A 72089-nucleotide genomic window follows, 5' to 3' on the forward strand; every position below is an offset into this window, starting at 1 on the left:
GCGGACGGTGCCTATGAAGGACAACAGCGAGCACAGAGTCAACCAACTCAGAGGTACATACCCACAGCTTACACAGAACATGGATCCTAATCCGAAAAGTGGCCTGTATGTGTGTTGAGTCTAGGCCTAGGTATGTGTGACGCAGTTAAAAATTAAGCCATGTGGGCCCCTGAAATGTCAGTTGCCTGACCTCTAAAGTGGGACAAGGGGATGTGAGGTAACTGCGCTGACGTTTGTACACCGTCGAGGTAGGCGGTCGAAGACCGCAGCGCAATGCTGCATTGGTTAACATTGGACCCTATGGGTCCCAGGAGCCAGTGACGAAGTACGCCGGCAGTGATGCTACTCACCGCCGCGGATGTGACCGCCATTTTCTATCTGTTCAATCACTCGATACCTGATCTTCGACAGAAGAGGACCTACACTGCAAGTGCTGCTGTGACCTCGGTCTGGAAGAGACAATGGCTCGAGTGTCTGGGGAAAGGGCCCCTGCCTTCAGATCGGAGGAGTTGGAGAAACTTGTGGATGGGGTCCTCCCCTAGTACACGCTACTCTACGGTCCTCCAGACAAACAGGTAAGTACACTGGGAGCATCTGTATGGGCTATGCCTGAGTGGAGTGGGGTGGATGAAAGATGGGGGGGGGAGATTGAGGCGTGCATGAAACGACGATGAATACATGTGCCCCATGGCAAGGGTAGGGATGGGGGCCAATGACTGTGACGGTGCAGTTGGTAATAAAGTTTCTCTTCCGCCTGTAAAATTCATGTAGGTCAGCGCCCACCAGAAAAAAGATATTTCGCGTGCCACCGCCAAGGATGCCAGGACCCTGGGGCGCCCGGACGGAGCACCCACTGCAGGAAAAGATGGGAGGACATTCGCTGCTGGAGCAAGAAGACTGTGGAGGCTCAGCTGGGGATGGCCTCTCAACGTGGGAGGGGTTCCCGTTTCACCTTGACCCCCCTGATGTTCAGGATCCTGGCGGTGGCGTACCCGGAGTTGGATGGGTGCTTGAGGGCATCACAGCAGCCACAAGGGGGTGAGTACACTCTCTTGCTGATTTTGCGTGCAGTGGAGGTGTCTGGGTGGGGGAGGTGGGCTGTGGGTTTCCCCAGGCCAGTGCGAGTTTAGTAGGCAAGGTCTCTCCGTAAGGCAGGCCATGTGCCACCTCACCGCACCTCCATAGAGTGCCAAGCACACCTAGTCATGCCCCTGTGTCATCCATGTGTGCCGATGTCGTCCATAGCCATGTGGACCATTTCCCAGGGATTGAACAGTGGAGCCCAAGAGGGCAGTGTAGTGCAGGGGGCTTCTGTGTCTGTCGTGTCCGCCAACGGTAGCTGTAATGCATGCACTCAACATGTCTTTCTTCTGTCGTCCCCCCCCTTTTTTGTGGTCTCCCTGTTCTTGTGTGCATTAGCATCATCAGGCAGAGGAGCAGTGGCACCAGAGCACGAGGGAGCTGCATCCCACATGGCCCTGGAGGGCGACACTACGGACTTGTAGTTCACCAATGGGACGGAGCGCGAGGGGAGCTCCACGGCGGGGACAGGAGCTGACACCAGCGACACGGACTCATCCTCTGATGGGAGCTCCCTTGTGGTGGTGGCAACATCTGTGCCCCCCGCATCTACAGGTACAGCCGCCACCCCCCCTACCAGCACCACCCTCCCAGCAGCCCCTCGGCCTTAGCCCCGTGCCCGCTCACCCAGGAAGGTGGGCATCACCTTCGCCCCAGGCACCTCAGCCCCTGCCCCAGTCACCCCTGCTGCCCTCAGTGAGGAGGCCATTGACCTCCTCAGGTCCCTCACTGTTGGGCAGTCTAACATTTTGAATGCCATCCAGGGTGTAGAAAAGCAGTTGCAACAAACAAATGCATTCCTGGAGGGCATTCATTCTGGTCAGGCGGCTCTTCAGCGAGCTTTTCAGACTCTGGCCTCAGCACTGATGGCAGCCATTGTCCCCGTTTCTAGCCTCCCCCCTCCAATTTCCTCCACCCAGACCCAAATCCTCTGTACCCCAGCCTATCCCAAGCACACCTTCAGACCAGCATGCACACACGTCAACACACAAGGGAAGCTCAGGCAAACATAAGCACCACACATCCCACAGGCACTCAGGCAAACATCACACACATGCAGACACACCAACATCCACTGCCTCCACTGTGTCCCCCCTCCTCGTCTCCCTCCTCCCTCCCAGTCTCGTCTACACTCACACCTGCATGCACTACATCTACAGCCACTACTGCCATCACCAGCACACACACCACCACACCCCGCTCACATGCAGTCACCACCCCCACTACCATTCACACGTCCCCTGTGTCCTCTCCCAGTGTGTCTGTGATGCCACCTCCCAAGATACACAAACGCAGGCACACACCCATCCAACAGCCATCCTCCTCACGACAGCATCCAGCGCATGCACCTTCACCCAAAGTCACCAAACAAACACCTCCAACAACCACAACCTCTTCCTCCACTCCCAAACCCCCTCCAGCTACCTGTCCCAGTGTCTCCAAATACTTTTCCCGTCCATCCTTGACCTCTTTCCCACACCTCCCCCACCCCGTCCGTCTCCTAGGGTCCGACTCTCCAGATCCCAACCTAGCACCTCAGCCACAACATCTCCAGGACCAGTGGTGCCTGTAGTCACCGGAATCTGGAGTGCACCGGCCACCAGGGCAGCCAGTGTGGCACGGAGCCACAGCACGGACAGTCCCCCACCTGTCAAGCATCAAAAGTTGGCCAGTGCCCGGCGGGAGAGGGGGAAGACTCCAGCCACCAAAGCCGCTCCCAGGGGTCCCGGTGGGAGTGTGGAGTCAGCTGCGACACCTTCCTAGGTGGGGAAGGGCCACAAGAAACCTGGCAAGTCTGGGAAGAGCAGCACGGCGTAGAAGACCGCCATCATCCCCGCTGCCCAGGAGGCCAGCACCTGCCCTGCTGCCGAAGAGGCCCGCCAGCTCCTGCCCCGCTACCCAGGAGGCCACCGCCAGCACCTGCCCTGCTGCCAGGAGGCCACCGCCATCATCCCCGCTGCCCAGGAGGCCACCGCCAGCACCTGCCCTGCTACCCAGGAGGTTACCACCATCATCCACGCTGCCCAGGAGGCCACCGCAAGTACCTGCCCTGCTGCCCAAGAGGCCACCGTCATCATGCCGCTGCCCAGGAGGCCACCACCATCATCCCGGCTGCCCAGGAGGCCACCGCCATCATCCCCGCTGCCCAGGAGGCCATCGCAAGCACAAGCCCCGCTGGGCTAGAGGGGACCGCCAGCACAAGCCCCGCTGGGCTAGAGAGGACCGCCAGCACAAGCCCCGCTGGGCTAGAGAGGACAGCCAGCACAAGCCCCGCTGGGCTAGAGAGGAGCGCCAGCAGCTGAGTCGCTGCAAAGGAGCCCGCCGCCTCAAGCACCACTGAACAGGGCATTGCCGCCTCAAGCACCACTGAACAGGGCACCGCCGCTACAAGCACCGCTGGCCCATGAGCGGCAAGGGCACTGATGCTACTGAGTCCGTCACGAGCAGGATGAAGCACTCTGGGCACATAGCCCCCTCCAGAACCAGTGGAGACTGCCATCCACTACCTCTGTCCTTAGCAGGATGAAGCACTCTGGGCACCATGCCCCCTCCAGAACCAGTGAAGACTGTTATCCACTTGAGAGACTGTGGCTTTGCACTCCCCAGGTTTGAACAGTGGGCAAACCACCCACTGTAGAGACTTGAGAGACTGTGGCTTTGCACTCCCCAGGATTGAACAGTGGGCAAACCACCCACTGTAGAGACTTGAGAGACTGTGGCTTTGCACTCCCCAGGATGGAACAGTGGACAACCCACCCACTGTATAGACTTGAGAGACTGTGGCTTTGCACTCCCCAGGATTGAACAGTGGGCAACCCACCCACTGTATAGACTTGAGAGACTGTAGCTTTGCACTCCCTAGGATTGAACAGTGGGCAACCCACCCACTGTATAGACTTGAGAGACTGTGGCTTTGCACTCCCCAGGATGGAACCGTGAGCAACAGTGAGCAACCCACCCACTGTATAGACTTGAGAGACTGTGGCTTTGCACTCCCCAGGATTGAACAGTGGGCTTGTGGCCCTCTCGTGGATTTGGCGTCGTGCACTCAACCGGCTGAGGTGCCCCCCCCTTTCCCTCCCCCTGAGGTGCCTGTTTTCTTGCTCTCTGATGCCCCTGCAGTGTTCTCTCTGTCATGGTCGGGGATCTTGTGTGGGCCTCGCCCATACCGTGTGGGCCCAGTGTTCCAAGGACTTCATTAGAGCACTAACTGGACTACTAAGCTTGGTATACATTTTGTTTATGGTGTATGGTGTATGTATATATTTTTGCGTACTTGATTTTAATATATTACAATGGTTACACTCATTTCCTTTTGTCTTTGCATTCTTCCAAGGGGGTGTAACTGTAATGTATCATGCTGTATTCGTGTGTGTGTTGTCGTTAGGTGAGGGTGGGGGTGGGGGTGTTTCCCTCTCCCCTCCCCTGTGTCATAGGTGCAGTACTCACTGTTGTCTTTGCTGGCAGCGTTCGTGCTCCTGGTAGAGGAGCAAGAAGAGAAGGGCTGGCAGGATGTGCAGCTCTGGTTCCATGGCATCCAGATTCCGTGTTGGGGTGTGTAGAGGTGAGCGCTTTCCCTTCAAGATCCTGTATCCGCCATGTTTTTGTCTGCGGTGAATCTGCCCCGGAAAAGGTGGCGGATTGGTAGGTTGGGATACTGTGGGCGGTACTTTGTCTTCCGCCTGTCTGTTGGCGGTGACCGCCAAGCTGTTTGTCTGTACCGCCGTGGCGGTCGGAGTGTTAAAGTGGCTGTCTGTGTTGGCGGTTTCCGCCACGGTCGTAATTCCAATTTTTTTACCGCTGGCCTTTTTCTGCGGTCTTACCACTGCTTTAACACCGTCCGCCAGGGTTGCAATGACCACCTTTATGACCATTCTTTCGCAAATGGTTCAGTAAGGCAATTGTGTCATATTTGCACTCTTCCTTAGTTTTGAATGCAATCAACAAGTCATCAAAAACTGTACCAATGTCAATTGGAAAGGCATTTCCAATGGCTCCAGTTTCTTTTTCAAGATCTAGTTGCATATGGAAGGTGGTTTTGAAAACCCTTGAGGAATTCTACACCAACTGTGAACTCGATCGACAAATTTCAAACAGAAGGGAAATACACTATCCTCATGAAGAGGCATAGAAAAGAAGGCTTGTGACAAGTCTATGACGGTGAACCATTCAGCATCACATGGAATCTGAAAAACAATCACGGCTGGATTTGGTACTATCAGACAACATTTTATTACAATTTAATTTATTTTTCTCAGATCCTGGACAATCCGAACTTTCCTACAGGGCTTTCGCAATCCCATTATCAGTGAATTACATGGGCTGCTCAACACTTCTTTCAAGACCCCTTGGTTCACAAATTCTGCAATTATGGGATCAACGTTCTCAATGATATCCTGTGGCGTATTGTACTGGGAAATCTGGGGAAAATTGTATTCGGTTTCACTGGAACTTTAACTGGCTCAACTCCCTTTATCAGGCCAATGTCTTTCCCTGTCAAGTACCACACTTTCTCTTTAACTGTTCCTTGCAAGTCAGGAGGAAATCCTTTACTGTAAATACTAGGAAAAAACTAATCAGAGGGTACTCTTCATTTATTATTTCAAACTCTCTCTGGAGCGGTTCATCCTCATCATACCTGTTTGTCTGTATCGCTATTCCATCATGTGAGCAAGTAATCGAGCATCTTGTTTTACACAGTAAGGGGCATATTTAGACCTCGTTTGCCCCAAATTTGCGTCACTTTCTTTATGCAAATTCGGTGCAAAACTAACTCCATATTTATATTTTGACATTAGACCCATCTAACGTCAAAATATTTGAATATTTACTATTTTTTAGATGTGTGAGCCTACCTTGCATCAATGAGATGCAAGGTAGGCGTTCCCATCTAAAAAATGGTGCTAACTCCATTGCCCCATATCTATCCCTCCGTGCTAAAATGACACACAGGTGGGAGGAGGGGCTAAATAATGGTGCAAAGCTTGCTTTGCACCATTATTTAACACTGGGTCAGACCAGGCGCTAAGGGACGTGTGGACCCATTTCCATGGTTAAACACCATGGAATGGGTCCACAGTTGCCCTCCTCAAGCCCCAGGAACACCCCGACCCACACCAGAGAGACACTGGAGGATGGGGACCCCATCCCAGGTAAGTATAGGTCAGTAATTTTTTTAAATTAAAGTGCCATTGGGGGCCCAACTTGGGGCCCCCTGCATGGCACAGGGTGCAATTGTCATGCCCGGGGAGACTAGACCCCTGTGCTGGCTATTGGGGTGGGGGGCGTGACTCCTGTCTTTTCTAAGACAGGAGTCATATGGTATGGATGGTTTTGCATCAAAAAATGAGGCTAGACTGGTTAGCGTCATCTTTTTTTTATTCTAACCAGCCTAGCGTCATTTTTTGGTGCAAAACCCCCTTCTCCCATACCGCCAGCCCCACCGGGCTAAGGTCATTTTTTTTTTTACGCTAGCCCACCCTTTGCACTGACTTGCACCATTCCATAAACATGGTGCCTAGGTGGTGCTCAGGAATGGCGCAAACCGGTGCTAAACTTTTTGGTGCTAAACTTTGTTACTGCAGTTTTGCACCAAAAAGTCTAAATATGCCCCTAGGTCCCCTCCCAGTAGGGATAGTGGACTTAAATCACAACTATGAATTTGTGTAATCCTTTAAAGTTGCCAATTTTAACCTGAACCGGTTCTGTAACTGGATTGGTCAAATACTGATTTGCTACTCCTACAATCTGAACTGTTTTCCTGAAAGGGACAAGTTTGGAACTTCTGCAGTTCTCACTGTAGAGTGTGTAGCTCCTGTGTCAACAAGGACACTTTATGATCCATTACTTTTCCCTTCACAATGGACCTTTCTGATCTACTTCCAAGGAAGCTGCAAGCTAAATTCCTCTTCATCAGAACTCTCGCTCACCCAATCATCGTTTATTCCATTCTCACTGTGTAACGGGAATTGGTGTACTGTGTTATTACTCTGGTTAAGACATTGACCTGTGACCTGTTGTGGAAGCTTCACCTGCTGCTGTTCCATTGGGGCTTGAGGTATTTGGATTTGCTGTCTAGGTACCATTTGAACATGCTGTTGCAATGGCTTTGACTGTGTCATCTGCACATGTGGCATTTGCACCTTTAGCATGGGTGGAAAACGCTGCATCTGATTCACATTGGTTTGGAAATTTGGATTGTGATCTCTCATTCTCAGCCCTCTCATATTTTGGAACGAATTGGTGTCACTTGTTTGCTGAACAACACCTTCCTGTATCATCATCGGCACTCCCGCTTCCAATATCTGATTGCTCTGCAAGCGTGACAAGGCAACAATCTCTTAATTCCCTGTACATCATTCTGAACCACTACAGTACCCAAATCGGGACTACAGTTCCTCCGCGACCTCTGCCTCTCATCTGATTTTGAAATACATTTCCCTGCTGTTGCTGTTGCCTCTGCTGCTGCTGTTGTTGCAGGACATTTCCCTGCATCCCTGTTTGTGCCGCTCTAATCTGTGTCAACATTGCCTTTTCTTTCTACTTCTCTGCTTCAACTCAATCTCATTGCTACAGTACTTTGCATACCAGAACTCCTCATCAATCGGCTTTGCTTACCAGCAAATCAAATGACTTTTAATTATCTGACTAATTTCAGGTCCCAATCCTTCCACAAATCTAAACACAAAATGAATCATGTATTTCGGCTCAATTGTCTCTGTACCACTGTAATGCCTAAACGCTTGCAACAAGCTCTCATAGTACGTATGTATTGATTCTCTCGCTTCCCGGACTGTCCTGTCTATTCCCTACCAGTCAATGTTTTTAGGTGAAATTCTCATTTTCAAAAATGTGATCACGTTATAGTAGTATTTCTTCACCTCAGGAGATGGTGCACCTGTCATCGGATCTCTCTCTAGTTTTTTGTCGGCCATTCTAAACTCCTCTTGCACTCAACCCCCAAGTCTGTTGGACCTACTGTCTCTAATAGAGTGTTAAAACCCACCCATAGGCATTTTGCAAGACGGTTCACAAACCTGTCTGTCTTCTGGCACCAATCTACCTGGGGTAATCATTTGTAAAGGAAAGAATGTCTCTTATGCTCCAAGGGACTTGGACAAAGTGCCCTCCTGGAATCTCTCTCATTGGTAATATTTTCATTGGATCCTCAACCTGCTGCACATTTATAGTAAGGCTTGCAGAATTAATTTTTCTTTTATCTCTCTTCTTTACCCATCTGCCTTCCCACTTGTCTAATGCTCCCCATGTCTGGAAACTTCGGAGTAACTCCCTAAGGTGTGCTTTCATTCCTGCAGATCTTGTGTGTTCAAAGTCCTTTGTGTCAAAATCTAACCTGTAACTCCTCTTCAAATGTTTTTTTTCTTCTCTATCTCTATTCTGTACTGCCTGCTAGCTGCTGATGTACTTTGCTTGCCTCTGTCTAATTTTCAGGCACAAGTATCTCAATTCTGCTTTGGTGTAAGATTAAAATCTGTTCACACCCATAGTTCCTCCAATGAGCTCACCTACTTCCATTCCTAGTCTAGTATAGTTTAAGTACTCCTCTCCCCTAGGCTCACTCTGCAGGGTATTCAGCTTATCTAACCCCTCAGTAAAATTATTGGGCAGTCAAACCTTGGAGTGAAATGTTGTTGGGCTGAGTATTTGACAACGGCTGCTCAGCTGAGTTTGGAGACTGCGGGGTCAGTAACATCAGGCTATGACTTATGTTTGACATGGTTCCAGCACTCAGAGGAACTCAAAATGGACTACGGGCCAACAGTGATCCTGTTCCATCAAAGGTTGGTCCCACAGGAGAGACTATTCAAAAAGTTTCATTAAGTCCTCTCCTCATCAAATTTTGACTCAGGACTCCCTGTCCATTTGTACTGTTATTTTCCTGTGCAAACAAATGTATGATTGGGCCAATGGTGACAGGTACAGATACAGCGTCTGGGCTTGGTCTAACACTCATGTTCTGTGGGTGCATAATTCCCGTTTTCTGAATCATCAGTACAGACATATCTGTCTGTGCACCTGTTACAGGAGTGCACTTTGGCATTGCTGGTGGCTGCACTTGAGGCAGTAAGACTGGAGTTGGTTCTGTCTGAACCAATGTTGGTTTCGGAAAAACCTATCCTGTTACAATGGGTACATCAGGGTAAATTCTCAGGACATTCGGCTGTGGCATCTGGTTTTGTGCTACTGGTGTAGTAGGCACATAAACACTACTCTGCATTGGGCTCTGTGTCATGCTAGGATTAATCTGTACTGGATTTGTCATCATGTTAGCCTTTCTCTGTGCTGAAGGTTTACACTAGTGTTCAGACCACCCTCCTGTGCTGCATACGGTGGGGGACCATTTCTCAATAATTGTAAAATAAACTTATCGTTGTCTGACTCTTTCTCAAGTGTTAAAAATCTCCTAGATTCTTTTAATCTCTGCTCCCTACTCTTGGAAGGGCTTCTGTTTGTCTTTCTGGTAGCTTTCCTTTCTTCTCTCTCGCTGTCCTGTGTAACTACAGGAAAAAACGTAATTCCTTGCAAAGTCTTGGTTCTCCAAAATTTCTGATCACTGCCCCATCTAGCCTCCGCTAGTGTCTCTTCTGCCTTTCTAATCTTCCTATCAAACTTCAATTGCTGTTGCTGTCTGGCTACTAATTCCCAGATTGCTAATGCTTTGAACTGTGGAGGTATCAAGTCAAAAAACACTCTCCTCATATTCTCTAAGCTCCTCAAATTAAATCTTCAATAGGCAGGATTCGCTAAGCTCCCATCTTTCTCTGTCATTTTACACCATTGTTTCAGCCAAAGACATGGGCAGCACACTTATCTTCTATCACAATGTAAGCTGGTTTATATTCTGGTGGAACAATATCTCCTATACCCACTGTAATGTATGTATCTCCCCTTAAGGCACTCTTTAAAACTTTGAAAAATTAAATTTCTACTACTTTATATTATTCTAAATCAATCAGGAAGTGAATTTTAATCCCACAATCCTCTTCACCAACCTTCTCAACCAATTGCGCTCCACAGTTGTCAGCCAATCAGTGAGTGACACTTCTCACTAACCAACCTATCCCAGCGTGGCTTCAATGACGTCACACTCACACTTAATGCAAAATTGTTGAGAGATCTAAACAAAATCAAAACCCAATTTGTCCGTTTACCACAGGAAGGGTCACACAATCACTTCAGACACCTTATGGATTTTTCCTTGACGGAGTTTCCCTTTAGCAGCTACTCCTTCTTTCTCAGTTTCCCTGATTCGCAAGTGAAATTCTACCTGACTTTGACACACATTCTGACTTGTCGACCACGCTCAATCGACCTTTTAAACCAGACAAATTAGAACAAAAATACAAGTGTCTCATACACTTTTCAATATACTCCGGAGTCTTAGACCTTGCAGGGCCCATATACCGTCAACCACGTGGACAATTTGTAAGCACAAAGCACCACACACATGTGAAGTTCAACGACTTCCCTACTCTTACACTTCGGAGTATGCACACTCCTTCTAAAGGTTTATATGGAGTATGCAAACTCCCTAAACCCTCACAAACATCACAATTCACCTACGATTTGCATAAGCTGTGCAAGCACTAAAACCTATTTCATTCACACTGTCACTAGAATGCTGGAAACATCCTCAAACAATCATTGACAAGCTCCAAGGTTCTGGGAAAGGCATTCTAAGTACGTTGGGGCACATTTTCTCTCTACTTTGTATCATCGAATCTGAAAAATCCAAACTTTCTGTGAATTTTCTCTTTAGGGGCCACCAGTGTACGGGGCTTTTATGATGAGAAGGAGACTAACCATCATACTGTGCTACCATCTCTGTTAGCACATCTTAGAGTATTTCCCACCATGAGACTCCATACCAATACGATTCTATAGCAATGACAAGCAATAGCATCAATAATCATAGGAGTCAGTAAATTTCACACACAATGACCTTTCGGTCATGAATAACCACACCTTTATGCAAAAGTTTGAATGTTTATTTGCCTATATTACAATGGTAATATCATGTAACTTAGGGCCAGATGTAGGTACTTTGCAAATTGCGACTTGCAATTTGTGAGTCCGAGCGACTCGCAAATTGCAACTCGCAATTTGCAATGCAGAACGGTGTCTCAGACACCGTCTGCGACTCTCTATGGGGTCGCAAAGACCCACCTCAATAATATTAATGAGGTGGGTCGCAAATTGCGGCCCCATAGCGACTATGGGCACTCACGGGTATGGAGGCCTGCTGTAGTCAGCAGACCTCCATGTCCGTGACTTCTTTTAAATAAAGTAGTTTTTTTTTTTTCCAAGTGTAGCCCGTTTTCCTTAAAGGAAAACGAGCTGCACTTAGATAAAAAAAAAACGAAACGTTTTGTTTCTGATTTTTTCAGGGCAGGTAGTGGTACCTTGGACCACTACCTGCCCTGAAAAAATAATTTGGGGTCCAGTCACAAAGGGGAAGGGGTCCCATGGGGACCCCTTCCCATTTGCGAGTGGGTTACCATCCACTTCAAGTGGATGGTAACTGCGACTCCATTTGGTCGCAAATGGAGTTGCATACCACTGCGACTCGCAAATAGGAAGGGAACACCCCTTCCTATTTGCGACTCTGAAATGCATTTTGCGAGTCGGTTCCGACTCGCAAAGTGCATTTCTGCATAGCAAACTCAGGTTTGCGACTCGCAAACGGAGATTTTCGCCATTTGCGACTCGCAAACTGTTTGCTACATCTGGCCCTTAGTCTCAAAATCAAATGATAAGCATACAGAAACAATACTGGATGCCCAAGTCACATGTAGCGGGTGTTGGAAATAGGGTCTTTGGTTGGCAGTCAGTTTAACCCCTGTCTAGCAAATAAAGTCACTTTCAAACACAAAGCACATGGTTCGCATGAAAAATCTCTGCAAAGGGCCACAGAGGAGGAGAAACGTGGAAACAAAGGGGTGTGCATTGATTTTTCAGGCTGCACACGGCAAAGTGTCATTTAGTTTCCACACAGGGACTGCTGTGCGTCGATATCTGGAGCTCGGTCGTAGAGCCTCTTCGGGTTGCGGGGTTTTCAGATGCCCTGGGAACAGTGTGTGGATTTCCTGCGCAGTCAGGATGAAGTCACAGGAACTGCGTTGATCCGGTGGGTGTTGCATCAAATTTTCTACAACACAGCAGGCGCTGCCTCAATTCCTCATCGGAAGTCAGGCTCTGTCATTCCGGCTCGGCTATGCGTCGATCCAGTGTGCCGTGCATCAAATTTCTGGTCGCTATGCTGGCGCTGTGTCAATCTTTTTGTTGCGGAGTCTGGCTGCATTGTTCCGGTTCTGCGTGAGGTGAAATTTCCACGGCGGTGCAGGCTGTGCGTCGTTTCTGGCAGGCTGTGCGTTGAATTTCACCACACAAGGAATCTTTCTTGAAGAGATGAAGTCTTTTTTGGTCCTGAGACTTCAGGGAACAGGAGGCAAGCTCTATCCAAGCCCTTGGAGAGCACTTATTCACCTCAGCCAGAGAGCAGCAAGGCAGCAGGGCAACAGCAAGGCAGCAGTCCTTCACAGAAAGTAGTCAGGTGAGTCCTTTGGGCAACCAGGCAGTTCTTCTTGGCAGGATGCAGGTTCTGGTTACAAGTTTCTCCTCCAGGAAGTGTCTGCGTTGGTAGGGGCAGAGGCCCTGTTTATATACCCAAATGTGCCTTTGAAGTGGGGGAGACTTCAAAGAGTGGCTTAGAAGTGCAGCAGGTCCCCATTCAGTTCAATCCTGTCTGCCGGGGTCCCAGTACGGATGTGGCAGTCCTTTGTGTGAGAGCAGGCTCTCCACCATCTCAGCCCAGGAAGACCCATTCAAAATACAGATGTGTGCAAGTGAGGCTGAGTATCCTGTGTTTGGGGTGTGTCTGAGTGAATGCTCAAGGAGCTTGTCAACTAAACCCAGCCAGATGTGGATTGTAAGGCACAGAAATGTTAAAGGGCAGAGAAATGCTCACTTTCTAAAAATTGTATTTCTAAAATAGTAATATTAAATCCAACTTCACCAGTCAGCAGGATTTAATGTCACCATTCTGGCCATACTAAATATGACCTTCCTACTCATTTCTGTTCAGCAGCTACCACTCAAACAGTGTATGAGGGCAGCCCCAATGTTAGCCTATGAAGGGAGCAGGCCTCACAGCAGTGTAAAAACGAATTTAGGAGTTTTACACTACCAGGACATGTAAACTACCCAGGTACATGTCCTGCCTTTGTGTTCAGCAAGCTGTGACAGTCTTTGTCAATGAGACATGGGCTGGGCTCAGTCAGCAAGGCCTCGGAATTCAGCATTAAAGTTCAAGAAAGCAAAGTCTCTTCATGCTGTCTGGAAAAAGTTATATCGAAACACTCAAATGAATGGAAAGAATGGCGCATCTCCTCTCGGTGCAATCTGGCTACGTTTGATTCCCTAAAACTACTTCTCGCATTGCTATTGGTCAAAGAATCATACGTTTACGCTTAGTGCAATGAAAGTAGAACCGCAAATGTAAGAATTTACTAAGCCACTGTTCACATGTCAGTGGTTGGCTTCTCTTCTCCTGTTCCCGTTGTTGGTCTCGTCAGGTAACTAATTTGTATCAGCTTATACTCCAGTCAGTGCATCCATTGCCCTCTCCTGGGAAGGTTGTCTTTACACACTTTAAGTTATACAATGTACCCCTAGCTAGTACAACATATTCTATCAAGTGGTTCTCATGGGACAGAATTTCAGCTGCTAGCATTTGGTCAATGCAGTGGAAAATCACAATTTAATTCTATTAAGCAGCCATTTTATAAATCTCCTAAGCAATGCAGCTTGACATGAGGCCGTGCAACTAGGCCCAAGAACTCGCCAATGTAAGGCCTACGATTAATAAAGCAAATTCATAATACATAACCATTAATATGACATACTACTACATTAATTCCAAATATGAGCTCAACATTTTACATTAATAAGCTGTTAATAAGTACACTTCATGAATATTGCGGGACACTCAAGCACTCAGGCAACTTCAAATGCGCGTATTATTTCTCTATGTTAATTTATTTTCAATGCAGATTACACACTCAGAATACATGAATATTCATTAGTAAAAAGTCAGTGTTAACAATAATTACCACAGTCTGAGCCTCTATTCCTTTTCACACCTGTATATTTGTTACCAATTATCTATTTTTTTTCTTTTTCCCATGCCCACATCGTGGTTTCTTTCACTTTACCCCAGTAGTCTCCAAACATTTTAATGCCGCACCCCACAGTTGAAAAATAAAAATAATTGTGCCCCCCTCAGAATTTTTCACAACTATTTTATAAAGATACCAATGTGTAAATATGCCTAGATCCAATTAAACATTCCAGTTAAGTACAGTTACCTTTTTAAAGATGCAATAACATGCTTCTGCTTAAAACAAAGGCCTGTTATCTATGTAATGCTTCTTTTGGCCAGAGCCTGGCGCCCCCGTGGGATCACTTGAGGCCCCCCTAGGTGAGCCCACCCCCCAGTTTGAAGATCCCTGCTTTACCCTCAATCGCCTAATAGCCTGCCACCTCGCCCCGATGGCTTCCCCCATCTCCGCCTCTTCTTTCTCCCCTCCATTTACAAAGCGCTCTTAAACAGAATTCCTAGAAAAGTAAAATTTAGACCAGGATGCCTGCACGGAAAGGATGTGCTAGGCGTGGACACGAGACTGCCCGCCCTCACAACCAGTTGCTCATTTTAAAAAAACATTTAACTCTGCATGTATTGTCATCATTCTTGACAGCTAGTAGCTGCACAAAGATTATTCTGCTGATGGTATTTTTCAGACCGCGTTGAACGAATGAAGTCACCATTAGCAACGTATTTGTCATCAGTTGTCGTCTTTGAAAAGCATGAAACCTTTGAAACAGCTTTCTGCATTGACCTTCAAAAAACCTGTGTGATAAAGCCCAAGTAACCTCTCAAACCAAGTAATGCATCTAATATGACGGAACAATTATGATCCTTCTTAGGGCGGATTTTAATCGTTTTCCTTAACTAATTAACAAAAAAGTTGATCTTAATTCTGGACAGAAAAGTGTCATGTGCCTTATCAGGCCTGCACCTCATACACCTGCAAATATTGCACGCTGGAAGCAATTACACCGTGTCTATCACGTCCCTATGACAGGACATATTGAGGATGCAGTGTGGGATTCAAGCAGTTCTCCATCTTTCTCTCTGAGAGGATTGAGTTAAATGAAAGGTTAGCCAACCAACTCATTGCTTGGTCTTCCCTAGGTTGGAAGGGACTGCCTGTTAAGGAGAAGATTGAGGTGAAGTTGAAGTGGCTCGTGCAGCTGTCACCCACCTCTCCAGAAGTTACCAGAACTCAGCCTCGAATCTCTAGTAGGCCTTAGACCACCGAACAGTTCTGAAAGGCCAACATGGCATTGGAGACAAATGCGCCCCTGAGCAAAGAGATTAGAGCCACAGACCAAATGCCTTGAGAGCAAGGTACACTCATCCTTCTGGGTCGTGGGGGAAGGGGATAACCTCAAATTGCAATCAGTGTATCCCTGATGCCGGCGCTTCATTGGGAAGCAAAGGTTAACTCTAAGAGTAGCGTAACTCCATTGCCTAAGTGAGGCAAGGAAGGCATAGGAAATGTTGCATATGAACTGGGTTTAGATCTGGTTTCTTCTCCTGTCAGAAGGGGCCCTCAGTCTATCAGTAAGTCTCCTGGGTACAGTACTTGTGAAATCTTGTCCTCTACTGGTACCAATTATATAAACAAGGAGGCATATTTATGCTCTGTTTGCGCTGGATTTAAGTCATGTTTCTTTAGGTAAATCCAACGCAAACTTATCTTCATATTTATATTTTGACGCTAGACCTGTCTAGTGTCAAAATATTGGAGTTAAAGTCATTTTCTTACTGTGAAAACCTGCCTTTTATCTCAATGAGATGCAAGGTAGGCGTTCCCGGGTAAAAAATGACTCTAAGGCCTTAGCACCTTATTTATCCTACCATGCAATAATCAAGCACAGGAGGAGGTCCTTAAATAATGGCACTCAGCTTGCTTAGCGCCATTATTTAACGCCTGGGTCCGGGTAAGAGTTAAGGAACCTGTGGGGTCATTTCCATGGTCAGAGACCATGGGAACAGCCCAAAGGTGCCCTTCCCTGCCCCTAGGGACACACCCACCCATCCCTACCCACATCTGGAGGACACCTAACGATAGGGGGACCCATACTCCTCTCTGATGGCAGCCATTGTCCCAGTTTCCCCCTCCAACGTCATTTTACCAATCCCATTCCCCTCAACTGCAACCTATCCCAAGCACACAGGCAGACCAGCATGCACACAAGACAATAAACAAGTGTGGCACAGGCAAACACAAGCACCACACATCATCCCACAGGCATTCACACAAACACCATTCAGATGCAGACATACCAACATCCACTGCCTCCATTGTGGCCCCCTTCTCCTCCTCCTCCTCCACCTCCCTCCCAGTAGCGTCGACACTCACACCTGCATGCACTACATCCTCATCCACTACCGCCATCACCAGCACACCTATCAGAACACACACCTCACTGGCAGACACCTCCACAACAGCCTTGCACACATCCTCTGTGTCCTCTCCCACTGTGTCTGTCCCCCCACTCCCAAGGTACACAAACGCAAGCACGCAGACACCCAACAGCTCGCCACCTCACAAAAGCATCCAGCCCATGCACCTGCACCCAAACACAGCAGACAGACACCTCCCACAACCACTCCCTCTTCCTCCACTCCCAAACCTTCTCCCTCTTCCCGCGCCAATGTCCCAAAGCAGCTTTTCCTCTCCAACATTGACATCTTCCCTGCCCGTACCCTCCGTCCTTCACATCTGGCCAGCGTGGCAAAAACCCAGGCAAGCACCTCAGCCAACCAGTCCATGGGCCCAGTAGTGTCCACAGCAACTCGTGGTGGTAAAGGATCCAGGACTCCAGGAGGCCTCAGGTAAAGGGTGCCTGCCCCAAGTGCTGCCCACAAGGGCAAGGAGCCTGCCCCAAGTGCTGCCCTGAAGAGCAAGGTGCCATCCCCAGCTGCTGCCAGGAAGGGCAAGGGGCCTGCACCAGCAAGCAGGAAGGACAAGAGGCCTGGTGCTGGAACTCATTCAGAGCCTCCACCAGCAACCATGGTTGTGCAGCCATCTGAGGCTGCAGGGGATGGGTTGGAGCTCCCCCCACAACCACCACCAGCAGCAGCATCAGTACCACCACCACCAGCAGTGGGCAGCCACCAGAGGCTGCAGGGGATGGGCTGGAGTTCCTCCCACCACCACCAGCAGCACCACTACCACCACTGAGCAGCCGTCACTGCCAGCAGATGGTATGTAGTCCTGCCTCCATGGGCTGCAGTGCGACCTGCCCCCTGCAAATCCAGTGGTTATGACATCCACCTGAGAGACTGTGACCTTGCACTCCCCAGGATGAAGAGCACAGGGCATGTTGCCCCCTCCAAAGCCAGTGGGCAAGTCACCCACCTGAGATACTGTGGCGTTGCACTCCCCAGGGCCAAGAGCACAGGGCACATTGCCCCCTCCAGACAGTGGGCAAGTCACCCACTTGAGAGACTGTGGCCTTGCACTCCCCAGGACCAAGCACAGGGCATGTTGCCCCCTCCAGAACCAGTGGTCTTCTGTCATCTGCCAGCTGAGGTCCCCCAACTTTCCCCATCCCCCTGAGGTGCCTGCCTATTTTCCAACTGATGTCCCTGTGGCCCACGCACATTGAGGACTGGGCAGTGTCCTTTGAATTGTACATATGTATAAACTTTTAGATTGGATGTTCATATTTTTACTGTATTTATATTATAACACTCACTTTCATCTATTTGTGTTGTCCTTGCATTATTCCTGAGGGGTATGGGTTAAATATGTTTTCTTACTGCAGCTGATTACGTGTATGGTGTTGGGGTGGGGTGTTGCGTGTGTGTGTCACTGTTGTTTTCCTCCCCCCTCCCTTGTGTGCTAGGTGGCTGTACTCAATGTGGTCATCTTCGCCATCATTGGTGTTCGTGGTGGAGCAGGATGTAAAATATCATCAGAAAGATTTCACCTCGGGCTCCATGGTGGCGTGCTTGTTCCCTGTGTCTCCAATGGGCAGTCCTTTCCCATCTGAGGACTGTTTCTGCCAGGCTTTTGCTGTCATTGGTACCGCACTCTAAAAGGTGGCGGATGGGCATGTCATAACACGGTGGGCAGAACATTGACTTCCGGCTGGCTGTAGGCAGCTACTGCCACGGTGCCAGTTGTTTCCGCCCTGGCGGTCGGTGTGGTAAAGTGGCTGTCTATCTGAGCTTTTTCCGCCATGGTCATAATTTGGCGGTAGTTACCGCCAGCCTGTTAGCAGTATTACCGCCACCATCCAACAGGGTTGTAATGAGGGTCATAGTGCCAGATTTAGCAAGAGCTTGCATTGACCTTGGATCACACAAGTACATCTAGTGTTACTCTGCCCTGGGAAGGTGTTCCATGGGTGGCATGTGGAAGCCCAATTCACAAAGGCAAACCTAGACCAAAACTGTAAGTGTAGACCAAAAGTCTAAGTTTAGACCCAAAGTCTAACTTTACTACTAGTAAAGACTTTTAATTTAAAACTTAGACTTTTGCTCCAAGTTTACCTTTGTGAATTGGGCCCAAGGTATTTTCACGCATCCGCCCATGGATTTCGAGCATTCCCAGATTTACCAACACCAGTAAACCTGTGAATGCATCAAAATGCTATGTCTGCAAAGGGGAGGTGTAAGAACAAGAAATATGTTTATCTCGCCTCGTTTTTTCCTCTTTCTAATTGTTATGCATTCTGCAGCATACATAGAAAGAGAAAAAAGCCTCCTCGAAGGATTGTTTTTGTACATGAAGGTGTCACTGCACAAACACAATTCTGTCTGCAACAAGGCACCCTTGCACAATGGTGCAAGTGTACCTGAGTTGGCGATAGGTTGCACTCAGCGCGCCAGTGCAAGAAGAGTGCAGGATTTGGTGCATTCCTGCTCCTTTCATTTAACGCAGCGCAGCATCTTGCTGCAAAGCGATGTGCCAATTGTTAGCAAATCTGCCCCATAATGTTTTCTCAATGCCAGAAATGAGTAATCCTCCCAAACAACTAGGAATTAACAAAATACCTTCTCTTGATTGCGGCATTTGCACACCCAGGAATTAATAAAGTACTAACTCTTTTACTGACTTTACAATTCAATATTGTCTTGAAATCTGCATTCCTTCAACCAGAGATTAACCACATTCCTTGTTTTGTGCTCTCCTCCAGGAAATCAGAGGTTAGGAAAATACTGCCTCTTGTACTTGGGTGGCATCCGTGCAATCAGAGTTTAACAAAATTCTTTCACTTGAACTCTCCTTCAAAAACAGAAACTTACAAAATATTTTCTCTTCTACTGTGCAACAAGTATTAACAAAATACTTTCTTTTGCTGTCTCCTACTACATAATCGGAAACTAACAAAATACTGCCTTTTGTACTCTGCATGTGTGCAACCAGGGAATAAGAAAATATATTATTTTGTACTCTCTGCACGTCCATGAATTAATAAAATACTGCCTCTTGTACTCTGCAACTGTGCAACCAGGTATTAACAAAATACTCTTAATTGTAGTCTGCGACTGCACGATCAGAAATACAACACTGTTGGGGTAGGTTTGCTTAAAAAAGTGCAATGCAGGACAGCAACCACATTTCCTGTGCTGTTTGCTCTTGGGGGTGGGGGCAGGGCGGGGGCGGAAAGAAGCACAGAACAGTATTTGCTAAATATGACTTGTTGCTGTTCTCTTCCAAACCACTGGTGCAATAACAGGCTGCCTAGCGCCACGCACACCTTTGCACCATACTTCAGAAGTGAGTGTGTGTTGTCTAGCATAAGATTGATTCTAGAAGATTACGTTATATATCAGTAAATCTCCACTTTTCTTTTGTACCTAGTAGGAATGAGTAGAATACTCTATGAAGATTTACACCAGCAAAGGCCAGAATGCCCCGTGACCCATATGACCAGTGGCAATTATAATGCAATATCAATTAATGATTTAGGAGTATGTTCTGTTGTGCAGCTCTGAAGAATGATAAAACCAACAGTATTGCATTCCCTGTGCTCTTGAGTGCATCATGTGGAATTCAATACATATAAAGTGACTTAGGGCATGCCACATTTGTCCAGAGGCGACTGCCACAAATCTGAAGGGGACGGGTGGGGGATCTATGACAAAGGGGGGGAATAAAAAATAATAAACTTACCTTACCGCTGTTTCCCACTGTCTCCTGCCCCCTTGTTCCTGTTCCCTCAATGTGGTGTCCCAGCATTCACTGGGACACCAGCGCAGGCTCCCCAGCAATCCTGGTGCTGTTTTCATGCTAAACGTAGCATGAAAGCAGGGCCAGGGCTGCCACTCAGACACAGCCCTGGGGACTGTGCAGTTTCTCCAGCTGGGCTGTTATACACAGCTGGGCTGGAGAAACCTAAGGACGCATGTGTGTTTCTCTGGCCTGAGACATGCATACTTAGGGCCTGATTTATAAAAAGTTAGCGCCACCTTTATGTCATTTCTTGATGCAAAAGCAGCACAAACTTACAAAATATCATTATATTTTGCATAGGCGGCGCTAACTTTTCATAAATCAGGTCCGTAGTGCACTCTGTCTCCCTCCCACCTCTCATGGCCCAGCCCTGCCCCTCCCTGCACTGCTGGTTCAACCAGCAGCAGAAAAATAAAATGACTATGGTTTAATTTTTCTTCTGCTGGCTCAGCCAACGGGGCGATGCTCCTTCGCCACAGTGAAGGAGCCGCCCCTGCAGACGTCCTTGAGTTGCAACTTAAAGCGAGCTGCAGGTGTTCCTGTACCCCTCTTTATGACTTTATAGATGGTAATATAGGAAAGAAAACACATTAAAAACATTTACAAAAGAGAAAAAATAATTTAATTTCTGTCGCAGATGGTTTGCTCTCAATACTGCAGCAGTTGCTTAACCTCAGTGCCTAGATAGATGAGGGGAACACTGCACCCTATCGTTGACCCAGTTTGTTGGCAGTAGGGCCAATATTTGCTTACAGTTCCTCTCATGCCTTTTTATGTTTGTTGGATCACAGGGACATACTTTTCGGGGATAAAAAGAATAACAATTGTCTTTCCCTATGCTTTTGTTTGCAACCCTTCTTGACTGTTTTGCAGGCACGTAGATTTAAACAATCTGACTCTTGACATTTTAAAAGTAGGGGTTTCTTCAGCTTTTAGTAGTTTTTTTTTAACCTATTTGTGTTTGTTATTAATTAGTACTCATATCACACTTGAATGGCAAATCTGATTGTGTTTCTCCATTATGAACAATATAATTCGTAAGATAGTGGTTCACAATTTATGTGATATCAACTTCTTCTTTATTCTTTCCCAGAATAGATTAGAAAAAAGATGTTCCTTGCCTTCAATGAAACTACTACTCACAATTAGATAAAAAGGGGTCAAATTCTCATGTGGGAAATCTTCAGTTCACTGAATTCCCTGTTGACCGTGTGGAATTTGCATATTTCCTTTGAGGAATGTAGAGAAAATGGTCAAATAAATATAAATGATGCAGATTGCTGGCTCTGCATTTTGTGCTTTTTTTTTATTGAGAAATGCACACTTGCATCGATTTTGGATGCTAAATTGCATTTGACAATAAAAATATAGTCCAATATGAACAGCAGATGCTAACATTTTGCTCATTTGTGTAGTTCTCATGCTCCAATGACAGGATTTTTACCTTAAAAACATCTCAGTTATTTAACATGGCATAATAGGCCCTCATTACAACATTGGCAGTAAATCCCACTTACCGCCGTGCAGAAGACCGCCAACACACCGCTGCGGCTGCGGAAATCCGCTACAGCTATTGCGACCCACAGGCCGGAATCCGCCAAAATCTAGACACCCACACAAGTCCGCCACACCAAAGGTCTTTGATAAACTGGCGATAACAAAACCTCCCCCGTCACGCCAACAGGAATACGCCCACACTATCACGACCCATGAATCCACGCGGCGGTCTTTCAACCGCGGTATTCCATTGGCTGTACACACCGCCGCGCTCAAAATAGACACACATTTACAAACACAACCACATTGGAAAAATCGAAATACACACACCTGATACACATACACACACCACTCCCACACACCCAAACCAATATAACACACACCCACATCACCCACAAACCCCTACACCAAAAATTGAGAAAGAAGCACAGAGAGAGACACCAATATCAATAAACTAGTATTCACAGGCACACCACACTATCACTCACACAACATCCACGCACCTCACACAACACACACAAACACATCCCCTCACACATCACAACACACACCACCTCACACATCACCCACACCACACCATGACACTGCAAAGACACCCCAGGTTCTCTGAGGAGGAGCTCAGGGTCATGGTGGAGGAAATCGTCAGGGTAGAGCCACAGCTATTCGGATCACAGGTGCAGCACACCTCCATTGCTAGGAAGATGGAACAAGGGCGCAGAATCGTAGACAGGGTCAACGCAGTGGGACAGCATCCAAGAACACTGGATGACATCAGGAAGAGGTTGAACGACCTATGGGGGAAGGTGCGTTCCGTGGTCTCAAGACCCCAGATTGCAGTTCAGAGGACTGGCAGCGGACTCCCACCTCCTCCCCCACAACTAACAACATGGGAGGAGCAGGTCTTGGCTATACTGCATCCTGAGGGCCTCGCAGGAGTAGCAGGAGGAATGGACTCTGGTAAGTCAAATCGTAAATATTACTTTCCCCACCCTACCTGCATGCTATCACATACCCCCACCCTCACCCTCACCTCCATCACTCCAACACCTCACATATGTCCCACTATCACAAACCACCCATCCCATCACCAAGCCCTGCATGCAACACCAAAGCATGGACACCCATCACCCAAGCATGTCCACTACAGATACCCACACAGATCCCCAAATCAAATATCACACAAGGTCCTAGACAAGAATGTAAGCATTGGGGTACAGGGTCACCCACCCATTGCACACAATGGCACATAGATGCAATAATCATGCCTTTACACCCCTGCAGGACCCCTACCCAATGTCACCGGACAGGAGGTGCCAGACATGTCCACCCCTCACAGAAGACAGCCACAGTGATGACATCAGCTCTGTCCAACTGGATCTAGATGACCAGCCCGGTCCATCTGGGAACTCGGGACAGTCGGTTCCCCACACACTGGCACATGCCACCACAGAGCCTCCCACCTCAGGAAACACCAGCACAGCACCCACCCAGCGGACCCATCCCTCTGTCCCCAGGACACGTCAAGCAGCAGTGTGGCCACCACTACAGGGAACCCAGGCAAACCCACAAACCCAAGAACATCAGGGACCTGGGGGCAGTGGGCACACAGTTCAGGGGACAGAGGAACTGGAAAACAGGGGAACTGGGAGGACTGCGGTGTGACAGGGGGAGGACAGGCCCAGGGAACCCACTCTCCACGAGGCCCTCTCCAACATCATGGGAGCATACCATCATTCCCAGGAGACGATGGCAACGGTACTGGCCAAGTTTCAGGAGACCCAGCAGCTGCAGGAGCAACAGTAATTGGGGATCAGGGAGGGACTCAAGTTCATCACCAGCACCCTGGTCACCATTGTAGGGGTGCTGAAGGACCTTGTGAACACCAGGAGGGACACTGTGGCACAACAAGGGGCCCCTGACACTAGCCTCGATTCTGAACAGCCCACCACCTCCTCCGGCGCTAGTGGACAGGAGGCACCACCACAGGACCACAACACCAGCACCCCACCCCCTGCAGATGGAGAACCACCCCGCAAACGGTCCCTGAGATCCAGGACAAAGACAGAGAACAATGGCAAGACCCCCACCAAGAAATGAGACCACCCTGAATGTCATCATTCTGTCCCACTTTGTCACCCTGTTCATCCTTAAACTGCCCTAGCTCCACTTCCTATGCTCCTTTGGACAATGCACCTGTGAGATAAATAACTGGACTCTGCCATGGACATTTATCCACCATCACCCCTGACCATTTTACAACCCCCTCCACTAATTTGCCCTTAAATAAACACCCTTGAATCACAAAACAATCTGGAGTCAGTCTGTGCTTTCACAAATGTGTATTTGCCATAACTAAGGAAAATAGCAATGTCCATTGTATTGTCAACATACCTATGTCACACAGCTCTAGTCCATGAGGTAATGTAGCAGAGGTCACAAAGTGGCACCCACATATGTGAAATGGAAAGGCAAAGTGATAAGTCAAGGTCCATACACTGGATGAAAGTGACAGACATATGATAGGTCTAACAATTGTATGAGATGTAGGAGGCAGTGATGTCTTCTTACCTGTGTCTCATTGAAAGTATTGCTGGATCACGTTGCTTCTGTTGTCGATATCCTCTTCTTCTGCCTCCTCTTCTTCACTCTTCCACAGGCTCCACAGCTGCCACAAGACCTCCTTCTGGACCATCCTCCTGCAGAAAAGGCACCTGTCGTCGCAAAGCCAGGTTGTGCAGCATACAGCAGGCCATGATGATCTGGCGCACCTTCTTTGGTGAGCAGTAGAGAACCACCTGTCATATGGAAGCACCGGAACCTGGCCTTCAGGAGGTCAAAGGTCCTTTCAATCACTCTCCAAGTTTGCCCATGTGCCTCACTGTAGCGGTCCTCTGCCCTTGTCCTGGGATTTCTCACTGGGGTCAGTAGCCATGACAGGTTGGGGTACCCAGAGTCACCCGCAAATGTCTAGGGACAACTGTTAGACACACACTAACCCTTAGGGACAACCCCAGGCCCAGACAATCATTCACACGGTATAGGGTCCTTGTCCTCACCTATTAGCCACACACGGTGCCTCTGGCGTTGCCCCATCACATAAGGGATGCTGCTATTCCTCAAAATGTAAGCGTCATGCACTGAGCTTGGAAACTTGGAGTTCACATGGGAGATGCACTGGTAGGCCAAACACACCATCTGCACATTCATCAAACAGTAGCTCTTCCTGTTTCTGTACACCTGTTCACTCCTGCGGGGGTACCAATGCCACATGTGTCCCATCAATGGCACCTATGATGTTGAGGATATGTCCCAGGGCATAGAAGTCACCTTTGACTGTGGGCAAATCCTCCACCTGAGGGAAAACGATGTAACTGTGCATGTGTTTCAACAGGGCAGACAACACTCTGGACAACACGTTTAAGAACATAGGCTGGGACATTCATGATGCAATGGCCACTGTTGTTTGAAAAGACCCACTTGCCAGGAAATGGAGTACTGACAGGACCTGTACTAGAGGGGGCATTCCTGTGGGATGGCGGATAGCTGAAATCAGGTCTGGCTCCAACTGGGCACACAGTTCCTGGATTGTGGCACGATCAAGTCTGTAAGTGATAATGATGTGTCTGTATTCCATTGTCGACAGGTCCACCAGCAGTCTGTACACCTGAGGATACCGCTGTCTCCTCACATGCCCCAGCGGATGTGCCCTATGGACGAGAACAGCGAGCACAGAGTCAGCCAACACTGGAGTAGTAAAAAATGAATTTATTGCACACATTTGTCAATCCGCAATGTGTCTGTCACTGTGTGTATGCAAGGTCTAGATAGGTGTGACGCATTTAAAAATAATGCCATGTGGCCACCTGAAATGGCGGCTGCCTGACCTGTAATGTGGGACAAGGGGATATGAGGTAACTGCGCCGGTGTTGTACACCGTCGCAGTAGGCGGTCGAAGACCGCGGCGCAATCCTACATTGGTTAACATTGGGCCCTATAGGTCCCAGGAGCCAATGACTATGTAAGCCAGCGGTAGCGATACGCACCGCCGTGGATGTGACCGCCATTTTCTGTCTGTTCACTCACTTGATACCTGACCTTCGACAGGAGAGGACCTACACTGCAAGTGCTGCTGTGACCTCAGTCTGGAAGCGACAATGGCTCATGTGTCTGGGGAAAGGGCCCCTGCCTTCACTTCGGAGGAGTCAGAGAAGTTAGTGGATGGGGTCCTACCCCAGTACACGCTACTCTACGGTCCTCCAGATAAACAGGTGAGCACAATGTGAGCATGCTGTATGGGCAATGCCTGTTTGGAGTGGTGTGCATGGAAGATACGGAGGGGACTGAGGCCTGCATGAGCAGACGGTGAGTGTATGTGCGTCAAGGCAAGGGTGGTAACGTGGGCCAATGACTGTGATGGTCCGGACGGTTAAAGATCATCCTTTTCCCTTGTACTATTCCTCTAGGTCAGCACCACCAGAAGAAGGACATTTGGCATGCCATTGCCAAGGACCTCCGGACCCTGGGGGTCCACCATAGACAGAGCACCCACTGCCGTAAAAGATGAGAGGACCTGCACCGCTGGAGCAAGAAGACGGCGGAGACCCAGCTGGGATGGCCTCCCAACGTGGAAGGGGTGCCCGTGGCACCATGACCCCCCTGAAGTTCCGGATCCTGGCGGTGGCGTATCCAGAGTTGGATGGGCGCTTGAGGGCATCACAGCAGCCACAAGGGGGTGTGTACCATCACATCCATCTGACTCTGCGCGCATTACGAGGTGTCTGGGTGGGGGAGGTGGGCAGTGGGTTACCCTAGGCCAGGGCGAGCTTTGTAGGCAAGGACCCTTTGTGAGGCAGGCTATGTGGCACCCCAACCCCACCAGTGGTAAGAGCCATCTACACCTAGTCGGGCTCGTGTGACTTCCATGTGTGCAGCTTTCGGGCATAGGCCTTGTACACCTTGTCCCTGTGATTAATTAGGGAACTCAAAGTGCATGGCGTAGTGCAGAGGGCTGCTGTGTCTGTAGTGTCCGCCAACAGTAGCGATATTGCATGCACTGAACATGTCTTTCTTCTCCCCCCCCTTTTTGTGGTCTCTCTGTTCTTGTGTGCATTAGCATCATAAGGCAGAGGAGCAGTGCCATCGGTGCAGGAGGGAGCTGCATCCCACATGGCCCTGGAGGGCGAGACAACGGAGTCTAACGTCACCAATGGGACGGAGGGCGAGGGAGCTCCACGGCAGGGACAGGAGCAGAGACCAGCAACACCGACTCCTCCTCTGATAGGCGCTCCCTTGCGGTGATGCCGCCTCTGCAGGTACAGCCACCACCCCCCTACCAGCACCGCCCTCCCAGCAGCCCCTCAGCTCCTTCACCCCACGCACCTCAGGCCCTGCCCCAGTCAGCCCTGCTGCCCTCAGTGAGGAGGCCATTGACCTCCTGAGATCCCTCACTGTTGGGCAGTCTACCATTCTGAATGCCATCCAGGGTGTAGAGAGGCAGTTGCAACAAACAAATGCATACCTAGAGGTCATTCATTCTGGCCAGGCAGCCCAACAGTGAGCATTTCAGGCTCTGGCCTCTGCACTGATGGCAGCCATTGTCCCTGTGTCCAGCCTCCCCCCTCCAACCTCCTCCACCCAGACCCAATCCCCTGTACCTCAGCCTATCCCAAGCACACCATCAGACCACCATGCACACACCTCAATACACAAAGGTGCCTCAGGCATGCATACATAAGCACCACACATCCCACAGGCACTCACACAAACATCATAACCATGCAGACATACCAACATCCACTGCCTCTACTGTGTCCCCCTCTTCCACTTCTCCCTCCTCACACCCTGTCTCGTCTCCACTCACACCTGCATGTACTACATCTTCAGCCACTACCTCCATCACCAGCAAGCCCATCACCACACACCGCTCACGTGCACTCACCACCCCCACTACCATTCACACATCCCCTGTGTCCTCTCCCAGTGTATCAATGAGCCCTTCTCCCAAAGTACACAAACGCAGTCACACACCCACCCAACAGCCATCCACCTCACAACAGCCTCCAGCCCATGCACCTTCACCCAAAGGCAGCAAACGTACACCTCCTTCAACCACTACCAAACCCCTTCCATCTACCCGTCCCAGTGTGTCTAAAAAGCTTTTCCTATCAAACGTTGACCTCTTCCCTACATCTCCCCCCCTCGTCCGTCCCGTAGGGCCCGCCTTTCCAGGTCCTAACCCAGCACCTCAGCCACCACATCACCGGGCACAGTGGTGCCAGCAATAGCGGGATTTTGGAGTGCGCCAAGCAACAGGGCTTTCAGTGTCCCAAGGAGCGAGGGCAAGGACCCCACCTCCAAAACTGAAAAGTTGCCCACATCCCAGAGGGAGAAGGCGAAAACACCTGCCACCAAGGGCTCAGGCAAAACAAAAGTGGAAAGTGGCAAGACAGCTGCGTCACCATCCAAGGTAGGGAAGGGCCAGAAAATCAAAGGCAGGTCCACGTCGACGCCAACCTGACGGCAGACAAGATCGCCACCAGCACCGCAGTCAGTGAGCCCACCACCAGCACCGCAGACACTGAGCCCGCCACCAGCACTGCAAAAACTGAGCCCGCCATCAGCACCGCCGCCACAAAGACTGCCACCAGCACCACAGTCAGTGAGCCAGCCACCAGCACCGCAGTGAGTGAGCCTGCCACCAGCACCGCCGCCACAAAGACCACCGCCAGCACCGTTTCCACAGAGCCCACCGCCAGCACCAATGCCACAGAGCCCACCGCTACCACCTAGTCAGACTAGGAGCAAACGTACTCCCCATCGACGTCCCCTTTATCTGGTGGCAATAGTCGCCAGTTGCATTACAAAAGGTACTGGGGTCGACAAGTCCACTGAGCTCTCAAACAAGGCATTCTCAACCACTTGTAGTGTCACCCCCTGAGGTATGTTGGTGTATTAGGCTTCGACATCCAACGTAATCAAAGCATGGACTTCGATGGTTGAGTTGATAGCCACAATCAGGTTCAAAATGTCCTTGGTATCTTTTAGATAATTGGAGGGTTGCGGAGACTTGTTGGACTTAGGAAGTAGTACCCCATTCCTTATTTCAACTCAACATTTTCATTTCTCAAAGCTGTGCTTCCCAGATGCTTAGGGACCAAATCTGTTTTTTCTTATAGAGAAAGTATTAATAAAAACATTTAAAAAAAATAAAAAAAATGTACTTGTTCTTCTAATGAGTTAACCTCTCCTTTGACATTGGTGTTGTTTATAATCCCATAACGCTTGTCGTTCTTTTTGGATGCACTGTGTTAGATGGGTGTATTTCACCTTCCCATAGTCTTTTTTTAGTGACTATGATGGGACCCGGGTCCTACGAGTGACGATGACTTCTGGGTCACGCCGGCTTTTTATCCCGGACGGCCGCGTTTCCTGACTGTCAATGCAGGAACATGGCCGTGGGTAGGTCCTGGATGGAGGAGTACCGAGCATGAAGTAAGTCTTTTTCAGAGCTCGAGCCGCTGTTCGTCACATGCCGAGTGTCGTTTTACTTTATGGTACTGCCGCATGCCGTGTGCTTGACTCTCCGCAAACTCCTCTTTTTGCCATGCTGCCTTATGTTATATTCTTAGCTGTTTGATTGGTTCTGTCTATATTTCTTTAATAGACATTTCTCCCTGATTTGAACACCTAGTAATTGGTTAGGCTGTGTTTGCATTTTATATTATTGGGCACACGAGTAGCTAATGGAGCTTGACCCTTACTTTCCCCTTTTATGGGGCTGAACTTTAAGGGAATAGTCTCTGGACATCTGGAGTTTTTCTCATCCTACTTATTATGTGCTATATCTTTCTAGTGATACTGCTCTCCTCTGGGCTTGTGTTTTTCTATGACACTCGATCCTTTCGATGGAACAGTAAGCGTATGTACTTTGGTTGCATACACTACCAATAAGCATGATACCACTGCGTGTACACTGCGTGCCACCCATTGTTTGCGTGTGCACTGATTTGATCATAACACATGTGATATTAGCCATATGCTTTTGTGTTTAGTCAACAGGTTGACCCTTACACTAGACTAGCCTGACGTGCAGCCTTTTTGTAAGTGACTGGAGTTTAATGTGACTGTCAGTTTGGACAAATTGTGCCCCTTAATTGTGTTCATTAGAAGTATTGAGATAGAGTTTTTGGTCCTGATGAAGTGTCGGTGGATCCTTTTGGACCGTTTAGACACGAAACATGTTGACCCTTTTTTCTTAGGGTTTAGGAAAAATTCCTTAATCCCTATTTTCAGGTGTAGCGTGAGAGTGTTTTGAGCATTGTCTCATCGTTCACTCTCCCTTTTGTTTTTATTCCTTTGGCCATCACCCTTTCCTGTTCATTAAAAGTCGGTGTCCTGCTTGGGTTTTGAGCCAATTGTAACTTTTTCTTTTTGCCATTTCTTCTCTCTCCTCGCTTGTGTGGTGCCTGTATTCGGGCATCAATCACTTTACCTTTCTGTTTCGGCACAGTGCTATTGAGAAAAGATCTCCGGCAAAGAGCCCCCTCTCAGGGGTGCCCGTCAGGCATTGCAGCGCCGGTCTGACGAGGAGCTTGCCCGATGATGAAACATGACATCCGATGGGATGTGTGAGGGCACTTGCTTCTAACCTAAGGGTTGCCCTGTGTTTTTCTTTTTTCCGTCTTCTTCTATAAGGAACAGTGTATTCTTATTTTGTGTGTGTTGGCGGTGACCTCCATGCTGTTTGTTTGTACCGCCATGAGGGTCGGAGTGTTAAAGTGGCTATGTTGGCGGTTTCCGCCATGGTCATGATTCAATTTTTTTTACCGCCGGCCTGTTGGTGGTCTTACCGATGCTTTAACACCGACGGCCAGGGTTGTAATGAGGGCCATAGTGTAAACTCAAGCATTTCACAGAAGAACCATAACACAAAAAGCCAGAAATTATGCCAGATTATGCCAATACAATTTTTTTTCACCTGGGCTTAATTTTTGCGCATTTCCTTGATGTGAATCCAGCATTATTGCAGTATCTTCAAGGGGCTTAGGGCTAGATGTATGTTCAACTGGTCACAAAATAATGGTTGCAATTTGCGTCCAGAATTTTTGTGACCAGTGTGGCAATTTGCGAAGTAAGTTATATACTAATAGGTCATTTTGTAAAGTACTGATTCCTTGTGGGTCGCCATTTGACCTAGCTCACGAATAGTAATGAGGTAGGTTACAATTTGTAGGCCACTGGGGTTTGCTGCCATCATAGGGATGGTGCTTAGTGGGGTCTGCGCACCAGCATGTCTTTGATTGCTTTTAAGTAAACTAATCATTCTTTTAAAACAATGCAGTCCATTTTTCTGAAAGGAAAACGAGATGCTCTTTACAGTAAAAATGAAATATTTCATTTTTATTTTTTAAGAGTAGGCATTGGTCCGTAGGTTCACTGCCCGTTCTTTTACAGTTTTTTTTTTTTTATTTGCAAAGAGCAAGGGGTCACAAGGGGACCTGTTCCCAACTGTAAATGATTTCCCGACAACTTTACGTTTGTGGTAAAATACAAATATTTACATTTCAGTTGCAAAATATTAGTACATACCACTACAAATTGGTATTTGTAAGGGACTCCATAAACACACTCCTTCCAAATTCTGAATTGTTATTAGAATGCCAACGGAAATTGTGTTTTGGTAATGTTTTAGTGTTGGCAGGGATCTTGCAGTTTGCAACTGTAGAAAGGCCGAGAAAGTCCTGAAAATGATAAAAAAAAAGGTTGTTGCAATATGAATTTACCATGCTTAACTTTGCTTTGCCAGTAAATCAGATGCAAAGTTCCAGTGACTGCTCCTCCCTTCCAAGAATGAACCCTAATGAAAATGTGGTCTTACATCTCTGCAACTATCCATGTTTCTTCATTCTTTTGTACTTGACATTTGGTGTTTTGATCTCTGCATTTACTGCTGCCTGCTATAGAGACCCAAACAATGGCTCCACTTAAAACATAGGTCCTTTGTTTCCAAAATACCATAACTATCAATCTGATAAGAGAGCGGTCCAGTTTGTGTCTAGAGGCAGTTTTTGACTTAACTAACGTAGCACACAGGATTAATATGCCCGCTGGAAAGAAAGTGTGCCATGCAGGTCATAGAATAGTATTTTATGCGCGTATCTCAGTGGGATACTGCTTTTGTCTCAGAGCTCCTTTTGTTACTGTGGAGTTCCAAAGTTAAAATCATAGCCTAGCACAGAATGCTATGAACTGCCATCAAAGAACTGAATGCAAACTGCATGGTACAGATCAGAAAGGTATGTTTTTCCCAGTCTTTGATTATCCTAAAAAGGATTTATTTGGGTAGAAATAAATTGTTATTAGTACAGTCAACCTTAATCACTGTGCTGCATTCTGAATCCTGGGTTTATGCTTCCCCAGATGAAACACTCCTAACAAATGCTTAACAGTGTGGATGACATGTGAATCTTACACCTTGTAGTTCCCTCTTGTCAACATTTTCTATACACTGATTAACACATGTATGTTTCAATGTTTCTGCATGTGTGTGCATTGTAAAGTGCTCCAGCACCCTATGCTGGTAAGAGAGGTGCAATAAAACAAATTAAATACGTGTGAGAGAGGGGCTATGGAAAGATGATAGTCACTGTTAGAGTGTGATGGTGAGGGAATCATAGAAGAACCCCCATAAAGATTGCTGTCAGATTATCATATACCTTTCTTTAAAAATGAATACAATTGAATATATAATGAAAAATGTGTTGTAGAGTGCACGGTTTTTATTTTCTGTTCCCAAATTTTCTTTGGAGGAAGAGAACTCCCCCATGCTCTATTTTAGTGGTCAGGTTCGCTCTCTATGCACTCATAGGGGCTGGTATTACAAAATTTGCTAGGGCTGCTTTGGGTTCCCAGTCTGGCCCTGAATGCACCTTATATACAAACTACTCTTAAAGGAAAAACAGTGCTTAAATTAAACTAATTTACCAAATTCCCATAAACCCATCATAATAATATATTCTTCCTAAACTCAACTTTAGTGCATTCCAATAACATTCATAATTCTATATGGCCTGGCCCTTGCTTTACACCTTATTAAGGCTCTTGGTCCCAGTTTATACTCTAACGTGTTTGGCAGACATAATGGCAATGGTGAGAGGAACAGGACCCGTTGGTCAGGAATAGTTGGTCATAAGTATATTACTTTGCGAAAAATGGGTAGTGGGAAGTGTGTATATTTTATTAGGATTGGTTGGTTTTCACTGAAGGATGCTGTCAGGCTAACATTTTGAAACAGCCCCATAACACATTCCTAGTAGAAAATGTGTCTGGAACTTAAGATGGCTCTGCATCCTGCAAAGAAGAATTCTTGACTGTCTGTGAGCTGTGGCTGACATTCAGCTACCAGTAACGATGTGTGATTCTGGTACATAATCCGAGGGGGTTACGGTAGTCAAACTCCTGCTAGGGAAACCCACTCGCCCCTGTGAAACTTCTTCCTTGAGGTTAGAGGGTGTAGCGAATTGGGAGACCGAAGAAGCTCTTTTCCTAGCTTTCAGAATTGTATTTGGTGAGTAATTAAAGAACACTAATTGTGGACCTGGAAGGTCAGTTTTGAGGACTGTCTTTACAAATGAAAGAAATAAAATAGTGTCTCAAGAGTCTGAGAAGTTAGACCTTAAGATTCGAGGATGCTTGCTCAACATGCTGCTGTTACCAGAGCTTGTTAATAAATGTTGTGCTTTGTCTAAGTCATTCACTGAAGGACACATACATAGTGCAAACTCCTGCCCAAATTAACACAAGCTCATCCTACACATTTTTAGCACTCTATGGTCCAGATTTACAAAGGTGTCACACAATGCAGCACAGTAGCCATAGGTAAGTTTTTTCATTTGAAATTCTGACTTTCAGCACTTCTCTGCAAGGACGAAGAGCATGTCATGGGAGTTTAACAGCATTCTCAGGGGCAAACAGGTACTTTGAGATATTGAGCAACCACAACTCTATGTTCCATTTCAAGCACTTGGTGAAGGTAGTATTTAGAGCGGAAGCTTTGCAAACATTTGGAACTTCACACAACTTTTCTGACATTAAAATATGTATATTTATATATATGTTTCAATTCAAATAACAAAGGCTAGAGGGACGTATAGGTAGGTTCTGAATTCGCACATAACCATAGAAATTCAGAAGTTAAAGATATGGTTATCTAAAATAACTATAGCTTGTGTCGTAAGCTAACTATAACACACTCCCTCGCCATGCACAGTTTTGTCCTCAATAATTTATCTGTAAATGTTGCAGTAATATTATGAATCATGTTGTCAAAGATGTCATGAGTGATGTAATATGTGGAGTAATGAGCAGTACATATATATATATATATATATATATATATATATATATATATATATATATGTAAGTCCTGTCTGCCACGCTCCTAATTGGAGGGTATGTCATCTGTTCTGTGGAGTCAGCACTCTCTGCTAGTTGTGCTGTGTACCTGCAGCCTTGCTCACAATACAAAGGCACCATTTTGGTTCTCTTTATAAAGTGCATGTGCCATGGAGTAAAATAGACAGCAACAAACTATATCATATTCATATTTTTTCCCATCTTATCTTTTCATAAAAATTAAATGAAATTACTACAAGTATAACTACTGCACTTATTTTGGTCAATAAATAAATACTTACTTTAAAACATATATATTAATTACATTCATTTTGGTTGGGGCACATCCAACTACATCTCCACAATTCGTATGTAAACGTACGCATAAACTGCCTCTCCTTATCGCCCATGTGGAAACAATCTCATCTTCATGCCTCTACGCACCCTTCACTTGCAAGCCAAGTGAGTTGAGACTCAATGAGAAGCATTTTTAACACTTGCACAGAGCAAGCATTAAAAGGAGACATTCCATTATTTATAATGGGCCTCAATTTTGTTTTTCAGGATTAGGGTCAACGTTTTTTATGCTAATCCTGCAAAACGTCAAACTAGCATCAACAGTTTTGATGTTAGTTCCCTAACTACCGCCACGGTGTGCTGTATCTTAAATATGACACACTCATCGCGGCCTTAGGGGGGCGCTAAGGGGTGCAAGAAAAGTGGTGCTGCATTGGATGCAGCTCCACGTTTCTTAAATCTGCCCCTTGGAGTGAAGGTTGTGTTGTAGAGTATTCAATATAAAGGAACGGCTCACCAGCTAAAACCTGGGGCTACCCAGGGACCCTGTGCACAATGTATACACAACCCTAAGCCAGTGGCAGAACAAAACTGGAGGGCTGCCCCGTGCAAAGACAATGGATGGGGCTCCCCTTTGGACTCACTCAGGCCAGGTAAAGTGCTGAGGGGGAACCCTTGAGCTCAGCCACCCCCCTCTCCCCGTACTGCAGTGGCTGTGGTGGCCTTTATTACACCACTCTCTTAAGCTGAAAGGCTACTGTTTGAATATATTTGGATAGAAACTTCACAACTTTTCCCACCTTGAGCTACATATGTAATTTACAGTTCTGTCTCTCGCCTATAAAGCTGTCCATTAGATTACTCCGCATTAGATTACTCTGCATTTTCAGTGTATACTAATAAGGTCACCTTGAAATCTCTAAAGATGAGAAAAAAGATAATCTGCTTTTTGACGTTGGCACATCAAGCTGAAATAATCACTAGCTTTCTCTTGAACATCCCGAAAGTTAATTTCATTTTGGAGAAAAAAAACACGATTTTTTGCCAGCTATTAATATCCAGTTTTACTAATACATCTGCAAAACATCAAAAAGATAACTGTTTAACAAAAACTTTTCAGGAAAGACACATACAAATTCCCTGACAAAAGTCATAACAGAATAATCTCCCTTTTCATCACTACACTAAATATTTGTCCTATAAAGTATCATATCTGCAAACTCAACAGTTTCTGGGCATGAAACCTTTACAAGCACTGTGAAATCTAATTCAGGGCTAGATGTATGAAACACTTTTACTTTCTCAAACGATCTTATTCACAGAATTGTGCCATTTGTGAACAGAAAAAGAACGTTTCTTATGTGATAAGCCTAAATTCAAATATCGATCTCTAATAGTATGTATGAATGTTTTGTGCTCAAATGCAGTTGAAAAACATTTGCATCTTTACTTAAAAGTTCGTGGTAACCGGTGTGCAAATGGAAAGGGGTTCCCTTGGGACTCATCCTCATTTCCAAATGGTAAGGGGTTCACTTGAGGCACTTTCCCTTTTCAGAATGGTCAGATGGGCAACTGCTTACTCTTAAAAATATAAAAATTAAACTTTTCTTGCTAGATGTATCATTATCCCGGTTTGCATTTCCTAAATAGTGATTTTTAAGAAATAGCTATTTAAGAAATGCAAAATGGGATGTCAGAAAATTGCGATTTGGTAATAGTGATTTCTTAAAGCCGCAATCTCTATTACCGAATTGCAAGTTAGGGAATGAGACTCCATTCATCCCTATGGGAATGTAGGCCCATAGGTGCAAATGGTTTTGCATTTTCTGAATTTGCGAATTCCTGTTAGAAATTTGCAAATTAGGTAATTCAAATTCCATGGTGTCTGAGGCCCCCTTTGCTGCACTCCCAAAGATATCAGTGGACATGTGAAGTGCTCACATGCGCTACATGTTATTTTTAAAAATGCATTTTTAATGCATTTTTTAAATTTCACATGGTTACCACCAAATTGGATTTGGTGGCAATTGCATTTCCTAAATGCCCAATTTGCATTTAGGAAATACATGATACATGTACTTTGGAAATCGCAAATAGGAATTCCCTATTTGGCAGTTCCTAATTAGAGAATCACAATTTGCGATTGCCTAAATGGAGTCGCAATTTCAGGGAATCGCTATCTTAGCTTGAAATTGCACTGCGAATGCCTTTCATAAATCTTGAAATGCATTGTTGCATTCGCAAACGGTCGAATTTTGCAATTGGCACCGTTTGCGAATGCAAAAAGCTTTGGTACATCTAGCCCTTCATTTTTTATTTTATGGGCTGCAAAAGAAAAAATCACTTTATTTACAAGAAATCATAGACATAATAGGCTGCTGTCCCCAGTAGGCCACCATCCGTGTGATGGTATTGAATCCGGGTGGGTCACAAATAGTGACCTACCTCATTATTATTCATAAGATAAGTCAATTCGTGACCCATTTTGAATGGCTAATGGGCCAGATATCACTTTTTGGTAATAACGATTACAGAATAGCGATTCACAAAAAAGCTATTTGGTAATAGCTATTACCAATCTTCATACATCTAGCCCTTAATCTCTTAACTTCGGTGTCTCATTTGGTAATACCAATTTAGCATCAAGATGAGCATGAGTGATGGGTTGCACTTTACAAGCTCAATCATTCATTTATTCAATAAATTAAATAATATCAATCAATCAATCAATCAATCAATTTGTAATGCGCGCTACATACCCATGAGGGTTTCAAGGCGCTGGGGGGGGGGAGGGTGCTGCTACTGCTCGAAGAGCCAAGTCTTGAGTAGTTTTCTGAAGGAAAGAAGGTCCTGGGTCTGTTGTAGATCCGGCGGGAGGGTGTTCCAGGTCTTGGCGGCGAGGTACAAGAATGATCTGTCGCTGGAAGATTTGCGTCGGATGTGGGGGACGGAGGCGAGGACGAGGTTAGCGGAGCGGAGATGCCGGGTGAGGGTGTAGAAGCTGAGTCTGTCCTTCAGGTATGATGGTCCGGTGTTGTGGAGTGCCTTGTGTGCGTGTGTGAGGAGCTTGAAGGTGATCCTCTTGTTGATGGGGAGCCAGTGAAGGTCTCTTAGGTGGGGGGTGATGTGGCAGTGGCAGGGATGTTGAGGATGAGTCAGGCGGAGGCGTTTTGAATGCGTTGGAGGCGTTGGAGGAGTTTGGATGAGATACCGGTGTAGAGGGCATCGCCGTAGTCGAGTCTGCTGCTGACGAGGGCCTGGTTTACAGTTTTTCTTGTTTCTGTTGGGATCCATTTGTAAACTCTGCGAAGCATGCAGAGGGTTTTGTAGCAGGAGGAGGAGATGGCGCTGGCCTGCTTTGACATGGAGAGTGAGGAGTCGAGGGTGAAGCCGAGGTTTTGTGCGCTGTCAGTGGGAGTCGGTGGGGGACCCAGCATGGACGGCCACCGTGAGTTGTCCCAGGCGGAGGGGGTGCGCCTAAGGATGAGGACCTCTGTTTTGTCCGAGTTCAGTTTTAGCCAGCTGTCTCTCATCCAGTCGGCGATGGCTTTTAGTCCCTCGTGGAGGTTGGTTTTGGCGGTGTGCGGGTCCTTGGTGAGGGAGAGGATGAGTTGGGTGTCGTCGGCGTAGGAGATGATGTTGAGGTTGTGCTGACGGGCCACTTGTGTGAGGGGGGCCATGTAGATGTTGAACAGCTTCGGGCTGAGAGATGAGCCCTGGGGTACACCGCAGATGATGTTGAAGGCTTTGGATTGGTACGGGGGAGGCGGACTCTTTGGGTTCTGCCGGCGAGGAAGGAAGCGGTCCATTCGAGGGCCTGGTCCTGGATTCCTGCTGCGTGGAGGCTGGATTTTAGGGTGTGGTGACATACGGTGTCAAAGGCGGCTGATAGGTCTAGGAGGATGAGGGCTGATGTTTCTCCAATGTCGAGGTGGCTTCTGATGTCGTCTGTGGCAGCGAGGAGGGCGGTTTCGGTGCTGTGGTTGCGTCTGAAGCCGGACTGGGAGGGGTCGAGGATGTTGTTGTCTTTGAGGTACCGAGTAAGCTGAGTGTTGATGATTTTCTCGATGACCTTCGCCGGGAAAGGGAGCAGAGAGATGGGCCAGAAGTTTTTCAGGTCCTTGGGGTCCGCCTTTGGTTTCTTGAGAAGGGTGTTGATTTTGGCATGTTTCCAGCTGTCCGGGAAATCTTGCAGTTTCAAAGGAGATGTTGATGGCTTTCCTTAGGTGTGGTGCAATGGCCGTGTCTGCTTTGTTGAAGATGTGGTGTGGGCAGGGGTCTGATGGTGATCCGGAGTTCATGGTCTTGCGGGTTTCGTCGTCGCTGATGTGGTCCAGGAGGTCAGTCGGCTGGAGCGGGTGGAGTTTGTGGTGGGTGGGGTAGGCGCGTCCGGAGTGTGAGGGGAGTTGAAGCTGTCGTGGATGTCCGTGATTTTTTGGTGGAAGGTGGTTGCTAGGGCGTTGCATAGTTCTTGGGAGGGGGTGATGTCGTTGACGGTGGCGTTTGGGTTGGAGAGTTCTTTTACGATGCTGAAAAGTTCTTTGCAGTCGTGGGCGTTGTTTTCTAGGCGGGTTTTGAAGAAGGATCTTTTTGCTAGCCTGATGAGTTGGTGGTGTTTGCGTGTTGCATCCTTGCGTGCTGTGTGGTTGTTTGGAGTGTGTTTGAGTAGCCGTATTTGCTTGAGTTTTAGGCAGTGACGTTTGGAGGTCATTGGTGAACCTGGTGGCTTTTTTGTTGATGTGGTTGTTGGAGGGTTTTCTGAGTGGAGCAAGGCGGTCGGCGCAGTCGGTGATCCATAGCTTGAGGTTGTGTGCCGTGATGTCAGGGTCAGTGGGTTTCTGGGCTAGGGCCTTGGTTAGTTGAAGTTCGTGACTTTGCGCCATCGGCGGTGTGGTGATTGTTCGGTGAGGTGGTGTTCTGTCTGTTTCTTGAAGGTGAGGAGGATGCAGTGGTGGTCAGTCCAGTAGAGTTTGTGGTATGGTTAAAGGTGACGTGGTTGCTTGTGGAGTAGATGGGGTCAAGGGTGTGACCGGCTGTGTGGGTGGGTGTGTTGACGAGCTGTGTGAAGCCCAGGTTGGTGAGGTTTTCGGTCAGGGAGGTGGAGTTGGTGTCATTGTTGATTTTGAGGTGAAAGTTCAGGTCCCCGAGGAGGATGTAGTCCATGGCGGGGAGTGCATGGGTGCTGGCCAGGTCGGCAATGGCATTGCTGAAAGGTGCCCTGGGTCCTGGGGGTCTATAGATGAGTGTTCCTCTGAGCGTGATGTTGGGGTCGGTGCTGACTTGGAAGTGAAGGAGTTCGGCAGCGCTGAAGGAGTCATCCAGGGTGGTTTTGACTTCGAGGGTGGCTTTGTGGACGATGGCTATGCCTCCTCCGGTTCTGTTGGTGCGATCTCATATGTATGTCAATAGGGTAAGCTATAGACATTAAAGTGTCTTTAAACTTGGCAGACTCGTTAATCAGCCTTTCATCATTCCAAGCATAGAAAGAAGAGAGGGGAGAGAACTGCATGGCTGATACAAATTTAACATGATTGAAATGAATGATAATGACACTTGCTTTTTTCAGACTGGCGTAATAAAACTTGAGGCAGCCCCCTGCAAGGTACATACCCCTCCTCCTTCGGACTCAGTCAGGGTACTGTGCTGATTGGCCCTCCCTGCAGCTCAGGCCCCACTGCACTGCAGGTGCCTACATTACGTCACTGTGTAAAATATGAAAAAAATTATATATCCATGCCTCCTTCCTTACATGATCCATACCTCTGACCTCACAGACAGGAACAGTTCAATATAATGCTCTGAACTTTTTTATTTTATTCCTGAACCCTGTCAGCTCATCATAGCAACTGGGATGCATGTAGTGGGAGTCTACATAACAAAACAGATTCTGCTGCTTCTAGCTGGGCTAGTCCAAACATGTTCATCTGCTGTGCAGAGAGAGAGAGAGTCTCTAAAAGGAGGATTATTGCAGCATCTTGATGTGCCGTAGACATCTCATAGTGAGCAATGCATTGTGATGAAGGCTCAATGACATGGAGTGCTTATTTCTGTTTCATATCAGGTTTTTGAATGTTTTCTTGTGAATGTGAACATATTGGATGGTGATGTCTACATAAACGAACTATACAAAGATAAAACGTTTACCATGCATTGCTGAGGGAGCAAATCTGTCCAGGGGCTAGAGCTGCAACCTCAAAAATGGGCAGTACCGACTTCTGCTCAATCTCCAGAGATTTTGACCAAATCACTCATTCCCTTAAAAATGTATCAGGTATTCTTGTGCTCTATTTCCCCCTTGCCAAGTTTGCGCTTTTTAGAAATGCAAAAAAAAGGTTGTTGGCATGGAAGTGCTTAGCCCCTTCCCTGCCGTGGACGTAATGGTTACGTCTGTGGCTGCGCCGCTCAGGCACCATGGACGTAACCATTACATCCAGGTACCAGCCCTTGGGGGAAGTGCTAGTGCTCCCCCCGAGGGCCACCCCACCCAGGGCAGGGCTGGAAGGGGAATCGCTTCTCCTTTCACCCCTCGACCCCAGGCGTGCTGACCGCATCAGAGGTCACCTCCCATCAGTGCGATGCGGAAGAAAAATGCTTAGCATTTCTCTTCCGCTCGGGAGGAGTGGGCTGGCAGAGGCATGAAAGGAAAGGAAAGGTCTTTCCTTTCATGTCTCTGCAAGCATTTCTGCTGGATCGGGCAGCAGATATGCCCCGTAGACACCAGGGATTTTTTTTGTTGTAATTGTCATGATGGGAGCGTCCCCTTGGGCAAGGGCCGCTCCCCAGGGGGCAAAGTTATTTTTAGGCGATTTCTTCCCCATGGGGGGGCAGAAAAGCTCTCGACCCCAGGGATAATTTTTTAATTTATTTATTAACTTTTCTTGTGAGTGGGGAGCGACCCCTTAGGCAAGGGTCACTCCTGGGGGGCCAAATTATTTTTTAGACCATTTCTGGCCGATCTGCCCCAATGGGGGCAGAAACCCCCTAGACAACAGGGATAATTATTTTCTTTTGTTTCTTTCTTTTTTTTATATGTGGGGAGCGGCCCCTTAGGCAAGGTTCACTCCCTGGGGTGGGGGCAAATTATTTTTAGGCCATTTCTGTCCCCACTGGGGGCCGATCGGCCTAATACAATTAGGCCGGTCTGCCCCCGGGGGGGCAGAAACCACTAGACTCTAGGGAATTTTTCTTTTTTTATATACTTGCGCATAAGGGGAGCGACCTCTTGGGCAAGGGCCGCTAACTAGGGAGGGAAAAACATTTTGAGCCCTTTCTGACCCCCCAGTGGCAGATCGGCCTAATATAATCATGCCGATGTGTCTCCAGGGCTGGTAGAAACCCCCTTGACACCAGGGCTAATTTTTTTTTGTTTATTTTTTTATATGAGGGAGAGACCACTTAGGCAAGGGTCGCTCCCCGGGGCCAAATTATTTTTAGGCCAATTTTGTCCCCCCTGGGGGCAGATCGGCCTAATATAATTCGGCTGGAAACCACTAGACACCAGTTTTTTTTGTTTATATACTTACGCATAAAGGGAGCAGCCCCATGGGCAAGGGCTGCTCCGCAGGGGGGCAATTTATTTTTAGGCCTCTTCTGCCCCCCGGGGGCAGATCGGCCTATTGTAATTAGGCCAATCTGCCCCCGGGGGTGCAGAAACCTCTAGACACCAGGGATATATATATGTTTTTATTTACTTATGTTTTTATGTATGGGGAGCGACCCCTTAGGCAAGGGTCGCTCCATTGGGGGGCAAATTGTATTTAGGCCATTTCTGCTCCCCTTGGGGGCAGATCGGCCTTTTTCTATTACATCGATCTGCCTCCGGGTGGGGGGCAGAAACCCCTTAGGCACCAGGGATTGGTGTGTGTGTATGTGTGTGTTTTGTTTGGGGGCACATTACTGTTGGCCATATGGGCAGACTGGCCTATTTTTGGAAGGCCCATCTTCCCCCAAGGGGAGCAGATAGCCCACAAGAGACCTGGGAAGATTTTTTTTTTCAAAACAAGAGGGTGGGGGTATGGCCACCCCCACCCCAAATAAATGGGGCCAAAGTTGTTCTGCACACCAGTGGGCAGTTAGGGCAATTACTCCCGATCCACATTCGAATCAGCAAGACGCGCAATTCATTTCTTGTGCTTAACTCATGATATTCATATTACGCTACCATTTCATGGCATTTACATGGTGGCATTCGAATCAGCAAGACGCACAATTCATTTCATGTGCTTAACTCATGATATTCATTGTGCGCTACCATTTCATGGCATTTACATTGTGGCATTTGAATCGTCAAGAAGCGCGATTCATTCCTTGTGTGTAACTCTTGATGCTCATCATGCGCAACCATTTCTTGGCACTTACAAGGTGACGTTCGAATCGGCAAAAACGCGCAATTCATTTCTCGCAATTAAACTTGATGTTTCGGATCGCTTGCAGTGTGCGCGATCATTTCATGGCATTTACATATTCTTGTTGAATTCAGCAATGTGCACAATTGATGTTTCTGCATTTAAAAACTAAGTGTTCGAATTCTAGATGTTACATTATATGTGCATAATAAGCCCCTTAATACCACTCCAATGGTTTTTCCAGAAAACGTTCTGATTATTTCCTTGCCCTCATGCAAAAAGGCTATGTTTGATTCTGAAGACATAATTCTAGAGGGTGCTTATGTTTCTAGTCAATGTGTAACATTTTATTAAGAGATTCATTTAGAAGCTGTATTAATCATTCTTAATTTCTTCCCAGGTAACCAGACGTCTTGAGGCCTAGTTATTTAGTCCATGCTTAAGTTATCCATGGTTACAGTATGACAATGCTTAGAATCATAGTTTAGTAAAAGTTTTATGAGGCACTCACGCGGCCCCCATTCTGACATTCCCGCTGGGCCGGCGGGCGCAAACCAAGTTTGTGCCCGCCGGCCCAGCGGGAATGAGGCCGCAACACAGGAGCCGGCTCCGAATGGAGCCGGCGGTGTTGCGGCCGTGCGACGAGTGCAGTTGCACCCATCGCGCTTTTCACTGTCTGCTATGTAGACAGTGAAAAGCTGTCCGGGGCCCTGTTAGGGGGCCCCTGCACTGCCCATTCAAATGGCATGGGCGGTGCAGGGGCCCCCAGGGGCCCCAGGACACCCCTTACCGCCAGCCTCTTCCTGGCGGTGAAAACCGCCAGAAACAGGCTGGCGGTAAGGGGGTCATAATCCCCAGGGCAGCGCTGCTTGCAGCGCTGCCCTGGCGGATTATCACCGCCGGGGCAGAAACGGCAGAAAACCGCCGGCCCCGGCGGTGCGACCGCGGCTTTACCGCCGCGGTCAGAATAGGGAAGAAAGCACCGCCAGCCTGTTGGCAGTGCTTTCAGTCATTATAGCCCTGGCGGTCTCGGACCGCCAGGATCAGAATGACCCCCATAATCTTGATACTGTGTGTGTTTAACCTTTTGTTTCCTACAGGTCTCCCTCCCAGCTGTTCCCTACCTAATCCCCTTTTCCCCACTTGGACTCTCTTAGACTCTGTAACATTCTAATCAGAGTATTGGAGCTGTCTTGTGGTGGACACGTAGGGAACGTGCGCAGACCCCGAGGATCTGGTGACTCTGACAGAATAGTGAGCCCACAAATTAATTATCCTCCTGGTTTGCGTGTGTTCTCAGCATGGCCACCTTGGAGGAGCTAGTCAAGGCTATCACGCAGCTCCAAGCAGAGGTGATGTCCTCAAAAGATATAGCAGCTCACCTAGCTGAGAGAGTGAGTCAGTTACAGGAAAAGGTAGAAAAGAAGGAACAAAATCTCCTAGGTGCGTCTTGGCCTGGTCCTTCTTCTCAGGCTTCTGGAGGTAATCCTCCTACGAACATTTCCCTCAACGTTCCTTCGGCCATTCCCCTAGCTCCTCCAGAACGTTTCTCAGGCGACCCCTTGAAAGCGCAATCTTTCTTGGTTCAAGTAGAACTGCATTATACCTGCCGACCACACATTTTCACTGATGCCAAATCCAGAGTAGCTTTCTTGTTATCATACCTGTCTGGGGATGGAGCTACCTGGGCTATTCTTCTTGTGCGTAAAGACAGACCCATGCTTTACAATTGGAAACATTTCGTTTTTGAGTTTGAAAGAGTATTTGATCGTGGAACTGTGACATTGTTGGCAGATCGTGAATTATTAGACTTGCGACAAGGTAACCAGGATCTAGTGTCATATTTAGCTAACTTTAATCGGCTGGTAGCCGAGACATCCTGGCCTGAAGTAAAGCAAGCGGCCTTGTTCTACAAGGGACTCAAGGAGGAGCTAAAAGATATTCTAGCTCAAATAGACCCGCAGCCTACAAACTGTCAAGACCTGATAAACCTCGTTTTAAGAATGGATCATCGTTTAGTGGAACGAAGGGGAACATGCAAAAAGACTGTGAAATATTCCTGGCGTGTTCACGATATTAGAGAATCAAGGACTCAGAAAAACGAACGCCAGAACCTGTAGAAATTGCTACAATCAGGAGGCCTCTGACCCAAGACGAAAAGGACTTACGTAGAAAGAATGGACAATGTCTTTATTGCGGGCGCAAGGGTAATTTTGCCAAAGAATGTCCAATCAAACCAAAGAACAAACGAGGTCCTGTCAATAAACTTGCAGCCAATGCACAAGTCAAGCCGGAAAACTAAATCAACCAAGATGTAAAGAAGGGTTGCTCTTGGGTGTCACCGTGGACCCTTCACAATCTAGAAATCTCAAGCTGGGCATAAAAGTTCAAGTAAAGAAAAATAACTATTTCAAGAAGGCCCTTGTGGATTATGGGGCTACTGGGAACTTTGTTGACGCCCAATTGGTCCGCGCATGGGGGACCCCATGCATCGAGAAGAAGACTCCTGAAATAATAGAAGCAGTCGATGGAAAACTCTTGACAGGAGGCCCAGTAACTCTTCAGACTGTCCCCTTGTCGGAGACCTGTGAAGGGAAGAACCAAAGAAACAAACATAAAGAGAAACTCATCCTTGATGTGATCCATGCTCCTCAGTATGGAATTATCCTTTGCTTACCCTGGTTAACTCATCACAATCCTGAGATGAATTGGGCCGAAAGAAAGGTCATATTCTCGTCAGATCTATGTAAAGAAAAATGCTTCCAAAAGTCTCAAGTAACCAAAGTTGGTAACTCTTACATAGCCACTGCAGCAGAGAAAGAAGTTAAGTTGCCCAAGCAGTATTCATCCTATGAAGATGTATTTGATGAAAAGGAAGCAGAAAACTTACCTCCTCATAGACCTTATGACTGTCAAATTGATCTAATCCTAGGGGCGATACTTCCCAGCTGTCGTGTATACGCCCTGTTAGAACATGAAAACCAACATTTACGAAATTATCTAGATCAATTCTTGGAGAATGGTTTCATCTGCCCTTCTAAGTCTCCGGCAGCCTCTCCTTTGTTTATTGTCGCTAAAGCAAATGGAGATCTTCGAACTTGTATTGACTATAGGGGTTTGAACAAGGTCACCATCAAGAATAAATACCCCTTGCCCCTGATTCCGGTCTTGCTGGAACAAGTTAAGAAAGCTAAAATCTACACTAAGCTCAATCTACGAGGTGCTTATCATTTAGTCAGAATGAGAGAGGGCGATGAATGGAAAACAGCGCTCAAGACAAGATATGGCCTCTTTGAATACACTGTCATGCCTTTTGGTCTGTGCAATGCTCCAGCAGCATTTCAATTTTTCCTGAATGCCGTTCTTAGAGAGTATCTCGACATATTTGCAATAGTCTCCATCGATGACGTTTTGATCTACTCTGACAATGAAAACAAAAGTGTACAACATGTCAAGAAAATTCTCGCAGCTCTTCGAAAGCACCACTTATATTGCAAACTAACCAAGTGTGAGTTTCATATTACCACAGTTGAGTTTTTAGAGGTTATCCTTACCCCTCAAGGTATGGTTATGGCAGAAAAGAAAGTACAAGCCGTATCTGATTGGCACACTCCAAAGACTGTCCGAGATGTACAATGTTTCCTTGGGTTTGCAAACTTTTACCGCAGATTTATAAACCATTTCTCTCAAACAGTGGCCCCAATCACTAAGTTGTTGAGAAAGAAAGAAAAATTTGTATGGGCCCCAGAAGCTGACAAAGCCTTTTCAACTTTGAAGGAAGCTTTTTCCACTGCCACAGTCTTGACTCACCCTGATGTGGATCATTGCTTCATAGTGGAAGCCGATGCCTCAGATGTGGCAATTGGTGCAGTCTTGTCACAACGAAGCAAAGACACTGGCCAACTTCATCCTGTAGCTTACATGTCTCGTAAGCTGAACGAAGCAGAATAAAACTATGTCATTGCGGAGAAAGAGCTTCTGGCGATTTGTGACACCTTTAAAGAATGGAGACATCATTTGTTGGGTGCCAAGTACACAGTCACAGTATATACTGATCATCGCAATCTCCAGTTCATGAGTTCAGCCAGACATTTGACTAATCAGCAATTACGCTGGATGTTGTTTGTTGCCGAATTTGATTTTGTGGTAACTTTCCGTCCTGGTAAAGACAATCACAAAGCTGACGCCTTGTCACACCAAGAGTCTACCGCAGTGCCTGCAGTCTATCCCTCCAGAGCCATCATTGCTCCAGACAAAGTCCTATGCATCATAAAAACTGAAGATTTCTTTGAAGATATCTGTAATTCCTTCACTATTGAGAAATTTCAGACATGGGCTCAAGCAGACCCCAAAAGGTCAATCAAGAAAAGACTACCTTTCCATGATGCTCGCTTGTTCGTGCCCACTACTAAGCTTCGCAAGTTAGTATTTCATTGGTTGCATGTTATACCTACGGCAGGTCATCCAGGAACTCCTAAAACTCTTGAATTAATCCAACGCTACTTTTGGTGGCCTACTCTGACAAAAGAAGTCAAAACAATGGTAAACAACTGTGAAGTCTGTACTCGCATCAAGACAAGTCATTCAAAACCGAAAGGGTTATTGCATCCACTCCCAACTCCATGTCGACCTTGGGAACACATCTCTTTAGACTTCATTACAGGATTACCCGTGGTCCAACAACATTCAGTAATCCTTGTGGTAGTAGATAGTCTCACGAAATATGGGCATTTCAGTGCCTGTAAGAAATTGCCCACCCCCAGCGAACTGGCGACCATCTTACTAAATAGAGTGGTCTGTTATCATGGGCAGCCAAAAATGATTCTCTCCGATCGAGGGTCACAATTTGCCTCCAATTTCTGGAAAACATGGTGCAAAACACTTCAAGTCACGTCCACACTATCTACTAGCCATCATCCTCAAACAGATTGTCAAACGGAGAGACTAAATCAGACTTTGAAGCAATACCTGCGTGCTTCCACTGAAAAAGCACTTAATTCTTGGACATCAATGCTCTGGTTAGCTGAGTTAGCCTACGATAACTCATTCCACACTTCCACTGGTGTTACATCCTTTTTTGGCTTGTTTGGCTATCATCCTGACACCTTGCCCGTCACGATCCCTCAAGAAAGTTCTCTTACACTAGCTATGTCAGAAACCATTCAACACCTTCACCAAATCCAGAAATTGATTTGACAACATTTAGAAAAGGCCAAACAAAAATACAAAAAGCTGTTGCGCCGCGGCCACGAGCAAGGGGCGCTGCGGCGCAACTCCTGCAGACAGCGGCGGCCCGCGGGTGGGCCGCGGGTGGGCCGCGGGGGAGCCGCGGCTCGGTTCATGGGTCGCGGCACCCGCTGCGGCCCTTTTTCCAGCCGCGGGTTCCATGGCAAGCGCGGCAGGACCGGAGACCCCGAATCGGGTCACGGTCCTTGCCGCGCTCAGCGCGAAAGATATAAATAGCGCACCCTGGATTCCCGGGACCCCCACCTTTCCACCACTTACCTGTCACACAGTCAAAAGCCGTATGCCTGCACATGATTAGTTTTTATGCATGCCTTTCCCCTTCCCAGCTTGCTGTTCACTTCCTCTCTTCCCTGCATGCATTGTTTCTTTTTCCTTTGGAGCATATTTTTTATATTCTTAGTTAGGACTTTTTCCCAAACCAAGATGGTGGTATTACGACTTCCTGTTTCCCACTTCCTGTCTAGGGGTATATAAGGGGAATCTATCTTCCTTCTCATTATGTTGCAACACTCCTGCGGTGGTAGTCACGCTCCAGCTGGTTTCCTCTTGTGGCGCAAGTCGTTCTTGACCTGTCTTCAGTCTCCAGAATTCCAGAATCCTAAATCCTAATTCCTTGTGTCCTCCATCTGTTTCAGGGAGTTTCTGTTGGAGGTTTTTTACCCTTTTGGGGTTTTTCCTCTGGGACTCCTTCTGGAGGGCACGGACTGTAGTGGCTTACTATTGTCAAACAGCACCGTGGCTACCGGAAGGGGTCGCCCCTACCTCGGCCAGAGCAGGACTTGCAGGAACCGGGGCCGCTCACCACCTCTCTCCAACATCGACAGTAAGCTGAGGGTGAACCGTGACAAAAGCAGTACCACAAGAAACATTGTGAGGGACCTCAGTATCAACCAGGTGATAAAGTGTGGCTTTCTACAAGACATATAGGGGGTCATTCCGACCCCGGCGGGCGGCGGGCACCGCCCGCCGGGCGGAAACCGCCAAAAGACCGCACCGCGGTCAAATGACCGCGGCGGTCATTCTAACTTTCCCGCTGGGCCAGCGGGAAAGCCTCTGCAAAGAGGAAGCCGGCTCCGAACGGAGCCGGCGGATTTGCAGGGGTGCGACGGGTGCAGTGGCACCCATCGCAATTTTAAGTGTCTGCAAAGCAGACACTGCAAATCTTTGTGGGGCCCTGTTAGGGGGCCCCTGCACTGCCCATGCCACTGGCCATGCCACTGGCCACTGGCATGGGCAGTGCAGGGGCCCCATGACACCCGTTCCCACCAGCCTGGTTCTGGCGGTGTAAACCGCCAGAAACAGGCTGGCGGGAAAGGGGTCGGAATACTGCAGCGCCGCCATGGAGGATTCCCTGGGCCAGGGGTAAACCGGCGGGAAACCGCCGGTTCCCCTTTTCTGACCGCGGCTTTACCGCCGCGGTCAGAATGGCCCGGGAAGCACCGCCAGCCTGTTGGTGGTGCTTCCTCTGCCACCCACCCTGGCGGTTTCAAACCGCCAGGGTTGGAATGAGGGCCATAGACTTCAAGAAAAAGCACATGTTTAATCCCAAATTCATCGGTCCCTACACTGTCCTTCAGCAAATCAATCCTGTGACTTATAAACTGCAATTACCAAGGTCACTATGTATTCATCCAGTATTCCACACTTCCCTCCTGAAAAAAGCAGTCCAGGAGGTCCGCCCTCATCTAGCTCCATTTTTAGTACAGGGGGAAGTGGAATACAAAATCAAGAAGGTGTTGGATTCCAAACTGAGAGGGCGTAACCTATGGTACTTGATCTCGTGGAAAGGTGATGGCCCTGAAAGTAACTCATAGGTTTCCACATCCAATGTTCATGCTCCATTACTTGTGAGGCGTTTTCATCGTCTCAAGCCAGGCCCTAGAGCGTGTCTGGGAGAGGGAAGTACTGTCAACATCAGGGCAGTGCGCGCTCTACGGGCAACTGGAATGCAAAAACCTAGCACTTCAAAGATAACGTAATTCATGCATTATGCTGATGTGCTGTTGTTTAACCTTTTGCATTGCAGAGTTTAATCCTGAAGACTTATATTCAAGGTGCCTCTAAATACTGTTCATTTGCAATATATTGCTGCAGGCTTTCAGAGTGTGTCAGGGTGTGGTCCCTTTCCAGGGCCTTCTAGAAGCTTTCCCTGCAGCATGACTGGGTGTGGTTTGTGGGCTGGGCCAAGACTCTATATAAGGGAGCCAGCCCAGCTCCACGTGCTCACTATTCAGAGGTCCCGGTGCAGAGCAGCAGCAACTTCCTGAGGTCCTGTTCCAGAGGCCTACTTTGATCTTCACGCCTTGCCCTTCACGTTGTTGGTGATTCTTGATCAGGGCAGTAAGACAGAGGTCAGGCTGGGCCCCCGATCCCGTTCTCAAAGGTTTTCGAGTTCTTGGGCCTAATTTTCATGATAAAAGATTTTACCTTGTGCGAGTGAATGTGCGCTTGGCTTTTTCTGACATTTGCATGCTGACATTTGAATCGGCAAGACGCGCAATTCATTTCTTGTGCTTAACTCGTGATATTCATTGTGTGCTATCATTTCTTGGCAATCACATGGTGGCATTCGAATCGGCAAGAAGCATGATTCATTTCTTGTACTTAACTTGTGATCTTCATTGTGCGCTACCATTTCTTGGCATTCACATGATGGCATTCGAATCGGGAAGACACCCGATTCATTTCTTGTGCTTAACTCGTGATATTCATTGTGCGCTACCATTTCTTGACATTCACATGGTGGCATTCGAATCGACAAGACTGGTGATTCATTTTTTGAGTTGAACTCGTGATATTCAGTGTGCGCTCCCATTTCATGGTATTTACATGGTGGCTTTCGAATCGGCAAGACGCGCTATTAATTTCTTGTGCTTAACTCTTCATTGTACGCTACCATTTCCTGACATTTACATGGTGGCATTTGAATCGGCAAGATGAGCAATTCATTCCTTGTGTGTAACTCTTGATGCTCATTGTGCGCAACCATTTCTTGGCACTTACAAGGTGACGTTCGTATCGGCAAAAACGCATGATTTATTTCCCGCAATTAAACTTGATGTTTCGGATCGCTTGCAGTGTGCGTGATTATTTCATGGCATTTGCATATTCTTGTTGAATTCAGTAATTTGCGCAACTCATGTTTCAGCATTTAAAAACTAAGTGTTAAAATTCTAGATGTTACATTATATGTGCATAATAAGCCCCTTAATACCACTTGTATGGTTTTTCCAGAAAACTTTCAGATTATTTCCTTGTCCTCATGCAAAAAGTCTATGTTGGATTAGGAAGACATAATTCTAGAGGGTGCTTATGTTTCTAGTCAATGTGTAGCATTTCATTAAGAGATTCATTGAGAAGATATATTAATCATTCTTAATTTCTTCCCAGGTAACCAGACGTCTTGAGGCCTAGTTATTTAGTCCATGCTTAAGTTATCCATGGTTACAGTATGACAATGCTTAGAATCATAGTCTAGTAAAAGTTTAATGAGACATAATCTTGATACTGTGTGTATTTAACCTTTTGTTTCCTACAGGTCTCCTTCCCAGCTGTTTCCTACCTAATCTCCTTTTTCCCACTTGGACTCTCTGAGACTCTGTGAAATTCTAATCAGAATATTGGAGCTGTCTTGTGGTGGACATGTTGGGAACGTGCGCAGACCCTGATGATCTGGTGACTCTGACAGTGCTTCACATGCACCCTGCAGTGTTTTCTTACCCACAATGCCCTGCAAACCTCCAACTTTGCTGGAAATCACAAATTTTTCCCACATTTTTGTGATGGAACCTTCCGGAATCTGCAGGAATCCACAACATTCCTACTCCCCAGACTTGTCTCATCTATATCGATAACAATTCTGCCCCACTTGTCAGCCTAAAAATGTTTTTCTTTCAAATTGCCGTTTTGGACCCTCTTTGGTTCCCCCTCAATTTCAATTTTTTTTTTGGCTCTTCCCTGTCACAGGCTCTTGGCCCACCTACACAAGTGAGGTATCACTTTTTACCGGGAGACTGAGAGGAACGTTGAGTGGTAGGAAATTTGTCCCATTGCAGTCATCCCACACAGAAATGTGGGAAAAATGTGATTTTTTTAAACCTAAATTTGAGGTTTGCTTAGGATTATGGCTATGAAAACATTGGGGGATCCATGCAAGTCACACCTCCAAGGAATCCCTTGGGTGTTTAGTTTTCAGAAATGTCTGGGTTTGGTAGGTTTCCCTAGATGGCTGCTGAGCCCAGGACCAAAAACACAGATGCCCCCCCTGCAAAAACAGGTAGTTTTGTATTTGATAATTTTGATATGTCCAGATAGTGTTTTGGGGCCTTTCCTTTCACGGGCACTAGGCCTACCCACACTAGTTAGGTACCATTTTTATCGGGAGACTTGGGGAAACACTAGGTGGAAGGACATTTGTGGCCCCTCTCAGATTCCAGAACTTTCTGTCACTGAAATGTGAGGAAAAAGTGTTTTTTTGGCCAATGTTTGAGGTTTGCAAAGGATTCTGGGTAACAGAACCTGGTGATAGCCCCACAAGTCACCCCATCTTGGATTCCCCTAGGTGTCTAGTTTAAAAAAATGTGCAGGTTTGGTAGGTTTCCCTAGGTGCCGGCTGAGCTAGAGGCCAAAATCCACATCTAGACACTTTTTATAAAACAGGTCTGCTCTCTTTGGGAAAATGTGATGTGTCCATGTTGTGTTTTAGAACATTTCCTGTCGCTAGCACTAGGCCTATCCACACAAGAGAGGTACCATTTTTATACTTACTTACTTAGGGAACGCTGGGTGGAGGAAATTTGTGGCTCCTCTCAGATTCCGGAACATTCTGTCACCAAAATGAGAGGAAAAAGTGTTTATTGGGCAGATTTTGAGGTTTGCAAATAGGTCTGGGTAACAGAACCTGGTGAGAGCCCCACAAGTCACCTCATCTTGGATTTCCCTATGTGCCTAGTTTTAAAAAATGCATAGGTTTGGTAACTTTCCCTAGGTGTCGGCTGAGCTAGAGGCCAAAATCTACATCTAGGCACTTTGCAAAAAACATGTCAGATTTCAATGTAAAAATGTGATGTGTCCATGTTGCATTTCCTGTCGTGAGCATTAGGCCTTCCCATGCAAGTGAGGTACCATTTTTATCGGGAGACTTGGGGAACACAGAATAGCAGAACAAGTGTTATGCCTCTTGTCTTTCTCTACATTTTTTCCTTCCAAAAGTAGGACAGTGTGTAAAAAAGATGTCTATTTGAGAAAAAATGCCCTGTATTTCACATGCTAGTATGGGCACTCCGGAATTCAGAGATGTGCAAATAACCACTGCTTCTCAACACCTTATCCTGTGCCCATTTTGGAAATACAAAGGTTTTGTTATACCTGTTTTTCACTCTTTATATTTCAGCAAATGAATTGCTGTATACCTGGTATAGAATGAAAACCAATTGCAAGGTGCAGCTCATTTATTTGCTCTGGGTATCTAGGGTTCTTGATGAACCTACGAGCCCTCTATATCCCCGCAACCAGAAGAGTCCAGCAGACATAGCTGTATATTGCTTTAAGAAATCTGACATCACAGGAAAAAGTGGAGAAAAATAGCTTATTTTTTTCACCTCAATTTCAATATTTTTTTATTTCAGTTGTTATTTTCTGTAGGAAAATCTTGTAGGATCTACACAAATTACCCCTTGCTGAATTCAGAATTTCATCTACATTTTTAGAAACGTTTAGCTTTCTGGGATCCAGCATTGGTTTCACACCCATTTCTGTCACTAATTGGAAGGAGGCTGAAAGCACAAAAAATAGTAAAAATGGGGTATGTCCCAGTAAAATGCCAAAATTGTGTTGAAAAATAGGGTTTTCCAATTCAAATCTGCTTATTCCTGAAAGCTGGGAAGATTGGGATTTTAGCACCGCAAACCCTTTGTTGATGCCATTCTCAGGGAAAAAACCACAAGCCTTCTTCTGCATCCCTTTTTTCCCATTTTTTTTTTTTAAACGAAATTTTCATTGTATTTTGGCTAATTTCTTAGTCTCGTTCAGGGGAGCCCACAACGTCTGGGTACCTCTAGAATCCCAGGATGTTGAAAAAATAGGACGCAAATTTGGCATGGGTAGCTTATGGGGACAAAAAGTTATGAGGGCCTAAGCGTGAACTGCCCCAAACAGCCCAAAGAAAACCTGGCACCCGAGGAGGAAAAGGCCTGCCAGCGAAGGGGGTAATGGAAGGCCTTTTGTGACCTTCTTTTTCCGTGCTATTAATTCTTAGCTCACCCACTGATGTTTTTTCATTCCAGTGACCTTTTACTCTAAAATTACTGATGAAGGAATTTGTGTACACACATAAAAATCACCCACATTCATTGTGTCCACTTACTCATAGAGCAAACGATAATACACATTGGAAAACAAATCTTCCTTTGTCTCATCTAAATGAAGCAATCCCTCATCCCCTTCGAATCTACCCTGCTTAGATGTTGTCATTTTCATCACTGGAGTTGCTGTGCTTTGAATCTCTCCTTTTGTTGAAACATTAATTCCTGCAATCAATAAAATGCATGCAATCATAAATACTACAAGCAAATAGATGCACACAGAATTACACCTATTGTGTCTGCCTTGTCCAGGGATCATGGTTTCTGTAGAATCATAGAAGAAAAAAGAGAAAGATGTAAAATAGGCAAAAATCGAGTAAAATCAAAAACAAAAATGTTCTTTCGAGGTATCTTTGCACTATTTACAGCAGTTCTCGATCTTCAAGAAAGTTCTTGAGCTTCAGAAAAAAATCATCAAAAATCAGTTCAAATGAATGTATTCATTTGAACACAGTTTCATAATCACTGATTATTATTTCCAGAGTGTAATGTCTCTGTTGATCAATTGGCAAGGTTATTTCAAAATTCAGTTTCAAATGTGATTTCAAGTTCCAGAATATTCAGCTGAATACTCACGGTCAAAACAAAAGGCTATAAACTCGTTCTCCCATTCTTTTGTGACAAGATAAATCCATTCAGGTGAAGAGTATCTGTGACTTGGCACTCTTTTCTTTTTGTTCTCATTACAGCACCATCTTCATCATCGCTCTGATTTGACTCTTCGACTGCTTCTGCTACTGATGGGAGTTTATCAGCAACATGTTCATGTGCAACTGCAGGCCATTTGTTTACTTTTACAGTTCTTTTTTCTGGATGCAGCTGCTTTCACAACTTTTGCTGCACTGGCAGGAATCAGTTGACTTTGGCTTGATTCTTCTGCACTTTTGTCTGTTTGCACGTTGCATACACTTTTGTCTGTGCCTTTATTTGTGTCTTTGTCTGTGCTTTTATTTGCATGCAGACCACTTGTGCTTTCTCCATTTTGCACGTTTTCTGCTTCAGCCACTTGTTCCGTCCTCACAGCTTGGTACTTCTCCTTTGTTAGCATTCACTCTTTCAGGGGCAGACTCTGGCCCTCATTCTGACCCTGGCGGTCTTTGACCGCCAGGGCGGAGGACCGCGGGAGCACCGCCGACAAGCCGGCGGTGCTCCAATGGGGATTCCGACCGCGGCGGTAAAGCCGCGGTCGGACCGGCACCACTGGCGGGGTCCCGCCAGTGTACCGCGGCCCCATTGAATCCTCCGCGGCGGCGCAGCTTGCTGCACCGCCGCGGGGATTCCGACCCCCCCTACCGCCATCCAGATCCCGGCGGTCGGACCGCCGAGATCCGGATGGCGGTAGGGGGGGGTCGCGGGGCCCCTGGGGGCCCCTGCAGTGCCCATGCCACTGGCATGGGCATTGCAGGGGCCCCCGTAAGAGGGCCCCTACATGTATTTCACTGTCTGCTGCGCAGACAGTGAAATACGCGACGGGTGCAACTGCACCCGTCGCACAGCTTCCACTCCGCCGGCTCGATTCCGAGCCGGCTTCATCGTGGAAGCCTCTTTCCCGCTGGGCTGGCTGGCGGTCTGAAGGAGACCGCCCGCCAGCCCAGCGGGAAAGTCAGAATTACCGCCGCGGTCTTTCGACCGCGGAACGGTAACCTGACGGCGGGACTTTGGCGGGCGGCCTCCGCCGCCCGCCAAGGTCAGAATGAGGGCCTCTGTGTTTCCAAGAGAACATGGAATCTGAAAGATTTCTTGGCGTAATTTTTTTAGCATTTTTAACACTTGCTCGCAGCATGCGTTAAAAGGGGGCACACCATTGGTTAAAATAGGCACCTATGTACTGTTAAGGGTTAACCCTGAACGGTACATCAATAGTTAAAAAAATGTTGACACTATTGCCCCTACCCTGCGTCATGGTGCGCTATATTTTATACATGGTGCATGCGTGGTGGCAGTAGGGCGGCACTAAGGGAGACAAGAAAATTGGTGCTGCACTGGGTGGAAGGCCACTTTTCCTAAATCTGCCCCTTTGATTTGTCTCACTGACCTCACTTTCATTGCTCCACTCTTCATAGAAGGTGACGTAATAGAGTGCACAATATTTGGTAATTTGGTCAGCATAGGCATTACCCAATGATACATAGTCATTTGACCTCAGATGGGCCATACATTTGACAACAGCAATGTTTTCAGGTAACTATAATGCTTTCAAGAATTCATTAATTTTCTCGCCATTTTGAATAGGGCATCCAGATGAGGTCATGAAACCTTGCTGGTGCCATAACTGCCCAAAGTCATGCAATACACCAAATCCATACTGGCTATCTGTGAATTGCAGAAAAGTACCCTCTTTTTGGCATGGTTACCCCTACTTTTTGCCTGCTGTCAGTGTGTTTTGACTGTGGTCACTGGGATCCTGCTAACCAGGACCCCAGTGACTGTGCTCTTTCCCCCTAAATTTGGTTGTTCCTCACTTAGTACACCCTACAATTGGCATACTGGTGCCCCCATGTAAGTCCCTAGTATATGGTACCTAGGTATGCAGGGTATTGGGGCACCAGTGGTCCCCCATGGGCTGCAGCATGTATTATGCTATCCACAGGAGCCAATGCAAATTGTGTATGCAGGCCTGCCATTGCAGCCTGCTTGAAAAGGTGCATGCACCCTTTCACTACAGGTCACCGCAACAGGCCACTGTAAGTCACCCCAATGGCAGGCCCCCCTAGCCCAGAGGGCAGGGTGCAAGCACCTGTGTCTAAGAGCACCAATGCATGAGCTGAGGTGCCTCTACGAACTCCAGCTCTGTTTTCCTGCACTTCATAAGTGCGGGGAAGGCAATTTACCTGTGTAATGGACCCGTGTGCATCTACATAATTGGTAACTCTGAAACTGGGCATGTTTGGTACCAAACATGTCGGAATCATACTACAGTACTGTTGCCAGTATTGGCTGTATAATTCCATGCACTCTGGGGGCTCTTCAGAGGACCACCAGCTTTGATCCTACCAGTTTGCAGACTTTCCCTGGCAGCACACGCTGCTGCCATCCTACGGGCAGGTTTCTGCCCTCCCTCTGCTTGACCACTTCAACATCAGGAAGGCAGAACAAAGGCCTTTCTTTGGGAGAGGGAGGCAGCTCCCTCTGCCTTAGGAAATAGATGTTACATGGCTTGGGAGGCGTGGCATCCCCAAGTCACTTGAATGTTTTGAAGGGCACATTTGCTGCCCTCTTTGTATAAACCAGTTTGCACCAGTCCAGGGACCCCTCAGTCCATGCTCTGGTGCAAAACTGGACAATGGAATTGGTGGTAACCACTCTCTTGTCCATCACCACCCCAGGATGTTGCCCAGAGCGCCTCCAGGTGGCCACTTGATTCTGCCATCTTGGGAGCATCTGAGTGGCCAGGCAGGTAATGTCCCGCCTGATAGGTGGTGATGCTGCTAAGCAACCAATCCCTCTTCCTGGGCTAATCTTGGGTGGGTCCTCAGATTCGACATGCAAGATTCCAGCAGGCCTCCTCTGCATCATTTACTTCATCTTCTGCCCACTGGAACTGCAACTGGACCCTCCAGGAACTGACAATCTGCATCCACAGCGACAACTCTGTTCTGTAACAGTGTTTCTCTGGCTCTTTCCAACAACCACAAGATTTCCTCAGCTGTGCATCCTTCGAGCGTGATGAGTCTTCAGTCTACACAAGAGGTAAGAAGGAATCCCCCTTGGAGTGAAGGAGTCACTCCCCTGCATCTGCGGGCACCAACTGCAGTGACCAACAGCTGTATGGATCTCCTCTCCTTCAGAGCTGCGTGGATTCTGCACCACAGGTGGTAGTCTAGAGTGGTCCCTTGGTCCTCTCTACCAGACATGGTAAACCATTGTCTTTCCGTGCAGGACAGTACCCCTGTGCACCGAGTTTCTTGCAGCTACCCAGGCTTATTAGCATCTTCTCCAAGGATTCTTCAGGCCCTGGTAGCCCCAGCCCCCAGCACCCTTCTCTGTGAAGCACAGCCCTGAGTGTGCTGGTCCTGTGATGTGGGACTCCTTCCAAAGTGTGCTGCGTGGGCCTCACCGTGACTCCTGTGCTTGCCTCCAGTGGGTCACCTGTGGAGGCAGCCTCCTCTTCCTGTGACTCTTCTCACTGCTGAGGATCTCCCAGGACTCCCCTTTGTGGGTTGAGCCCCCTGGACCTTGTTGGTCTTTGTCAGCTCCGCATTTCTTCTTCTACAACATTTTCCTTTGGCAAGGCTTGTTTGTTGGTTTTTCCACACCACTGACTGACTGTTATCCTTCTTCTGGCGTGGGACGTCGACTGCATCACTTCAGGAACTCTTCAGCAGTTCCAGTGCTGCACTACTGAATGTCTTGGTTCACTGTTGACCTGGTCCTGCATCCACAGAAGGGTGGATAGTGGCTCCTGCCACCACCGGACACTCCAATGTGAACTGGACTTGGTTTCCTTCATTTACAGGTCATCCTCTAACAGGACCCACCTTTGGTTTCTTGCAGTCTTGTCTGGGTCTTGCAAAATCCTCTTCTGAAGTCCTTTTGGTGGGTTTGGGGAGAATCAGGTAATTACCTCTCTTCTCCTGGTCGCCTGGGAGGGCACTCTGGTACTTACCTTTTTGGGTTCCTAGTTCCTCCAGCTCTTCTCTACTTATTCTACTTTCTTGGGTGGGGACCCGACTTTCATATTCCACTTTCTTCGTTTATGGTTTGGTCCCCTCCAGGACCTCCAGTACTTACGATTGTTTTCACTGTTTTCTATTGCCTTTTATGCTAATCACTGAGTTCTAATGTGTATATAATGGGGTGTTTACTTTCCTCCGGTTGGGTTTTTGCCTATGCAGTATTTTGGTAATTGTGTTACCATAATAAAGCACCTTAATGTTTGTAACACTGTGTAGTACTTTCATGTATGTAAGTGTTGTGTGACTACAGTGGTATTGCATGAGCTTTGCATGCCTCCTATAAAGGTCTTGACTGCTCAATCACGGCTACCTCTAGAGAGCCCTGGCTTCCTAAGCACTGCCTTCACCTCACTAATAGGGAATACCTGGACCTGGTATAAGATGATAACACCATAGGTGCTCACCACACACCAGGCCAGCTTCCTACATGAATATTGTCACTTTGAGCTGCTCAGACACGCAGCATGCTCCAGAGCAAACAATTCGGCTACTTGGGCAGAAATGACTCCTTGAAGCCATGAAGGTTCAACAACTTCTGAGAGTGTGCAAATTGCATAGGCAGCTCTTAGAGTACCTTCATTATGTCTTAAACCTGGAGCAATCAACAAAGACAACTTGATCATTTTCCTCTAGAGGAGTATCCTGAATATCAGGTCTGGGTTTGGTACACAGTTCAGTAACATCAAGGCAGTCATGTTCCATTTAATTAATAATAGTTGCACCGTCAACATTAATGTGGCAGGATTAAACCTTGAACATCTCTCAACAACTACATTAGGAGAACCAAGACTCACTAATTCATATCTAGTAAGAAGGCATGGGTCAAATATTGGGTCTTCGATCGAGTCAAAAGGATCTCAATGGTGTGAGGGACAAATCACAGTGCCTTTTACATTGGCTAATACTCATACCAGCACAGGCAACGGCCTTTAAACAGACGGACAAAGCAGAAGCTACAGGATTCAATGTGGCAGGAAAATATGTCACTGGCCTGTTCATTTCTCCATGTGACTGCATCAAGACCGAAAGAGCACATTCATCACGTTCATGACAAAACAGTGCAAAAGATTTTGAGTAATTTGGCATTCCCAAAGCTGGAGCACTACACAAACTCTCTCTCAACTCAGTAAACTCTTTCATGCATTCTTTATCGAAGGGCACTGGATCTGTGACTTTCTTGTGTGTTAACTTCTGCAATGACTTAGACATTACTAAAACAATTCAGGATCCATTGGGGGCCATAGCTCACCATTCCCAAAAACTTTCTGACATCTCTCTGTGTAACTGGGAGATTCATTTGCATAATGGGTGCTACTCTCCCTTGAGACACTTTTCTCGCACCTTTCTCAATTTGAGGACCCAAGTACTTCGCTTCTTTCTGACAATACTGTAATTTAGCTGGAGAAACCTTGTGTCCGTTCTCACCTAAATGATTCAACAATGCTACGGTATCTTGTCTGCAAGCTTCTCATGTATTGGACGCAACCACCAGGTCATCAATGTACTGCACTAGAGCTGACTTAAATGTCATGTTCAAAGACTCTAAATTCTTCTTCAGAGGAACTGTCTATCCTTGGTCAATGGCACTGAGAAAAATGCTTGTGACAAATCAACCACTGAAAGCCACTCTGCTTCACATAGAATCTGGAATAAAATCACTGCTGGATTTGGCACTATGGTACAACAGGATACTACAATTTCATTCACTTTTCTCAAATCCTTAACCTTGCAATATTTCCCACTTGGCTTTGGCACTTCCATAATCGTTGAATTACATGGGCTGCCCATCACTTCTTTTAGCACACCCTGCTCATCATAATCTGCAATTACTAGGGTAATATCCTCAATCAGTTGTGGAGTCATGTAATACTGTGATGTTCTGGGGAACACTGCATTTGGCATTACTGTTACTGTGACTGGTTCAACACCTCGAATAAGTGCAATATTTTTTCCAGAGAGATCTCACACTCTCCATGTACTGTCTCTTGAAATTCTTCAGGCAACTCATTAATTTTCATGGCAGGGAACAATGAAAGGATACATCTTATCAGTTGGACTGAAAGTTTCATCCTCTCCATGAGTCTGAATTTCTATTCCTTCTTTTGTAAAACTAACAAGTCTCTTCCTAACATACTCACAGGACTTGAATCACAAACTACAAATTGGTGCAGACTTTCAAAGGTACCTATCTTAACTGGAATGGGCTCTGAAATGGGATTTACCAAGTGCTGGTTTGCTACTCCAACAACCTGAACTGTCCTTCCTGAAAGGGCCACATCTGAGACTTCTTCAGATCTGACAGTGGAACGAGTTGCTCCTGTGTCAACCAGGAAGGAAACATCATGATCCATCACACTTGCCTTCACATGCAGACCATGTTGATCTACCTGCCATGAGTCAGCCAACACATGGGGCCTGATTACAACATTGGAGGAGGGTGTTAATACGTCCCAAATGTGACAGATATACCACCAGCCGTATTACGAGTTCCAAAGGATATAATGGACTTGTAAAACGGCTGGTGGTATATCCGTCACATTTGGGATGGATTACCACCTTCCTCCAAAGTTGTAATCAGACCCATAGTCTTCCTCATCCAAACTCTCACTGATGCATTCTTCACTTGCTTCATAATCCCTTAAACCAATCAATGGATACTGTGTTATTAACTTGTTCATGTTTTGATTTACTTTTTGGTTCATGTTCTACTGAGGAACAATCACCAGTTGCTATGCCATTGGAGCTTGTGGGATCTGCATTGTTGGGGGACATGAATTTACTGGTGGAGAAATTGTAGTTGTTGCTGGGTAACCTGCCTTTGGAGTGCTCCATAAGGGACATTCATGCTTTGATTTCAGGATCTTAAGACTCTCTAATTTTGAAATTGAATGTTGTCAACCATCTGCGCAACACCACCACCTTGCACCAAATTATTTACATTATTAAAAGGACAATCCCGCTTCCAATGTCTGACACCACCACCCGCAATGCAAGCCAGCATTTTCATCATGTTCTGAATATCAGCCTGATCCGCATTCGGATCTACTCGAATTCCACAATCTCTATCTCTAAACTGAGGCCTAATATTGCCTTGCTGTTGCATGCTGTGCATTCCTGCTGCGTTCCCCACACCTGCAGACCTTTTGTTTGAGCAGATTTAATCTGCATCACCATTACCTTTTCCTTCAACCTTTTTTTGTTCATGCAATCTCATTTCTACAGTATTTTGTATATTGCAGCACTTCATAAATCGACTTTCCGTGCCAGCAAATCAATTGACTCTTAATCATGTTGCTAATTTCAGGCTTCAGTCCTTGAATGAATCTAAACACAAAATTAATCATGTCCCTCGGCTCAATAATCTCTGTACCACTGCATTTTCTGAATGCTTTTAGCAGCCTCTCATAATAAGCATGAACAGACTCCTTTGCTTCCTGAGATGTCCTGTCAATGCTCTGTCAATCAATATCTTTGGGGGAAACTCTAGTTTTCATAAACTCAATCACTTTGTAATAGTTTTTAATCACCTCTTAAGATGGTGCACCTGTACTGGAACTCTTGGCGGTTCACACATTGGCCAATCAACACTCCTCTTAAACTCAACCCACAAATCTGCTAAAACTACAATCTTGAATAGAGTGTTAAAATCTTCCTACAGAAAATGCGCGAGTTTAACAAACCTCTTTGTTTGCTGGTACCATTCCACTGGTTTCTCCCTCAATTTTGGGTAATCATTTGTAAATGACAGTATGGCACTTCTGCTCCAAGGGCCAAGGACAAAATTTCTTTTTGGAATTTCTCTCATTGACATCTTTTTTTACAGCTCCTTCAGCCTGCTGTACATTACTTGAAGATGCAGTCAACTTTTTCTTCTGATCTCTTTTCTTCGCCCATCTGCCTTCCCATGTATCTAATCCTCCCCATGTTTGAATACTTTGAATTAATTCCTTAATCTGAATTTTCATTCCAGATGATCTCATGTTTGCAATGTCCCACGAGTCAAATTCTAATCTTTAACTTCTCTTTAACTGATTGGATTTATCCATTTCGATTTCATATTTTTCTGCCAAAATAGCTAATTTCTCATAGACATGTCCTGCTGTAAGAGTAACGTCTTTGCACATGAAACACAATTTGTTGTCATTGTAAGAATCCAATCTATTCAACTAAAGGGTTCCCTCAATCACTTCTTTTAATTCCAATTTTAATTTAGTCATATTCAATGTCCTTTCTCCCTCGGGCGTCTTTCCTGAAGCTGAGGTTCCACTCAAATTAGCTAACCAATAGGTCAGTTGCTGGGCTGTCAATCCTTGCAAACTAATGATATTACCATTATTTCGGGGAACAAACTGCCGTATACTTCATGACACTCTTATAGCCTGCTCTTGAGTCATCACAGATGATCCCATTGAGCATAATGGACATGCCACATCAATCATTGGACCCACTCCATTATGTGTCTGGTTTGAACCAAAACAATTCTTAGAGGTCATGGCTGGCACAGTAGTGCTCAGTCTATCCATTTCTGCAGTTGGTCTGAAAGGTAAATTCATTGCTGACACTGGATTTGAAATCTGGGGACCACTCTCATTATTAGCCTGGGCATACAAAGGGACTACTAGACCTATGGTTAAAGAGACTGTTAATGCTTCTGTTCCTGACAAATTCAACTGATTCTGCGGGAACATTAATCCTTTATTGTGGCCAGACAGTACTGTACCAAAGGTCTGATTTGACTGATTTGAGGAAACACTCATCTGTGCCATTACTGGAGAATACATTGGCATTGTCTGTCTCCAGTTCACAAATTGTGCAGGTGTATGTATATTACTTGTGGACTCAAACTGAGTCATTCCTGCATTCCAAATTGGCTGTGGCATAATTTGAACTGGAACATTTTGAACAATGTTAACTTTTAGAACAGCCAGATACATTTTTGGTACATGTGCCACATTTGGAATTATTTCAGCCTGCCTTTGTGCAACTGGAGCTGTGGCAACATTCAGGACTACATTTTGATTTACTGATGCAGAATGATTGTGCAACAACAGAGTTATAAATTCATTATCTGAATACCTCTTGACATCTACTACCCTTTCATTTACACCCAAATGTTGTTCTGTACCTTCCTCAGATTTCTTTTTGGCTTTAGGCTTAATATTTCCTTCCCCTTCCTGTGTCATTGTTGGAAATAGCGTCACTGCGTGTAATATATTTTCTCTCAACATTTTCGGCTCTGCATCCCACCTAGTTTCTGCTAGTGTCTTTTCTGCTTTCCTCATTCTCCTTTCGAATTTCTGAGCTTCTTTTTGTCTCACAACTAATTCCCAAATAGCAACTGCTTCAAACTGTGCAGATCTAGCAAGGGGCTTAAAGTCATTCATCGTCCTCCTCAGGTTTTCTTCAATTCTCAAATTAAAGTTTCTGAAACTTGGAAAGGCTATGGTACCCCCCCCTTCCCAGTTAATTTGCACCATTGATTTGCCCATTTACATGCTGAAACTCCTCTCTTTTCCATGACCTCGAATGCTGGTGTACCCTCAGGTGGAGTAGGCTCACCCTCTCTAACTGGAATAAAACCAACTCCTCTCAATGCGCTCTTTAAAGCTTTGAAAAACTTCATTTTTACACAGATCTAATTCATAGACACAAATCTATAAAACCTGGAAGTAATTTGCAATCTCACAATCCTTTTCACAAGCTGTTCTCAGCCTATAGCAGCACAGTTTTGTTCATCAATCTGTACGCGACTTTTCTCACCAACCGACCTATCTCAATGCAGACCAAATGTCGTCACACTCACTCCGACTCACTTCAGAGCTGTCACACACACTTCTCAAGTGAACCTAAATGCAAAATATTGCAAGCGGAAAAATCAAATCTGCACACTATGGATAGGACTCAAATACTTTGGAAGCCGTATGGAAATTTTGACTGTTGCCTTTCACCCAAACAGCTACTCCTCTGTCTTTCTTACAAATGCAAGTAGGATTCGACCCGCAAACCTCACTCCGATTAGTGTGGATCCTCCATGTGCACTCAGGATTCACCTAATACCAACCAATGACATACACACTCACAGGAAGTACTGCTGATGTTTTCGACAACACTCAATCGCCCAACACCATCACCTGCAGGCAATAGATTTGCCAAGTGTCCATACAATTGTACATACTCCAGGGTCTTAGACCTTGCAGGGCCCATTAACAACAACTACCGCATAGGCAACTTTTTAGCACAAAGTGCCACATTCACTTGGAGTACGCAAACTCCAATACTGTCTCCCTTTGGAGTATGCAAACTCCCAATTCAATGACCTTGGAGTACCCAAACCCCCTACTTCACTCATACATCACACTGCATCGCGATTTGCCAAAGCACTGTAAGCACAAACACTACTCAAAACACATACCATACACTTAAGCACAACGTTGAGATTTCATCAACCCTTACACTACACCAAGAACAGCTTACAATGTAGGAAAATTATAAATTCTACGTTTCATGAGACATAACCCTATCTAACTCTACTTCTCGTAGGACAAAAACATTATTTCTACTAACAAAACTTTTGTCATAATGTGGACAGATCCAAACTCTACTCCTCATAAGACAAAACCATTACCTCTGCTACCAAAATTTGTAAGAGCGTCCTGTGGATGCCTTCTTCCCACCTTGGGTTCAGAAACCTCAAGGGCTTGGGTGAGACACCATCTTAATTTCTCACTCTTAGAGGTCGATTGAATCTTTGGACTTAATGACGATGTCAGTAGTTAGGATCAAACAACCCACAAATCAATAACATAATTCCCAATAAGCAATATTGAACACCATGAAACATTCAACACTAAATCAAAACTTCAATCCAAATGAAGTTTCAAACCTTTATAACAATCCCAAAATCAAAGTTTTATAAAAGGTGCGCAAAACTAAATTAGAAACACAGATGAAGATCATAGGCTGACCAAAACATCTGAAAAGGTTCAACCTACTAAACATCAATACTGTTAGACACTACAAAATAATTATGCAAATTAACAACAATACAATATGAACATTATTATCAGATTTCAAAGCAGAAGATGGTGACATCAGAAAATACTAAAAATACAGGGTTCACAATCTAATTCAGATTTCAGGTTTCAGAGCTGGGCCATTCCTAACACCAACCATAACTTTGAATTGCAGGTGTGGGAACAGGCTAACACATGTGGGCAAAGGCAAAAATAAGGGAAGAGAAAAATAATTTGGAAGACATCTAACTAGGGTAAGTAACTATGCAAATATGCTTATGAAAGTCATTATCTGAAAAAGGGAATACTAAAAACCACATTTAATTATGTGTCTCCTCATAGGACAGCAGTAGGCATTGGTTCTTGACACTGAACATTCACAATCTTCTGACGTCTGTTGGCTGCAGTATCATGGCCTTGCAGAGCACGAGCTGCACACAGGACCTATCAGTAGTTCAGAATTAGGTGGCCTTGTTAGTATCAAACCACATAACAAAATAGGGCAGTTAAGAGTTTGATGAGAAAACTCATCGGGAGACTCGGAATACAGAATGTGAGAAAGCAGACATAAGACAGGGTTCTGGACAGCTTCAAGACAAGAGTGGACTGACTTCAAGAATGTTTAGCGAGGGGCTGCTGCTGATACCAAAGTTCTTCACTAATTAAAATAGCCAAAATCCATTTGATTTGTCATTCTGGTGGGCACACTCTGGGCATTGATTACAGCATCCAATTATTGCAGATGGCACCACCAATTTCTACAACTTTATGAAATTCTCTCAGCATGTGTCCATTGTTTCTACTATGACTCCATGCTGATCTACTAAAATACTACATTTTCTAAAAATCTGCTACATGCATTTCCCTTCCCATGGCACACAATAAACTGAGCTAAGTTTCTTTCACATAAGCTTCATGAATCTTCATGTGCATCTCAACAGTTAGAACAAATATTGTTACGTTAGCTAAACTTGAAACATGCTCTTCTCCTGGAATGCAATAGAACATTCAATAGTATAGTTGCTGCCTAAAGAAAAGAATTCAGGTCAGAGTGGACAGTGTGATAAGTAAACTTTTCCATGAATGTCTGCAAAATGAACTTTCAGGCCTAGTAAATTTAAGCCTAATGCACATTAATATAGGTAATACATTCAATAAACTTCTTTGCGCACCTTTAAATTCAAATCAAATATGCACATTATTTTAATAAACATCATTCATGTTATGCCAAAGCAATTTTAAGTGTACATTCATTTCACACATTAAGAAAGCTATTTAATTCAGTATGAGTGTGTTTATTTCTCATTCATTTAAAACTCAAAAATGCATTTAATCTCTACTGCTTATACTCTGAAATAATACTTTTGTGTGTAATATTTATTGATAAATGCATAATGTTTTTGTTAAACCTGGTGTCAGAAATACAACTGGTAGGCACAAATGGCTCAATGCAATTCAAACATGCATGCTTTAGTTTCTACATTAATATTCTGTTGAGCCTTACAAAAAGCATGTTTATTAATTACCATATGCCACGTTTATGTCACTACTTAATTAATAAAATAGGTTCTCTCTCACTCTGACAGAAGGTATTGCAAGCAGAATATAATGGTGGTCCCCTGCAACAGGTGAAGGCCCCTTTAGATCCTTTGTCACTTGAGCAAGCACTGGAGCCTGCGCTATAGAGAAACCATGGCAGTTTCATCATATGAGGTTTCTTGTCCAACATTGACATTACATTTTTAAAAATTCATGGAGCTGAGAAGTTTGAGAGATCATTTTAATTCCCTGTGATTGCCTGTACACATATCTGCCCTTGATAGCCTACTTTGCTCAGGATATCATGTTGCTGTATTCACACCTACTTATCAATTTTCCTGATCTCACTTTATGTTGGGCTGTGGGTTGCCTGGAAACAAGAGAGACCTCATTCACTAATTCTGCAGTGTGTCTCTGTAGTCTATATCCCCATTAACGGGATGATGTTAGCTTTCTCCTTTTTCAGTGAGGAAGATGTTAAAGATATCTTGGCTGTGATTGGTTGTAGTTATCATTAGGAAGAAGAAGGCACACCTACATATTGACCCAAGCCTCCCAACACTGCCCCAATCTTAATTACTTAGGCAGTATTCTTCTGCTCTCCTGAAAGACCATGTCAATCAAATATTTTGCAATTATCTGTAAATATTTAGCATGTTGGTATTTGTATGAAGGAGGTACTGCAGTATCGATGAACTATAATAAGTACAGGAAATATTGAATTAGGTTTTGTATCAGCGATGAAAAACAATTACATGAAGGTTGAAAAACAGTTATTTAAGATGGAATTGATGCCATTGCTATATGATCATGGTACTACGCATATTTCTAAATGTAACCCTGCTTGACGATCAATTAATAAACAGGTAGGAATAGAGAAGCATTAGGAAATATACCTGCAAGATTGGAGAACAAGTACAATAAAAGGGAGGGAGATACTACTGATAGCAAACCTAAGTCTTGAGAACCTGGACATGTCCTTAGTAATGGTCAATGAAATGCACTTTGAAGGAAGGGAGTCTTTAGGTTATTTTAGAAATGCAGAAGTGACATGACAAACTTGATGCTTTGGGGGTGACATTCCAGAGCCATGACATGGAGAGTGGAATACACTTCGCAGTACAAGAATGTACTAAGTATATTGTCTGCAAATGTTATAACATACAAATTAAAGTTAAAAGTTTCAATGCATAAATTAGAAACTAAATTAAAAGGACAGTGAATGTGATTCCATATCAAACGAAAAGAATCAAAAACATAATAAAGTTTTTTTAAATTCAAACAGTTATTACGCTCTAACTCTTTGGTGAAGGGTTCCAGAGGGTTTAAGTTTCTAGCAGTCTAGGTTGCTTAAAAGCTACTAAGGGCCAGATTTAAAGAAAAGTGGTGCAGCACGGTGTTGCGCACAAATTGGCAGAGCCACGCTCCGTCACTTTAGAAATGAAGGGATGAGCCATATTTAAGGGAATACGGCGTACCCATGGGTTTTCCCCTGCACTGGCGCTAAATTTAGCTGCCAGCACCAACGCAGGCTTCCTTGCACCATTGTGCAAGGATGTCTGTGTTGAAGGGTGTGATTGTTTGTGTGCGGGAAGGCGTCCCTTCCCGCACATAAACAATCGCTAATGGCACTTTGGCACTTCTGTGTGTGTTGCACAATGCAGCACACACCAAAGTGCAAAGCATCATATTCAAAAGATTGTTTATGTGCAGGAAAGGACACCTTCCTGCACATAAACAACAATTCCTGGCATTTTGCTTTTTCTATGCATGTGGAAAATGCAGCATGCCTAGAAAAAGAAAAAATCAGGAGGAATAAAAGTATTCCCTGGGGGTGGCGTTAGATTTTGGCGATGCCTCAGGTTTACAAAATTTCATAAATCTGAGGCAGCGTCAAAATTCAATGGGTATTGCTATGGCACGCCCACAGCAATACCCATTGCACACCCCTTCCATGGACAGTGCTGCTTGGGATGGGGCCATATTTACAAGGTGGCGTTAAGCCACAAAAAGTGGATTAAAGCCACCTTGTAAATATGGCGTTATGCTTAGCGCCACAGGAGCGTCACAAAAAGTGGTGCTCCTGTGGCGCTAGGGGCCTATAAATACAGCCCTCAGTTTCCATTCATTAGCTTGAACTCCACTCTTTGGGGCTCAGTAAACAATGAAATTGAGTTTGACTCTGCTTAAGATACCCTTTGCAGACCTTTCAACACTTGCCATTGACAGACCAATCTACCTGCTACCATTCCAATCCAAATTCTTAGAGAAATTAATTAACAGACAACTTACTGAATACCTGAATGACCTCCTCTCCTTAACACCACTCAGTCTCATTTCAGACACAGTCAGAGCACAGAAACTGTTCTCACCACTGCCACAGATGACATTCACATGACTCTGGATAGAGGAGACATGGCAGCCATCTTCCTCCTGGACCTCTCCATAGCATTTGACACAGTCTTCCACCCCATCATCATCATTCAAAACCTACATGACATTAGAGTCTAAAGACACACATTCCGGGTAGAGATGCTCTTTCCTGACTGGAAGGACCAAGTGACTCAGCCTGGCACCGTACACCTCGGATACACCATCCTCATCTGCAGAGTTTTGCAAGGATCCTAACTGAGCCTGAACCTCTTCAAACTATAGACTATTTCTCTAACCAGCATAATCCACTCCCACCGCATCAACTTCCTTCCCTACACAGATTTCAAGCAAATCATTTTCTCCCTCATGGACAAGATGTCCAGTACCTTGATCTATTTCAATGCTTGCATGACAGATGTCGTCCACTAGATCAAGACCAACTGTCTAAATCATAACACTGACAAGACCAAAATAATAACCTTCAATGACAGCACATCACAGTAGGACTCCAACTGTCGCCAACAGAGCTAGGACCAATACCCACCCCCACCATTCACGGCAAGAACCTCAGGATCATCATCAACATCACCAAAACTACCCAAGTCAATGCCATCCATCGCCTTATACTTCCATACCCTTATGATACTGAGGAAGTTCTTTAAATGACTCCCAATCAACCAATGGAAAACCATAATACCCACCCTGGTCACAAGTGATCTGGACTACAAGAAAGCCCTCCATACCAGGACCAACAAAAAACTCACAACAAGGCTGCAGACCATTCAGAATTCAGTGACCAAGATAACTCTCAACCACAATTCTTGTCAGGGTGAAAAACAAGCAAACCTCAATCATGCATCTGTCAACCCTACGGTAACATTGCACAAAAACAATCAGACTTAACTTAGAAGCAATGTTTAAAGTAGTTATGCAGTACTTCAAACAGTAATAAGGTGAAAACACAACTCAAGAAAAATGCCACTCCAATATAGAAAAATAGAATTAAATTAAACACATTATTTGACACCAAAATCACAAAAATCCAGTCAAAAGATCAAGACATTTGCAATTTTAAAACTCTAAGGTGGGTATAGCACCTAAAACCACAAAGCACCACTCGCGGTTATCTGGTCATTCAAGAATGGATGGGAGTCATAAATTCAGGCTGACAGTGATGGAGTGTGGGCTGGATACTGGGACCAGGTTAGTCCTGCTCAATGAGTTACCTTCAAAGGTCCAGTGCAAGGAGTTCTGTCACAATGGAGGGGTGCCGCAATGAGCAGGGAGAGGGTTACAGATGGTTGGCACTATTGTGCGAAGAGCAAGCTAGGCATTGCAGTCAGTCTTTGCTGTAGCACCAAGATCTTGTTGGGCTTCTGAGACAGTCCTTGCTGGAGATTTGTGTTGGCAGTCACCATGGGCTGTCTTTCTGGTAGAAAGAAGAGCAGATCTCGTGTTGCTTGGCATTGTTTGGGGTCACTGTCCCTTAAAGAGTTGGGCTCAATGGAGTTTCAATTAGGCGGGTGGTGTGGGTGGCAAGATTTTGGCCCAAAGAGGCCCATTCGTGGTCACAAAGAGACCAATACTTCAGGAGTTCTTCTTTTCTTGAAGAGGAAGCACAACTGATGCCCCACAATGGGTCCAGCACCTCTTTGGGATCAGGAACTTACTCCAGTAGAGGCCAGAAGCGCTCAGGCAGGTTCAGTTGCAGGTCCATTTGCTGGCGCAGACAGCACATCTGCTGGGCAGATGCAGGGAGTCCTCTTGGGCTTGTTCTGTCCATGTAGCCTAGATCAGGAGGTCAGACAGTTAACAATTGGAGTCACTCCAGCCTGGGATGAAAGGTGAAGATCCAGTCTCCCTTATCACCAAGCAGGGCAGTAGAGTAGCAAGACAGAAGTGTAGCAGTACTTTTGGAGCAGAACTGTGC

This window comes from Pleurodeles waltl, chromosome 3_1 (genome assembly GCF_031143425.1).
Source record: "Pleurodeles waltl isolate 20211129_DDA chromosome 3_1, aPleWal1.hap1.20221129, whole genome shotgun sequence".
Lineage (NCBI taxonomy): Eukaryota > Metazoa > Chordata > Amphibia > Caudata > Salamandridae > Pleurodeles > Pleurodeles waltl.